Source organism: Euphorbia lathyris, chromosome 3, assembly GCF_963576675.1.
Source record: "Euphorbia lathyris chromosome 3, ddEupLath1.1, whole genome shotgun sequence".
Taxonomy (NCBI): domain Eukaryota; kingdom Viridiplantae; phylum Streptophyta; class Magnoliopsida; order Malpighiales; family Euphorbiaceae; genus Euphorbia; species Euphorbia lathyris.
Window position 1 is genome coordinate 79,776,431 of NC_088912.1, and position 72,089 is coordinate 79,848,519.

A 72,089-nucleotide genomic window follows, 5' to 3' on the forward strand; every position below is an offset into this window, starting at 1 on the left:
GGACCATCTCTTGGGCAATAACCACATTATCCATCATTTGTCTACCAGGCACAAAACTATCCTGGTTCTGACAAATGATATCCGGGAGAATGCAACGAATTCTGTTAGCCACAATCTTTGTAACAGTCTTATAGAGAACATTACAAAGACTAATAGGCCTCATATGCAAAAAGGAGGATGGCTTCTCAATTTTAGGAATCAGAACCAGAAGGGTTTTGTTCACCAGCCCAATATCTTGAGAACCATTAAAAATACCTATGATAAAGTTATAGATACCCTCCTTCACCACCTCCCAATGCTTATGGTAAAAGCCAGCAGGCAGGCCATCAATCACATGAGCTTTAGTAGCCCCAATACTCAAAATAGCTTGATCAATTTCCTTCACGGAAATAGGTCGGAAAGCATCCCGAATAGCCTCCTCCCCCACCATAGGGAAGGTAGCCACAGAATGAGCCCTCTCCAGCTGAACAGGTTCCTCTTTAAACATATCCTTATAGAAATCCAGGGCCAAATTCCGAATAGCATCATTCTCATAGACCCAATCACCATTGGGGTTCTTAATAGCATCAATCCTATTCCTCTGCCTCCTAATGATAGTAGAGAGATGAAAATACCTGGTATTACGATCCCCATCTTTGATCCAGGATTTCCTAGACTTCTGAAACCAAAGAAGCTCCTCTTGCCTGAGCACCGCTTCAAGCTCCTTCTGAAGGGTACGAAGAAGGCCATTCAAACCATGCTCAAACCTAACCTCCAATCTACGCTGAATGCCCTCAATTCTATTTAGTAACTTCTGTTTCCTCCTGATGATATGCCCAAAGACATTCTTATTCCACCCCAACACATTAGTCCTGAAGACATCAGCAGCTTGAAGGACATCCGAATGAGGTTTCCAGTTATCATGTACGAACTCCTTAAAATTAGGATGAGATTCCCAAGCCAACTGATAACGGAAAGGCCTCTCACCCTTAGGACGATTGCCTCTCAACAGTCTAAACAAAATAGGGCAGTGGTCCGAGTGGCAGAACGGCAGGTTCAACATAGAGCACTCAGGGAAGGTAGTATGTGCTAAAATATTAGCATAAACCTTATCCAAACGAACAAAGGTACTATTGCGCTTCCAAGTGAACTTATGCTCAAAAGCCCCAAGGTCCGAAAGACCACATAAATCCATACTATTCTTGTGATGAAGGCAATGATTGACATAGTGATGCGAACCCCCTCTCTGATCACCCATAACAGCAATATCATTGAAGTCCCCAGCAACAAACCAAGGCTCAGATATGCTAACACTCATAGAATAGAGGACTTCCCAAAGACGTTTTCGGTTAGTCAAAATAGGGTCGGCATAAACCAGGGTAACAAAAAATGATTTATTCCCTGAAACACACACTTTGCAATGAATAAACTGCTTATCCATGCCAATAATATCAAAATGTATCCGATCTGGCTTCCAGAAAAGCCAAATCCCACCAGCACGGCCAGTCGCCTCCGATCTAACACATTTCCAGCTCCTAAACTTGTTAACCACCTCATCAGCTTTGACTCCACTAATCTTAGTTTCCAACAAAACAAAACAAGAAGGATTAAACTGACTAATGAGATCATTAACATGGACACGGGTAGCCTTACTAGCCGCACCTCTAACATTCCAACACAGCAAATCCATAGAAAGGAGGACAGACCGACCGTACCCACAACCCTAAGATAGGTATTTATTAGGGGCTCCTAAGAGCCTTGCCGAGGTACCCGCAGTCCCTCTCTTATCAGGTAACCCCAAAGAATTCAGGCTACCTTTCTGTTTGCCTTTAAGCTTCTTCATATTAGATTTATTAACACCCATACTTTTCCCGATTCCAGGATCCCCATCCTGACTAGGAATACTAACCTCCACCAATTTTTTCTTCCTTTGATAAGCCAAAGTCTGAGAACTTCCCTGGGAAACACCTTTGGATACAAAGAGGGGGTTAACATTCTCAGTCACCTTAGTTGAAGGCTCTATAGATTCTAATCCTGGCATGCTTTGATCAATCTGTTCGTCAACCATACCAGAATCTCGATCTTCCTCAATCGCCAGGGCCCCAAACCTGGAACCTGAAATGATCTCAGCCCCAGCCCTGGTAGCCTCAATGACTTTGGGGTTAGGTTTTTCTTTGAAACTAGGCTTGTCATTAGGATTTTGAATGATAGCCTTTGTCTTGGGGTTTAAATCAGAGGGACGATTCTGAGCAACAGAAGGCTGAGTCCTACGTCTAGCAGGCCTCTTCGCGACCATCCAGGGGCCAAAATTCCCCCCCTCACCTTGGATCCCTTCAGTTCTTTCAGCATTACCCTCAGCTTCCATTTCCACCACCCTCTCCCTCTTCGGGCATCCCTCCCTAGTATGTCCATACATCCCACAATCATAACAGATGTTATGTAACCCTTCATATTCAATAAGGAACACCTTATCACGAACAAAAAATTTTGATAACAGGGGATTAGCAAGATCAACATCGATACAAACCCTAGCAAATTTACCTCTGATAGCCCCCACCGTAGTTTTATCCACATGATGCACCTTTCCAACCATACTTCCTATCTTGTTGAGGAAACTTTCACTATAATACTCAATAGGCAGGCCCGGAAACCTAACCCAAGTCAAAATTCTGCTTACCGAGCAATCATGAGGGTTAAAATTAGGAACCCAAGGCCTCAAAGCCAGAACCTGGTTGGAAATGATATATGGCCCTCCTTTGACCACAGCATTATAATCTTCCACACGAGTAAATTTAACAACATAGTAATCATTCTCTAAGTCGGTAATCGTAACTTTACCTTTCTTAGCCCACTGTGCTTGTATCCTCTGGGCGAAATAGTGAAAACTAATTCTCTTCCCAAGAAGAGTAACTATAAGGGATATCTTCCACTTTTGTCTGAGATCGCGCTTTTCAGCAGACGAGAGTCTAATCACCGGACAAAGCGGGTCATCATGTTCACCATCCTCAACATCTAAGTCAGAGAACACCTCTTCATAATCCTCTTCCATCCTAACCTCCTCCATACAAGGCTCCTCCTCCACTACCCCCATAACAGTATCTTTCCACGAGAGTTGCCCTATACCATTATTCCCCACCCTTGATTTGGGAGAAACCGAGTTACCCTGACTTTGAATCCCACACTCCTCACCAACCATGTCCGACAATCCATTTATTTCCTTGATATGACCTAAGGCAGCCTGCACAAGAGTCGCCGCCCCAAATTGACCAACCCCTATCCTGCTTGACCTCGCGCCAGCCCCCTCCCTAGACTGCCTAGCAGGATTGCCGGCAGCCCCTATGCTCGGCCCTGCAGAACCGCCAATAATCCCAGCGCCTAGCCTAGCCTTCTCGCCGGCATCCCCTGCACACAGCCCAGCAGGAGCGCCGGCACTCCCCACGCCTACCCTAACTCCACTGCTGGCAAAGACGCCGGTACTCTCACCAAGCCGCCCCGCCCTATCCGCATCAGCTCCCGCCTGCCCGCTGCTCGAGATAAAGTCGGCCCCCTCACACGCCCGCCCCACCTCATCCGCAGCGGAATCGGCCTGCCCAAGAGGCGCCTTTCCTCCCGCATTGGAAATAGCCCCTGCCCCAGCCGCACGCCCGCGCACGGACTCCAGTCTATCAGATCCCATCGATACTGCCACGCTGCCTATGCCATCCTCCGATCCCCTTTCCTCCACGCGGCTCCGCATGTCCTTGCCCCCATCCAGCGCACCGCCCCAACCATCTCGCCTTCCTACCCTATCCCCGGTGGCCTCCTCCACCAGATCCGCCCAAGCCAAAGCCGGCACCACCCCTAAACCTTCACCCGGCTCCCCCCTCTCCCTAGATCTTTCCCTAATCCTTTTCACCATAAACCCTAGAAGAGAGGCAAGAGAGAGAGAAAAATAAAATTGCTTCTATAAACAAATAATTTAATAATTAACATTATTATCACATCCGGTTCCGTTTTATTTTGTTTTATTTCTATAAATCCATAAATCCCAACCCACCGTAGAGATAGGTGGGCCAAAGTTGGGCTAAACCTCATCTCAACTTTTCTTGTCCAAGCCTAATCACTAGACACAGGATTCCTGTGAACATGTAGAGCTGCTTGTGTCTAAGAGAATTGGAGAGCAAGAAATTTGTTTATTTTTCAGAATTGCTCTATTGCCTTGGAAACAAATTGTAATTAGAATTTCTTTTGCTGTGAAGTTGAAACTGCTATATAGTACAAAGGTAGAGGTAAAAAAGGATAGAATATTGTGGAGTAATTGGTCCTAAATAAATAGGACTCTTTGTTCTTTTGGTTGTATTTGGTATTCTGTTAATAAAAGTTCCTTTAATTTTTTTCTGATAAAAGAAAATGAGTAACTTTGAGAATCTACTGATGCAGATTTCTGTTCACATTTTGATCCTCTTCAATTTCATTCATGAATCTCATAACTTCCCTTTAACTGACTCATCTTGAACATCACACTCCGCTGCTGCACCTTGAACAGCATCTTCCAGTTTAAGATCTTCACTTTCTTACTTGGAGCTAGATTTGGATCAATCATGAGTTTTCCTGAGAAAAGATTTGCTTCCTAAGGTCTCATCTCCTCATGAACAACAGGTTGAGATCTGAAAATCAAGTAGTAGAGAATAGCATACAAAATTCCATTTTATACATAATGAATTATTTAGCGAGCAGATAAGCAGGAATTGGACATGATACGGCTATGTCTCCTTCAAATAGGACAAATGAGTTTTGAACTAACATGCAGAACAAATGCGAAAAACAAAGACCAAATGACAAGCCAATGGTTTTCTAACTCAGATCAAATGACAATGAAACCTTAATCGAACAATTTTCTTTTTTCTTGAACCAAAGGCATCCAGGAAATGTAAGTCAGCAATCATCTCTTATTAAAAATGCATCCATAAGAGATAGTGGCACAAGTTCTCAGCAGAGAGAGAAGCAATATCCAAGGATAAAACCTTCAATCACTTTTACAATCAAGTATCGAGTCTTTCTCCCAAACCATTATTTTCACCTAAAAGAATTGTTACTAATTGTTGCCCGCAACAAGTCAATTGCCACATGGCTATAACCAATCTAAAACCAAATGATTTGACCGATTTGAGAATATGCTTTGTTGGTTTATATGTAAACTTAGTGGTGTATAACCATTATCATTCACCTTCTCCTTATTTGCTAATAAAACAAGCCAGAGCATGATAAACTGCATGATTAGAAAGCTAGCATGCACTAGCATTTAACTTTTAAAGGGAAGAACAAGCTTACTCACCATCTTCAGAGAAAACCAAGCATGTTCCTATTGTTTCTTTGTATTCTCCAACCTGTCACCCCAAAAAAAGGAAAAGAAAAGAAAAATCATCAACCAAGAGAATTTATATTCACAATTGTAGCATCAACCTCAGTAGCCATCATGAACGTAGGTTTGTTATGAAATTTCTATTTCAGTTGAAGAAGACTCCTTTGTTAATCCGTAACTGAAACAAGAAAAATCGAACATGCATCGAGTCGGAGGGAATATCACATTGTAGTAAGCAAACTCACCAGCTTCAACTTGTCATCGATAATCAGTATTGGGTTCAACGTGTCAAGACCCTGAAATCCAAAAGGCAATATAACAAAAAAAAAAAAAAGATCATGTCAAGAAAATGGACCCAATAAAGCCAAAGAAGGAGTAACAAATGTAACAGAAAGGCACATGCAGTTGATAAAAAAAAAAAAGAACGCCAAAGAAGTGCAGATACCATCATTGACTCTATTTCGTCAACAAAAAAGCAAATTTGCAGAAAAGTATGGAATATGGAACACAGAGAAGATAAAGTTGTCTTGTGGTTTGTATCAAATCACTAAACAATGAGCACAAATGCCTGTAACAACGCTAAAGAAGGTTAAACCTGCTGACATGTCAATCCTAAGCAGCAAATATGGAGGAATATCAACTTGTCCAAAAACGGCATCAAGAATCAAGATCAAGCACAACATGTTCTTCTTCATCCTCCAGATGATGTTGCCGACTCAAGTTGACTTCATTGCCTGCACAAAAATATAAGGCCAAATTAATAGACTGATATTCCAATAAGTTTAACTTCAGAAATATACATCGGAACATATCATATGGTTTCTCAATGATGTGCAAATAAAAAAAATGGAAAACTCAAAAGAGGAGAAATGCCTCAAACTGTAATTCATTTGGAGATTAGTGAAAATCAAATACCCTTTTGCTTACAGGGCTGATAGCAAGTTAAAAGTTTCTAACTTTGAATTAACGACTAATAAGTTTTTAGCCCTCAATTGCATGCAAAGTAATATCACATGCGAATCATACTCTAACTACGTCCAATTTATAGGTATGAGCATGAATAGTAGCATAGATGAGAGGAACTGAAGCTATTTACAAACACACACAAAAAGAGAAAAAAAGTTCTGCATTGATGAGAGATTACCTGATTTTTCCTACTTTTCTTCTATAATCAGTAACAATGTCTACCCGTCTATTCTTATGTTATATTGATCTCAGCAATGAATATGCGATAATGAATTTGGGTTTCGAGAAAGGAGATGATAATCAGCTGAGGTAAAAGGATGGATTTGAATGAATTTGGAGCCTTACTGAAGACGAGACTAAAGCACTAAACCTTTTCATAGGCTTAAGCTAGTGGCACGGGAAGGGAGAAGAGAATAAACTTTTAGACCAGAAAGGAGACACCCCTTTTAGGACCGGGTCAAAACAGCCACTATAATTTTTTTTAAAATTTCCCGGGAATTCTACCCTTCCTTTAGAGTTGTAGCAAGCAAGTCAAAAAATGGGCATTCTGCGAGTTGTTATTCTCCTCTAGGAACGCATTCCAAAATCTTGACTTGCTTTCCTAAGATTGAATGTGGCCAAACAACAAGCTCCAATCCAAAAAAAAAGCTTCTCAATAGTATGCAAGAGAGAAGACAGCACACTTTCATCAGCTCTTGCTCACGAATCTTGTACAAAAAGGATAAGAGCAAATGAACCCCCTCTCCCTATTGAAAGATGTTTGCCACAATCTTAAATACTATGGCAGATAATTCATGAACTTAAGCTTGAATAACATGGCTGCTCTAACTCAATAAAGAACCGCAAAAAGTGAGCATACTCTACTATGAAAGAAATAAAGAATTCACAAACCAGTTAAGGAAGCATATAACTTTCATCCGGGTAATCCATATTTGTATATAGGTTTAGATCTGAAAGCTGCATTAATAATGAAGGTCTCATTGAATATTGATTACAAATAGACACAGTGATGTCATAAGCATATAGCAAAATCATATTGCAACTTCAATTCCTTATTGTTAAAACGAATTGCAAGAAAGTTCAATGTAGGGCTCAAATTATACACATTGTGGGTATCTTTTCTTGTCCATTGTAGCACTAGCACACACACATTAACTAAAAACTTTTTGTAAGGTTAAATCCAGTATAATTTGATGTTAATTCATGCTGAAATGGCCCATATGGAAACCAGTAAATAGAAAGAAAAGAAGGCTTTTCTCAATTATGGGGACTACTTAGCAGAATCTGAAGCAAACATCTAAGTATAGATGTTTACAATTTCGAATATACTACCTACTTATCTGTTCTAAATGCCCAAAAATATCATGTTTGAGGTTTTCATTAACTTTTAAGTATCAAATCCACAACACCTAGCATATGAAATAAATGGTTTGGAAGATAATTAAAGCCAAAACATACCCGAGAAAAGCCTCACTCTCTCCCTTCTCTGAGCTGATTCTACTATGAATTCAACGATTAATTCTTCAATTTCGTACTTACTTTAGCTTAGACTCTTCGTATGAGGCACATTATCAGAATAATCTGCATTCTACCGCAATTCCATTTCAATCAATTGAACTGATCGGCAACCAACTGATATGACTCTGGAATAAGAAGACTGGAAGCTTTACCCAGGGCCGAAAATACAAACACACACTCTCTATATGGATGCGTTTTGATAGTCTCTTTCTCCGACCTTGATCTTAGAAATTGCAGTTACTGGTTTCTTGTACTTCACTTGCGGGACTCAAGTCAAGTCTGGTGGATGAATCATGACCGTGCGATTTGGAATAAGATTGTGCCAGAATCCCACATCGGTAACAAATGAAGAAAGTATATGCTTTATAATTCCACAAGAAGCCATAAGCTGGCACGACCTTACTTGAACAGGATCTGTTCTATAGGATCGTACCTCTGTATCCTTGATCACTAAGGAGACAGGAACTCAAATTCGGTGGATGAATCATGACCGTGTGATCTGAGCGTGATTAACGGCGGGATGTTCTCTCGAGATCATCTGGGCTTGTAGAGGATCGTTTCTAGTCAGACTTGTCTGGTCTAGATTGGTCACACGGTTGTCTGACGGATTTCAACTTTTTTTTCTTCAACATTTTCTAAAATTGTCCTTCATGTTTTTTATAATTAATATTTTTCCCAATTTTGACCTTCACTTATTTATTTATTTGGTGTAATATATGCTATTTATGTTATAAATATTCGAATAACAAAAAAGTAGTAATTTTGTATATTTTCATTATCATTTCAAATAAAAAAATCATGAGTTAATTAAATGCCACTCATTTATTTTTCTTCAACAATTTTTAAAATAAGTCCTTCACTTTTTTTTTTTTGAAATAAGTCCTTCACTTATTACAATATATTTTTTTTTTCCTTCAACAATTTTCAAAATTGTCCTTCACTTATTACCATGATACTTGTAGATACTCATTTTGCGTTCCGGAGTTTTTAACGTTTTCATTTCTATTCAGTATCAAACAAATCGTAAATATTTTATTTTAAACTCAAAAGAGCTTATTAATAAATGAAAACACGTCTTTTTTTCTAATATCAATTTCTGAATCCCGATGAAACATCAAAATTATATTCGAAACTTGAACAATTAGGATTAAAAGGCATGAAGCCGGTTTAATAAGAATTTTTCTCAAGCGTGTTTTATTTTAAAAAATAAAACCGAGTTCGTCCGGATTTGAATTATCGTTTATTAGTGGATTTAATTATTGATTAATTTAGAATTAGTTTCAATTCATTAAATCGCGTCTTATTATTCATTTTAAATTACGAAACATGTATATTTCAGCTCCTAAATTGTAAATGTTAAAAAATTAAGATTAAAACATTAATTTTGATTGAGCCGTCTTTTTGGAATTTATAATCGAAATATAATGCATTTCTAAAAACTATGATTTACGATAAGGAACATGTAAAATAATTAAAGTACGCGAATAATGAATAAAAATAGAAAAATTTATTAATTAATCAATAAACATTATATTTCACAAATGGTCCTATCTACCTCTACCTCTATTTTTATTTTCAGTAAATTTTGCCGGACCGTGAGTCCCGCTCGTCAATGATGGAGATATCCAAAGGTTCTCATTTTAAAACCGAAGGCATCTGTTGTATTTCTGAAAAAAAGGCTCAAAGCCCACATTCAATTCGAGAATATTTTCAAGTGACCGAATTATTTTAAGCGACCGAGTTATTTCATTTCAGTTTAAGTCCAACAAATTCCAAAGCTCGAGGTATTGTCCATACACATTCAACAAATTTCACAGCTCGGGGTATTGTCCATACAAATCCAATGAAGTCCGTTCGGATCCAAAATTGTTCGAGAATCCAATCTGGGTTTAAGTTTAGGCCAGAAAGCATAAGCAAGCCCAAATATTTAAAATTCTGGAAATCAACTTATTGGGTAGCAAGAAGCCCAAAATGCATCTTCATCGACAACATTCAAAATGCTAGGCGCATAACAGTCTCAAGATTTTGTAATTTCAGTGTAAATAGAAAGGTCCCACAATTTACAACATTTGTAGGAATTTAGAATTACAGTAAATATTTCATCAAAAAAAAAAAAAAGAATTACAGTAAATATCCACTTAAAAAGCAAGATTGTTGTAACAGAAGCAAGCAATAGAGTCTGTAATAAGTTCTTCCAATAGAGTATAAAGATAGTCATTTACATCGGAAACATTTCTTTTTACATTTTATGTATATAGCTTACACAGTGAAACTCCCAATTGACCGTCTGAAAGTCACTGAAACTCGAAATCCTGCGCTTGAAAGCCACTAAAACTGAGTGAACTCACGAACAACAGTTGCAGATTCTGAAAATCAATGTTGTATAACTACTAGAGAATAAAATACAAAATTCTATTTTATACAGAATGAGTTATTTAGCAACAATAGCAGATAGCAGGAATAGGATATGATATGGTTACACAGGCAACTATACCAACAAATGCAGAAAACAAAGACCAAATGACAACCCAATGGTTTTCTAACTCAGACCAAATGACAGTGAAACCTTAACCGAACAATTTTTTTTCTTGAACCAAAGGCATCCAGAAAATGAAAGTTATCGGCCATCTCTTATTAAAAATGCATCCATTGGAGAAAGTTGCACAAGTGCTCAGCAGAGAGAGAGAAGCAATATCCACGGATAAATACCTTTCAGCACTTTTACGATCAAGTACCAGGTCTTACTCCCAAACCTTTGGGTTTTCTTGCAAAATTTTACCTAAAAGAATTGTTACTAATTGTTGCTGGCAAAAGTCCATTGCCACATGGCACGAACCAACCTAAATCCAAATAATTTGACCGATTTAAGATTATCCCCTGTTGGTGTATATTATTGATAGAGAATGGCTTAGCCATTTGTCAGTGAGGCCTAGAAACCCTCTAACGCCCTTGAGAGTCATTGGAAGTGGCCAATTGAGCATAGCAGCCACCTTTTCAGGGTCAGTAGCCACACGATCTGCTGAAATAATGTCCTAAGTAGGAGATATGGTTAACCCCAAACTCACATTTAGAGGCCTTAAGAAACAATTGGCAATGAGTGAGTAGGTCACAAACAATTTGTAGGTGGTGTAGATGGGTATCAATGCCAGGGCTATAAATTAGAATGTCATCAAACAATACTAGGATGAACTTGCATAGGTAGGGCTTACAGATTGAGTTCATGAGGGACTGGAAGGCAGGGGCATTGGTGAGCCCAAAGGGCATGACCAGGAACTCATAGCAGCCAGAATGAGTCCTGAATGCTATCTTGTAAATGTCTTCCTCTGTCATTTGAATTTGGTGGTAACCTGCTCTTAGGTCTAGCTTAGAAAATTTCGTGCCACCATGTAGTTCATCAATGAGCTCTTGAATAATGGGTACGAGAAATTTGTCTTCAATGGTGACCTTGTTGAGCTCCCTGAAGTCCACACAGAATCGCTGCCTGGGCATCTTGAAACTGTGCTTGCAGTTTTTCTAAACGCTCAGCAGTTGCCTCAGATCTAGAGTGAAACTGCATGGTAAGTTATTGAAGCTGTTGTTCTAATGCATCCATGGCTGCCTTGGCTCGATGTTTGGCTGCTCTCGTTTTCCTATAGAAACTATTTACCATTCACAGAATGGCCAGAGGACGGTGTCTCTGATACCAACGTCAGGTACATATGCTGAGAGAGAATTTAGAAGGGTTAGATAGAGTAGATAGGCAGAAAATAGAGAGAAGATTAGAAAGAGAGAAAGAGATAAAGAAGATTGATAATTCTCATTGATAATGAACCTTGAACAAAAGCATGACATAAATAGGAAGAAGGATAGTACAGAGTTTTCAAAAAAAAAAAAAAAAAGTACAGCTGATGTAGCAGCCAGTATTATTCTACCGTTATCATTCCCTAGCTGATCATTCTCTAGCTGGAACTCTCCAACAAACTGGAAATGGCAAGGATAGCAGAATAATAAAATAGCAAGGGTAACAAATAACAGAGTCACCCTAACAGAATTAACTAACTTCTAGGATAATTTCTCTTTTATTCCTTCTACTTCTTACTTCTACGCTGATACGTGACACCATTGGTAGCAATGTTCTAGAATAGGGAATGAGCTGGCAGTAGAAGTTGGTTATTTGGGAAGATGAGCTTGAGGGTAGTTTGGGTAATAGGCTGATTATAAGTAGAAATTGGTAGTATGTTTTGGGTTATTTCGGTTTGGCTGCTTTGCGCAGAGGCTCTGCCTTTGGTAGAGAAGGGGATTGGGTTTTAGCTCAATTCATTTATCTTGTATGTATGTTCTTCCTTTCCTAGTTTCTGTATTTCATCTTCTACTTCATCTTCAATGAATATCAGTATTTCTCAATTCCGTGTGTTAGTGTGAGTAGCGTTGCTAATCTGATTTGGGAGATCTATATTTCGATTCTCTATTATATATGTAAATGAACAAATAGAAAATTTATAAACATGATGAAACTCAAAGTTTATCTCATGCAACAATATCATTCACCTTATCCTGATTTGCTAATAATACAAAATTTAAGTTACTGCTAATCTTAGCAGCCGGAGCATGATAAAATGCATAATTAGAAAGCTAGAGTTTAACTTTTAACGGAAAGAACAAGCTTACTCACCATCTTCAGTGAAAACCAAGCATGTTCCTATTGTTTCTTCAGATTCTCCAATCTGTCACCCAAAAAGAAGAAAAGAAAAGAAAAATCATCAACCAAGAGATTTATATTCACAAATGTTGCATCATCCTTATTAGTCATCGACTGAAACAAGAAAAATCGAATATGCATCAAGTCGGGGGGAATATCACATGGTAGTAAGCAAACCCACCGGCTTCAACTTGTCTTCAATGTGTGAAGACCCTCAAATCCAAAAGGCAATAGAACCAAAAAAAAGAATCGTGTCAAGAAAACACCTAGTAAAACTAACGAGGGAGCAATAAATGTAAGAGAAAAGGCACATGCAGTTGATAAAAAAAGAAAAGAACTCCAAAAAAGTGCAGATACCGCTATTTCGCCAACAAGAAAGCAATTTTCAGATAAGTATGGAACACAGAGAACATAAAGATGTGTTGAGGTTTGTACCAAATATACTACTATATACTTATCTGTCCTATATGCCCAGAAATATCATCTTTAAGATTTTTCAGTAACTTTCATATTGCGAAGTATTAATGATCCAACAAATCCACAACAGCTAGCATACGAAATAAATGGCTTGGAAGATGATTAAAAGCCAAAACATACCCGAGAAAAGCATCTCTCTCCCTTCTCTGAGCTGATTCCACTATTAATTCAACAATTAATTCTTCAATTTCGTACTTAGTTTTGCTTAGACTCTTCATATCCAGAATAATCTGCATTCTCCCGCAATTCCATTTCAATAGATTGAAACTGATATGAAATCAATTAATTTGGAGATTAGTGAATTAATGGCTAATGGTTTGCAGCCCTCAATTGCATGCAAAGTAATATCACATGGGAATCATACGCTAATCACCATTTCATAGGTATCGGTATGAATAGTAGCATAGATGAGATTGAGAGGAATTGAAGCTATATACAAACACACACAAATAAAGAAAAAAGGTTTTGAATTCATGAGATTACCAGATTTTCCTACTTTTCTTTCTATAATCAGTAACAATGCCTACCCATCTATTCTCATGTTATATTGGTCTTCTTCAGCAATGGATATGTGCGTATTGGCCTAAGTAGGAACTTTTGGTTTTGTGAAAGGAACTGAGGTAAAAGGATGGATTTGAACAAATTTGGAGCCTTACTGAAGACAAGACTAAAGCACTAAACTTTTTCATAGGCTTAGGCTAGTGGCACGGGAAGGGATAAGAGAATAAACTTTTAGCCCAGAAAGGAGACACCCCTTTTGGGACCGGGTCAAAACAGCCACGACAAAAATGATGAAATTTCCCAGGAATTCTACCCTTTCTTCAGAGTTGTAGCAAGCACTTCAAAGACCGGGCATTCTGCGATGGTCTTTTCTAGGAAGGCATTCCAGAATCTTGACTTGCTTTCCTATGATTGAATGTGGCCAAACAACAAGCACCAATCCAAAAAAAGCTTCTCAATAGTATGGCAGACAGAGAAGGCAGTGCTCTTTCACCAGCTATTGCTCACGAATCTTGTAGAAAAAGGATTAGAAGCAAGAATCTTGACACAATCTTAAATAATATGGCTGATGATTCATGAACTTATCCTTGAATAACATGGCTGTTCTAATCCGGGGAGTAGGAGAAGGGTGTGTAAAGTGTGCTACTGCACAGCATAGGCCCCCAAATTTAAAGGACCTAAGCTTTTTATTATTCAACATTTAAGTAATTTTATTATTATTTATTATGTTTAAAATTAAGTGAAAATTACTTATTCAGAAAATATCTAAAGCCTAATAGTTTAAGAGTTTTAAGAAGATCTAATTTTTTTTGTTATTATTATTATATAATATCTAATTAAATTATTTTTGTTATATTTATTATGTCAAACCATAAAGTTAAAGTATTGTTGTGTTTTATTTTGTAGAAACAGTATTGTTATGTGTGAATGTATTAATTTTTTCTAATGAATAAGGTCCAATTTTTTCATTTAGCACAGGGCCCCGTAAATGTTTAAGACGGCCCTGGTTCTAACTCAATAACGAACCGCAAAAAGTGAGCATACTCTACTATGAAAGAAATAAAGAATTCACAATCCAGTGAAGGAAGCAAATAACTTTTATTCGGGTCATCTATATGCGTATATATGTTTAGATCTGAAAGCTGCATTCATAATAAAGGTCTCTTTGAATATTGATTACAAACAGACACGTTGCTGTCATAAGCATATCAGCAAAATAATATTGCAACTTCTTATTGATAAAATTAATTGCAAGAAAGTAGGGTTCAAATTTACACACATTATCTATATATTTTCTTATCCAATATAGCACACATAGGGTAAATTTCATTAATGGTGTACAACCTTTGACCCATTTCACACTTTGGTGTACAAACTTCATTTTGTCTCACTAATATATACGACCTTATGGGTGACCTCCCGATATGGTGTACAGCAGGTAAAAATGACCGGTCAACGCAAAGTCAACGCGACACGTCAGCAGTTTGACCGGTCAAAAAGTCAAAGTTAACCCACCATATTTGCAATTACTAAAATACCCTCATTCATGTTTTCTTCCTAAAATTACCCCCCCTCTCTCTCTCTAAAAAAAGCTTAACTGAATCATGGTACTGGATTTCGAGATTCTTATAAATCCAGCATATCCATTAAAATCCAGAATTCAGTCTTAGATTCAAGTACTGTAAATGAAATTTAGCAAAAGATAGAAAAATAGTTGTAGATAGAAAGAATTTTTTGTGTGTACAACAAAATTGCCATGGTCTTCTGATTAATTACATCACCTTCTTCATTCTTATCTAAATTAATTTATGCCTCCAATAGATCTCCAATAATCCTTATAAAACCCCAAGTTCATTAGTGTATCAATTATCAAAATTCACCAAATCAATTCAACAATTATTTATAGAAATGAAGACGGTGCCCTAAGAAGAAGCTCTTTAGGGATTCAAGGTAAAGTCAACAGTTCCGTTAACGAGAGGCACTTCTTTATCTCCAAAGCATACCTCAAAGCGGTTGTTAGTGTTCCGGCAGGTGGATAGTAGTGGATTAGAACAAAGGAAAGAGCGGCGATGACATTGAAGATTCGCTGCTTATTGTCGCCGCCGTTAACATAAACGCGAAGGTTACCTAACATCGTTGTGAATCGAAAGACGATGGATCTGCAATTTGTTCAAAGGTGGAGGCTGCAAAGTGATAAAGCCAACAACCAATTATTGGAATTTAATACTTAAAATCTGAAAGTGAGGACTTCGCAAACCGACAATGGAACCAAAGGGGAATGGAGTTTGAGTGACGTAACCGATTTGAAATATCTCCTGTAGAAGCGGTTTTTGGAAAGAACGAAGGATAAAGGTTATCAGAACAGAAAATTGATGGAATCCGAAAGCTTTTTAGAGAGAGAAGGGAGAGAGAGGACTTAGAGAGAGAGAAAGATGGACATAGGAGTTGTAAGGAAGGGGATGAGGTATTTTAGTAATTATATAAGGAGTAGGGGTATTTTAGTAATTGCATTAGGAGTGGGTCCCACTTTTAAAATGAGTAAAATGAAAAACACTGATGTGGCACGTTGACCAAGCGTTGACCGGTCATTTTTACCTGCTGTACATCAAAGTGGGAGGTCATCTATAAGGTTGTACATATTAGTGAGACAAAATGAAGGTTGTACACCAAAGTGTGAAATAACACAAAGGTTGTACACCATCGATGAAATTTACCCAGCACACATACATAAGCTATAAACTTTTTGTAACAGAGTTAAATCCAGTCTGTGTTGATGTTAATTCATGCTGAAATGGTCCATATGGAAACCAGTAAATAGAAAGAAAAGAAGGCTTTTCTCAATTATAGGGACTACTTAACAGAATCTTAAGAAAACATATAAATTTAGATGTTTACAATTTCTAATATATGATATACTTATTATCTGTCCTAAGTGCCCAGAGATTTTACGAACTAACTAATGATCCATCAAATCCACAACAGCTAGCTTATGAAATAAATGGTTTGAAAGATGATTAAAGCCAAAACCTACTGGAGAAAAGCATCTCTATTCAACGATTAATTCTTCAATTTCCTACTTAGGTTTGCTTAGACCCTTCTTACTAGACACGTTATAAGAACAATCTGCATTCCCCCTAATTCCAGTATAAGAATAATCTGCATTCCCCCTAATTCCATTTCAAACGGATATGGCTCAATAAGAAGATTGAAAGCTTTACCCCGACGATATACTCTCTCTCCATGGATGCGTTCTGATAGTCTCTTTCTCCGACCTTGATCTTAGAAATTACAGTTACTGGTTTGTTGTACTTCATTTGCGGAACTCAAAGTCTGGTGGATGAATCATGACCGTGCGATTTGGAATAAGATTGTGCCGGAATCCCACATCGGTAACAAATAAAGAAAGTATATGCTTTATAGTTCCACAAGAAGCATTAAGCTGGCACGACCTTACTTGAACAGGATCTGTTCTATAGGATCGTACCTCTGTATCCTTGATCACTAAGGAGACCAGAACTCAAATCTGGTGGATGAATCATGACCGTGTGATCTGAGCGTGATTAACGGCTGGATGAACTCTCGAGCTCATCTGTGCTGTAGAGGATCGTTTCTAGCCAGACTAGTCTGCCTAGAGTGGTCATGCGGTTGTCTGACGGATTACATATTTTTTCCTTCTAACAATAAAGTTGTCTTTTTTTTTTGAGAATTTTTTTTTAAAAGACAAACATTTCATATTTTTTTTATATTTGTTGGTGCACTACAGCTTTTAAAATTGTCCTTTTTTTTTTAGAATTTCTTTTTCAAAATACAAACATTTCATATTTTCTATATTTGTTGGTGCACTAGTTTTAAAATGTCTACTTTTATTTAAATAGTTTATTGTCAAATGAAAAAAAACTTAAATTTAAATGGTTTAATATCTCCTCAGCCCCCTCAACTTATCTCAATACTGCAACTGACCCCTCGAACTTAGATTTGTGACAACTAACCCTCTCAAATTGTTCAATTGGAATAAATAACTCATCAAGTTGCTTATTTAGAACAAATAACTCCTAAATCCCCAAAACAATTCAACATAATATTACATCAGAAATAAAAGATATCAAAATATCGGTTGCTAAATCTAACTAATCTACTGATATATTAACTAAAGGGGAAAAAAAATCTCAAAATAACCCATTTAAGAGGTTATTTGTTTCAAATAAGAAAATTGAAGGGTTAGTTGTCACAAGTCTAAGTTCGAGGGGTCAGTTGCAGTATTGGGACAACTTGCGGGGACTTGAAAGATATTAAGCCAATTTAAATTATTATACTCTTTTAATAATTTTGTAGAAAATAATAAATAATTAACATTATCATTTCAAACAAAAAATAATATGAGTTAATTAAGTGCCAGTCAATTTAGAATAAAAATCAAAATTGTTGAGGATAAGTGAAAAAAAGAAAAGTATTTTCTAAAAAAAAAAAAGGAAATTACACCATGGTGGTCATTGTTATACGCCAAAATAACTTAGCATTGCCTCATCAAAGAATTGAAAATTCAAGGTGAAAAAAAACAATCTTCAATGAGAAAAGGAGAAAATAATAAATTTCACAAAAGAAATTCTCACCAAACTACTTGTAATACTTGTGTGGACCTGATATTGCTAAACTATTGCAAACCCAATACACCTTTCTCCGATTAAACTTTCTTCGACGGCTATTATCACCATTTTATATAATGTTTTAGATCAATGTTTTATTTTGTGTTATTTTGAGTTTTTTTTTTTTTTTTTGTGAGTATTCTCTCTAGGTTTAAGTGTATTCTGCCTTATTTTAGTCTTGATTAGAGTTTTAAGTAATTTCAGATGTTTCCATACTTGAAACGAAGTAATTGGAGAAATATATTTAGAGCTGCTCGATGAGCTAATTGACACTGCTCGACGTGTTATGATTCAAAGTCAATAGAGGAATTAAAAAGCCAAAGTGTTGGATATTGATCTTAAGTGATTGCTCGACAAGTTACTTGTAATTCCAAAATTAAAAGAAAAGTTGTTAATACTGTCTGACTTCTCAATCAGAAGAGTCGACCTCCGGAGTTATGAGGATTTGCTTTTTAAACTCTAATAGCGGAAATCGTCATTCTTCTCCCTTAACAGATCTCCAAAATTGATGGCAGATGACACAATAAAGTCGGAAAGATGGAAAGTCATCCTACAAGACATGTCGGGTGTAAACGCCGATGAAATCTTCATCATCGATTCTTTCGGAGGTCGTTGTTGATATTTTGTCTAGGACCAAGAAGATATTTAGTCATAGCTTCAAGAAACAGATACTCAACTGATAAACTGGTGTGGGTTGGCGTCGGACTTGAGCCATGATCCCGGGCTTTAGGATTTTGCTTCTTTTTTACTTTAGCTTTCTTCCCCTTGTTGGCTTCTACACCTGATGGGTAATCTCGGTTCGCTAGAAGGAGACGAGGCGGATTCCTCCAAGGACGAAGGTTAACGAGAATTCTTCTGTTTCAACGCTTCCAAAATAGAAGAGAAAAAGAACTTACGCTTATTGAAGATGGTCAAAACTCTTTACTCAGAAGAAAATGGAAGAAATCTTGAAAATTAAAACTAACACTCATAAAACCCTTTTTATAAGCGTTTAAGTCACCATCAATGAATGTGACTGTTATCATCAACGCGTCTTGAGAATTCCAAATCCTTCCGCCTACTCCTACTTAGTCTAGAGCGCTGCAATAACATGTGTCAAGCTTCAAATGGAATCTAAAGAGCGAGCATAATGATGCCTACTAGGAAGGTGGCCGCACACCTACCTGCAACTAGACCTGGCAATTTTGTGTTCGAGTCGTTTTCATGTCGTGTCATTTTCGTGTTCATGTTAAAAATAAATAAACCTAAATCCAACCCAAAAACTTTCGTATTACAATCGTGTTAACTTGTTCGGGTTAGTATCAGTTTCGTGTTGTGTTTCCAGATTATATGTAATTTTGTTATGCATATATATTAATGATAACTTTTAAAATTATAAGAAATATGATACTATTTTTAAATAGTTTATGTCATTTTTAGATTAGTATCTTAACACTAACCATCGAAAAGTCCGTTAATATCATGTTAGATGTCTTGTAATGTGTTTATAACAATTTAGAAGGTTCAAATCATATTTGCACGTAATAATTATAATTTTATTATTTTTATTAATGAAATGACAAATAAAAATATGGATAATATAATAATAATTTTAAATATTCGTATTATTTCGTGTCATTTCGGAATAGCACAACAACCCTAACTCAACCCAAAAATTTGCATGTCAGTTTCGTGTCAACCCAAAAATAACACATTACCTACTAAGCTAAACTCAAACATTAAATTTGTGTGTCGATTTCGTGTCATGTAATCAGGTCGTGTGTACTTTTGTCACCTCTACCTGCAACTATGATGTCCCCTCGTGTGACGATCCACCATTGGAAATTTACGGATCACACACACCCAAATATCTTTCTCCAAACGAAATGATTGAATGGGCCCTGTGAACGCTTCCAAACGGACGAAATCCTAAAAGAGCTTCTAGAGTGTATGGGGACATTTGATAACATGTGAATTAGTATCAGTACATATGTTTCCATCCTAGGCAGTTAGGAGCGTTTGGAGCACTAAGAGCCGTCAGATTCAACTAAATAGGAATATCACCACTCCTCTAACATATGGACCAACATGAGAATCTCCAAGTCGCACTCAGACACCAGCAAGACCACTTTAATTATCGGAGTATTACTTCGCAGAATCTCGAGTTTAAATAACTTTAAAGATAAAAATTACTCTTGACTGATAACATTAAATATATTTTTGTACTTTATCCCTTGTTTTGGGGTTAGAGGAGATTCATTAAACGGAATTTATTTATCTAACCTTGTCTGGGAAGGAATTTAAATTGAGATGAGAGTTAACCTCAATTTTTAATCTCACTAAATTGGAGGAATTTGAAGATTCACTAAATAACCGGTCTTCCCCTTACCTCTCGTTCCTTTAATGAACCTTTTCAAACTTTCGTCTAATGATAGCCTTAGAAAATAGACCTGGCAATTATCGTGTTTCGTGTCAAAATCGTGTTATCTCATATTTATGTTCCATATGGTTTTATATGTTATAAATGCTAGAAAAATGATTTTCGTGTCAATCGTATCGTGTCAGTCGGGTTGGCTCTGTAATCGTATTTTCGTGTCAGAAATTGCCACCTCTATTAGAAAATATAGGGAAAGGATTATAACTTGTTTTTTCTAAAAATCTTATGTACGAAAATTATAAATTAAGTATTACATAAGCAAATACTATAATTTATATTTTTCTTTCGGCAGAACACATATAATTTATATAAATATATGTATTAATTTCTTTGGAAAAGGTAAGGGGTCCCTTAACTACGTCATTACCCGTGGCATTAAAAATAAAACGCATATTATATCATGCCAAGGCGCAGCTAAATAACATGCTGCCAATGTAATTATTCATTAAAGTATATAATTAATTAACAAACGCATGAACCATTACGTAATTCCATTTGTAATCAATGTATAAATTATTGGTTTTTTAGACTTAATTAGTATTGCACATATAACCTAACTTACAACTTCTATGACGTACTAATACTGATTAATTAATATTTACTATTAATATTATCGATTAAGGTTGATTTGGATGGTTAAAGATCTCAATTCACTTAAGATAGAGATATCGAGTTTCAGTCATAACATACACGAAAAGCTTTAATTGGAAGATGATTCATTCAGACAGTGTCCGTATATGAACAATATATTTGTATTATATATGTGCATATTTATCATAAATTTTTTTGAAAGAAAACGATGTAGATTAAAGATCCGCAAATAAAGCATTACAAGCAAAAGGAGGAAGGGCCGAAACTCATTCTCCACAGTCACACACGACAGCCACTATCCTTAAGTAAGGATTTAGAGGCACTGATAAACTAATAACTAAGAATTCGATTCGAGAAGGATATTGTTCCAACTCGATGCTTTTCGACAACAGAGGCTTCATCTATCAGGATGTCTTGCATTGCAGGTAAACCTGCCATTGTCAGCCGCCACAAACCCAGTTGGGTCCTGCATGACGAAGCCATACTTAGCATAACCAGTGTTCGGAAACATTGCTGCATCGAAGTTGACCTTATGCTTCGCTACGGAATAACCCTCTATTTCTCAATAGAATTGGTTGAATGCAGAAAATGAGAGACATAGTCCGTCACGTGATAAAAAGAAAATGTTAAAAAATAAATAATTAGAAACTTTTGAAAATTTTACTAGACATTTCAAGTTTTTGGATTATTGGATGGAAATGGACAAAAAATAGAGGATTATTATTGAATACAATAGAAATTAATTTTTAAATAATTTTGCACACTATATTCAGCCAAAGCCCTAGCAAAAAAAAAACTAGGGGGGTAATAGTACATTGTAGCTAGTAAACAATTGCCCTATTTAAGTAAAAGAAAACAAAAAAAGCTTAGATGACTTTAAGAAAAAAAAAACTACTCTAATTCTAGACAATGTCAAAGAAGGTATCATACACCATGGATGACATTCTAGTTTTCGTATTAAAATGTTCCTTTTATAATTCTTAGATCTTGCTCTTGCTATTGTTCGTAATAATTAGTTATGTTCTACCTATATGATAAGTTTTTCTATGAACTAGACGCGATCCTTCCCTCGTTATTATTATCTATGTGCCTTGCAGTCAAAGCTTCAATCGAGAACCCCACAAAGGGATTATCTTTGGGTTGTTTTACATTACTTGTCAAAGTTTGAGTCTGTCCACCCTGAAATTTATGTTTGTTTTCTATGAGGAACGATCATCCAAAGCCTATATTCAATATCCGGTGTCTTAAGTGCGTCTGTCAGAATAGGGCTAGATTCCAACTAATTACCCTGACCCACCTGATTCACAATTTGATCCCTAAGTTCCCCATTAGAATCCACAGATGTAGTAATCATGTTTACAATATTAGTTTGTTTTGATTGAATGATACTTGGTAGGCCACAGGAAGCCTTCAAGTGTCCATAATGCCCACAATTCGTGTAGGCAACTTATAGTCCCTCATGTTCCACACGTTGTTCTACTCCATCCAATTAAAATTTCACTCTCAGTGGTTTATGTAAGTCCACCTCTAGACAAACTCGTGCAAACTTACCCCTTGAGGCTTTTGCCATATTTTCATCCACTCTTAATGGTTTGCCTACTGCAACAATGATGGTAAAAGTATGTCTTCATTATAGTATAGAGGAAATTCCAGAAAACGTATCCATACCATGGTTGTGTCTATGAGAGCTTCAGAAGGGTTAAACTCTGGTATCCACCTGCTAACAGTCTGGTAATGTCCTTGAACAAGCAATGGCCCATCATTTATCATATGGTTCATGTCTAGTTCGTTATCAAATTTCACCAGGTGGAATCCTTGTCCCAAATCCATAATCTCAAAGCCAGCAATTGGTTTCCACAATTCAACAGCTCTTCTTTCTAAAGCAATAAAACCTAGTTCTCTACCAAGCAGCTTAATTATTAAAGACTTTTCCCAAGAAGTAATTAAAGCCTTTTTAAGTTCTGGATCAATGGTGACTCGAGGTTTGAGGGTGTCATTGTTCGCAAGCTCAATTTGCACCTTATCGTGATGATCTCTTGGCGTAGACGGCAAACCTCTTTCAAACGCAATATCGCGCCATGACTTCCATGGAACAAAATATTAACCTAAGCTTAAATGAAATATATAATAATAATAATAATAATAATAAAATCTATTTTTCTTTATTTTACTATATTGAGTGTATATGTGATTTAAATATATTTAACTATTCAAAACTGATCTCTTTTAAAAAAATATTCAAAATTGACACATTTTCAATTCATTCATGATTATGTTTTCTTAATATAAAATTCTATTAAATATTAATAGTTTGATAAAAAAAATTAATATAAAACCCCTCAAAAGTTTAAAACTGGCCTTAGCATAACTAATACTCCTAAAAATGTATTGCAATTTATAATTAAGAAATATATTACAAAGACTAGAAATATGTGTAAATATATTTTTGTTGATTTCTATAACAAGAATTGTCTATTTAGAAGGGATCGAAATTTAGCAATTTAAAATGAAAAGAACACATAGGTAATATAAAATCGTTTTTTACAATAATAATAAAATTGTCTTCTTCACTAAATTTAAACTCAAACTTGCTCCATTAATCGTTTTTTTCTGGCTTAATGTTTGAGATGAAGTATATAAAATACTCTATATTGTCATAATTTCATTGGCTTAATATATCATTTGCCCTTCAAATTGTTTAAAAAGTTTAATTGTCCCTTTAAACTTTTAAAGTGTATCAATAGCTCCCTTAATATGCTTAAATTGTCTCGATAACCCTTTCAACTTACTTAAAATGTAATTAATTAACCATTTGTTTATAAAAAAAAACAAGTAAACTGCATGTGTAAAGTGTGTCTCATGCACCTTAAAATATTATTATATAATTTATCTAATAGATTAAAATATATTAAAAAGGAAGTTATTACTTACTCAACTCCAAAAATTTCCTTCTTTGATGTTAGAACCTCACATTCCGATTTTTATCGTTTTAGTTTTCTAAAGTGCATGCAATATAATTTCTGTATGCAACTTACTTTTTTGCCACAAAGTGATCATTTGACTGTATTTTAAACAAGTTGAAGAGACTATCGAGACACTTTAAAATTTCAGGACGGACAATATATTAAAGGTACGTTTGGTAAGACGTAATGGACTTCGTAATGGAATGTCCATTACATCAAAAGCTCATTACTATGTTTGGATGCAATTTTTTAATTTTATTGGAATGTAATGAGAAAACCATAGGTTACATTTTGTTCAATAAAGCTTGTAATCTCTTACATAGAAAAATGAGTTGAATTCTCATTACATCCAAAACATGTAATCCTAATTGTTACTCTTAAAGCTTCTTTAACCTCTCATTTATCAAATCTCACACCTCAATCTAACATCTTATTATTCTCAAAAACGCAAAAATTAGAAAAACATGAAAATTTAAAAACGAGAAAAAAGTAATTTTTTATATATATATATACACTAATTAAATTAATTTCAGCTAATCCAATTTTGTATTTGATTTTGATTCAAATTTTTTTTTGGCATTTTTTGTATTTTCCGTGTTTTTCGTTTTTCGCTTAATCTCATTTTTCATACTATGTTTTTCGTTAATTTTAATTATGCAAATAAAATTTTATGATTATATTTATTTAGACAAACATAAATATTATAATGGTAGTTACATTTCTTCCTTTTCTATTTATTTAACAATCAAACATGGTAATGGAATCATTTTATATTACAAGTTTGATTACATTACATTGCATTACGGCATACCAAACCGACTCTCAATCATTTTATTGCTAACATCATCATAGTTGATGGGCTACAAATAGGGTCTCCACTCCTTGAAAGTTTCTCTAGAATTCACAAAATGGACACCATTTCTAGCTCAGCTTCGCTCACATCGCCGCGGATCCGGTGCTTCGATCCTACCAACGGTTATCATACAACCGATAATCACAGGCCTTACTTTAGAACCTTCTCTTCAACCTCTTCATCTTCTTCTCCCAGTCCCAGAGATACGAGCACGCCAAATTCTACGAAATTCGACCCCAAAATCGTCGCCGGCGACTCTGGCTACGTTCTTGAAGATGTTCCTCACTTGACTGATTATATCTCCGATCTCCCTGTACTTTTTCTATTTTACCTTTTTTTCATTTTACTTTGCTATAAGCCTGAAATTTACCACATAGTCATCAGAGAAAAACAGTCCAATGTTAAGTCAAATATTTCAAGCCAAGATGACGTGGTCTGAAATATTAGACTTAATATTGCATTAGATTAATTATTATTGTTTCAAAGCTCAAATTCAATTTTTCTTGATAAAATCACTCAACTTTGAATTTTGTAAAGGACATAGAAATGATGCCATGACTGACAAATCAACGTAATTCAATTGAGATCCCTTATCAAAACGACACGTGGTAGCTATCACGTGTAAGTTTTTTTTATGGAAAAAATAAAATTTAATTTTTTTATAAAAGTAATCAACACATAGCTGCCACATGTTACTTCGATGGGAGATCTTAGTTGAGTGACATGTCAATTATGGTATTATTTTGATCTATTTTAACTATTTTAACTACTAAAATTGGCAAAGTAATGTAATTGAGACAAATTTTATTGAGATAAATAGGTTTAGGACCAATGGTACATTTAACCCTATTTTTGTCCTTTATTCCTTAAAAAGCATTTTTGGCCCTTTGACTTGTTAATATTTTTATTTTTAGCCCATAACTTTAATTTAATGATTTTTAACTCTTAATTTTCTTTTGATAAGGTTTACCCTTTAATAGATAAAATTAGTATACTTCAATTACGCACCATGAATTCTAAATGCAATTTGAAAAAAAAAAAAAAGTTTCCTTTTAATATCAAGTTTGATAAGATTAAATCTCATAAAAAAAAAAAAAAAAAGAGCCAATTAGTGAATTAAAAAATATCGTTTTGCAAAGTTAAAACGTTAAAAGATTTGGAAGTTGATTAGTTCATTGCTTCTTCTTTTTTTTTTCCTTTTCCAGCACATGAGAAGAAAATATATTTTTATTTTTATTCTTATTTCATTAATTTTAATTTATCTTTTTTACGGATTCAGACATATCCCAATCCCTTGCAAGACAATCCTGCATATTCAGTTGTAAAGTAAGTTGAATATTTTTGTTTTTTAGTTAAAAATGATGAGAGACATGACATCAGTTTATTCATATCTGATATCATGAAAAACTACTATGTTTTAAATCAGGCAGTATTTCGTGAATGCAGATGATACTGTTGCTCAGAAGGTAATTTATTTTATTAACTTATTTTCTGATTTTGATTATAGTTAACCAAAGTACCCACTAATTCTGATTAATCAACGCAGATTGTTGTACAGAAGGAGAGTCCAAGAGGATTACATTTTAGACGTGCTGGTCCCCGTCAAAAGGTTGGAACGATTATCCTTAATTAATTTCGTGATTACTATTTATTTAATACCGTTGACCTGTTACTAAGAAACAGTGTTGATCTCCGGACTCCGAGGAAAAAAAAATTAGAATAACCGAAATTTCCATCATAAAATATATAATTTCCATCTGTAATGTTGCTTATTCAGAATTTGTAACGGATATGACATCAATGATGGAATCGGAGACGGAAATATCCAACACCGATACTTAGTCCCAAAAGAATCTGCAATTTTTAAGATATTTTTTACCCTCTAAATATTTGTTTCTGACTCCGCCATTGGTTAAATAGGTATATTTCAAATCCGACGAAGTGCACGCATGTATTGTGACATGTGGTGGTTTATGCCCTGGTTTAAACACAGTGATTAGGGAGTTAGTATGTGGATTACATTACATGTATGGTGTCAACAAGATTCTTGGGATAGAGGTAATTCATAAACCACACTAATTTATTGTTTCTAATCAATTAGTTCCTATTAGATTCAGGTAAATTTGACAGTTGCTTTTAAAATACAGGGAGGATACAAAGGTTTTTATGCTAGGAATACAATTGCTTTGTCGCCAAAGGCGGTAAATGATATTCATAAACGAGGTGGCACCATTCTCGGGACCTCTAGAGGAGGCTATGATACCTCCAAGATCGTCGATAGCATCCAGGATCGCGGTATAAATCAGGTAAATGCATTCTTCAGCTCCTTGTCTTCAGCTTTCCGGTTTTGAGTACAGGTGAAGTATTTTTAAATACGTTTCAGGTTTATATCATTGGAGGTGATGGAACTCAAAGGGGGGCTTCTGTGATTTTTGAGGTGAATTTTAATTAGTCTGCAGGCAAATGAAGTATATTCGTGTGTATTGACTGTTCTTAGTATTTTTGATCAAGCAGGAAATTAGAAGACGAGGGCTCAAAGTTGCTGTGGTTGGGATTCCAAAGACTATTGACAATGACATTCCGGTAATTTTCTTGATCGTTACAACTTGTTGGCTACAGCTCTGATTCAGCTTCTGATGCAACATTGTAATGAAGATTGATGAATTCATTGTGCACGTTTTGGTTCAGGTTATAGACAAATCTTTTGGTTTTGATTCTGCTGTCGAGGAAGCTCAGCGAGCTATCAACGCTGCTCATGTTGAAGCGGAAAGCTTTGAGAATGGTGTTGGAGTCGTCAAGTTAATGGGGCGATATAGTGGTAAGCTCCGAATTGATGTACTATAATACTTACAAGTGTTATTAAAAAAGTAAGATTATCTGCAAGATTTGCTGGTAAGCTGTCTGATCTTATACATGAATATTCTGGACCTGCATCTTAAGCTTTTAAATGATGTTAAAGAGAAGGTAACTACGTCTCCAAAATAGCCAGTCTATATTAAGGAATCGACGACCAGATGCCCTTTTATATACTTGAAGATACGAATCTAAAAGAAGTTTATGATGCAGGATTCATAGCAATGTATGCTACTCTGGCTAGCCGGGATGTGGACTGCTGCCTGATTCCAGAATCGCCCTTTTACCTTGAAGGCCATGGCGGACTGTTTGAATACATAAGAAGAAGACTAAAAGAACATGGACATATGGTGCTTGTAATTGCTGAAGGTGCAGGACAAGAACTTCTTTCTGAAAGTCTGCGCGCCACCAATCAGCAGGATGCTTCAGGAAACAAGCTACTCCAAGATGTTGGTCTGTGGATATCCCAAGAGATTAAGGTCTGATCTACATCCACATTTGCAGGATCACTTATATTGCAGCTTTTCATGTTTCATCGGCATTAGAGTGAGCAAATTTCTAAAAGTTGTTGTTCGATTTTTGCAGGATCACTTTTCAAAACACGAAAAGATGAATATTACTCTCAAATACATTGGTAATCAATCAGCTGAAACTTTTTACTTTCCATCCTATACGCTGTACTGTACATGTTTAACCAGAACAGCGATTATGTATCGATGCAGATCCGACTTACATGATCCGTGCAATTCCAAGCAACGCGTCTGATAACGTTTACTGCACTCTGCTAGCTCACAGCGCCATTCATGGTGCAATGGCAGGATATACAGGGTTCACAGTTGCACCTGTTAATGGAAGACATGCTTATATACCATTTTATGTAAGTCCTTCTCATTGGTTTTAAAGCTGCAAACAAGATAGGCGGGGATTATCATATCCTAAACTAATAGATCTTCATGAGTTTGCATCTGTCCTAATTACACAATGTTCTAGGTTTTGGTCTCGTGAGTTTCTTATTTTGGTTAAACTGTGATCATGCAGAGGATTACGGAGAGACCGAATAAGGTTGTGATAACTGATAGGATGTGGGCGAGGCTTCTATCTTCTACACATCAACCAAGCTTTCTGGAACCTAAACATGTAATGGAAGAAGAATTAGATGAAGAACCACACAGCTTGCTACTAAATGGGGAGATTGATAAGCTAACACTAAAAGCTGAGTAGAAGCACCACAAAACTACGTGCCAACTTGAGAAAATCAACATCTAATGAGTTTCAAGTCGCTTAGACGAAAAAGATCGATATTATAATACAACATATATTTACCTTTACATACATCAAAGTTTATCTTGAGAGCACAATGCAAAATCATTTATCAAAGTTTTTGCTAAGACCTTCAAAATTTCTCGCATGCTGGACTAATGATATACAAAATGATACATATACCAAGTGCGCGGTAGTGTCCTCTTCTTTTCTCCAACTGTCCGATGTGCAAATAGAGATTTCCTCCTTCATTTGCGCCCGTTGAAAACAATTTCAATCATTTCTCTCAAATTTACACAGCCAATGATTTTTATCTCCTCTAAAGCTAGATTTGACAGATATTTTTCAGCTGACTTGGGAACAATACACATCTTATATCCAATTTTTGCCACAGTATTGATTCTCTTTTCCATTAAAGGTACCTGTAGTTCCATTGATAAAAATAGATCAAAATAAACCACTAACATTTCAAAAGAATACATGATTACATTTACAGTTAATGCTAAAAACTGTTCTTGCACTGTCAGATCATTCAAGTAACTCCAGTAAGAAAGCAAACCAACTAAAAGAAGCACGATTCTCATTAACTGACTCGAGCTTTTCAGATAAACTTGGTCAGGCCTACTGATTAGGCCCCTTCAAGACCAACAAGAGATGTATGTATATCTTTAAGTTCTCTGTGTCATGTCAATGGCAAAAATTATACTTCGTATATAATTTCCGAACTATAGTTTATAATAATGTAATTTTAGATATTAAATTTTAGGGTAAATAATTTATTAGTCCCCTACTTTTTACCTAACACACTGTTTAGTCCCCCTATTTTGGAAAACACATTATAAGATCCCTAACTTTTGTCAATATTAACCATTTGATCCTTTTGTCTAGTTTTTTTAGATTTGTAATCGTTATATTTTAGCATAAACAGATATATATAAACTAACAGAGTAACATGGTCAACTTGTACAGTACTGTGGTTGTCCTAAAAGCTAAGATATGTTGAGTTAAAAATCTAAAAAAATAGATAAAAGGACCACAAGGTTAATATTGGCAAAAGATAGGGACCTTAAAATGTGTTTTTCAAAATAGGGGGACTAAACAGTGTGTTAGGTAAAAACTGGGGGACTAATAAATTATTTACCCTGAATTTTAAGTGTAATCCATCAAACTATTATCTGTTGGAACACAACAAAAAGTTTTGTTTGTTTCCCATGGAGAGGGAATCTCGTCATGGGGAATAGGGGAAAATGGCTGATTTCCCGGAGAAAAGGGATATCATTCTTATTCCAGGCCTAGTTTATTACAACCAAGCAGTTTCAGTTCTTGCCTTGATTTTAGGTAAATTAAATAACAGTTAGAGAGGGGGGGAGAAAAAAAAAATCAATGTCATGTGTATTTTATTTAAAGTGAAGAAATGGCATCAAATGCTAAATATATAAATAATATAAAGAAGCATGCTTTTATCCTTGAAAGTGTTTACGAGAGTTAAATATCAAAACAAGGTATTATATACTTACAGTACGAAGCTCGCCACCAAGGCCAATTTCTCCGATGAAAGCAACATCTTTGGGAATGGGAATCTCCAAGAAACTGAGATGTCAAGGAAACATGGAAATATCAATTCCAACTAATCCTTGCAGTAAACGTATGAGAACTTAAAGTTTTCAGGATGGTAAAAGAAAATCTCGGAATCGTAAGACTGTGTAAGGGTCCTTACATTTGCATAAGTGCAGTTAATGTGTACCAAAAATACGTACACGAACTCATGAATTATTTTGCATTTAGCTCGTTAATTAACCTAAGTGGTAGCCTTTTCCGAATATGGAGCAAGACACTATGTAACTCCTAACATAATTTACAATGGTAAATATAATTGATAACCTAAGAAAAAACTGCCTAAGGGTTCATAAACAATAAAGTTTCGATACTTGAATGAACTTTAGTATCCTTTTTGGTTATGTTTCAACTCAAAATATACTGGAGAGCAGTCGTCCAGAAGGCAAGAAGAGCAGGAAAGAAACTGGATATGAAAACGCTTACCTACTGCAAATTGCAGCTGCTATTGCCACATCCCCTGCTGTCTCTGTTAGTGTCACCCCACTAACCACATTTAAAAAGATAGCCTGATGCCCAGAAACAAAAGAAGCATATTATCACAGTAAACAACTTCCACAATAACCATTTTAAACTAAATTAGTTCACAGGGCTATTCTGTTGCATACGACAATTTCAAGACCAACGACCAGAAAAGCATTGACCTTATATGCATTTTTCCAATCATTTTTGTCACTGTACGATTTGTCACTGTAAATTTTGGTTGTACCATGGCTCACCTGAGATAGATTGTGGGCCATATACGACTAGGAGCCCATGTGCTCAATTAACAAAAAAATAGTTTTCAAGTTTTTGGCATGTTAAGCTGGAAAACTTAAAAATCTTTTTGTTCTGCGTCCAAAATAGTGTAATCGTCATTTTTAGCTTTGCGAAAAATTAGTCTCTGTACATATCAGTATCTACTAACCACTTAAACAAGTGATGCTTATATTTTCTCTGGAGCAGAAATAGATACTTACTGTCAGCATTGCAAACTGAGCTTGCCTAGGCTTCCAGTCAAAATCGTTCTCTTTGTTAAAATTTGAAACTAAAATTTTAAGAATCAAGCAGATTTTAAATTCACACAAATGTTTTCTTGCCCCAGTCTGCAGTACTACTAGATTAATGATCCAAACACACACAAAAAGTAAAAAAAATAAAAAAATTCTACCATGCTTGAAAAAGAAAAAAGAAAAACAAGATTTTGTTCATAAGGGAAAAAATAGAGTACTAGACTTTGCAGAGGGATTTAGTCATAACTTCTTGATGTTCAAACCACGTGTACAGTATAAAATTTAAAATGAAGGTAAAGTTCAAGTATTTATTCACATTGTTCACTTCCCTAGCAGATATCCCACTCAACATCTTTAACAGTCTTCAATCTGAGCAGCATAAACTTGAAAAGGAAATAAAAGAAAAATGCACTAGACAACAGCTAGTACACATTCAACATATTGCATTTCCAAAAAGCTTGATCGAAATTGAACATGGAAAAGACAAGTAAACGCTACGGAAACATAAACTGAAAACCAGAGCAAAGAGAAGTACTTTAGTCAAATTCATAGAATGTAGATAGTAACTTACATTTTCCTGAAGCATTAGACCAGCTTGCTTTTTTACAACCTATTATTTAAGACATGAAATTGTCAATTCCAAATCAGAAAATATGCTACAGTTAAGGAATTAATTATTTATCATCCAATCCTTTAGCCCCTAAAGCTAGAATGTGAACCATAACAAACATAAGTGAGATCAGAAACAATTGTTGGGCTAATACTATCTTTGATTCATAATAAATGGGGGAGTCATGAAAGCATATTTTGTCTGTTGCTCCTAAGCAAAAAGATTACGCTTATCAATGCACACATATTTGCCTGAGTGCAAGTGATACACAAGAGAACTTGCTAAAATTCCCTTATTTAATTTAAATTCACCCGCTTAGACTTGTCTTTTATTTTCCAATATTATTCAAACTCTGCAACAGGGAAACCTTGTCACATAGTAGTGGGAGCTTGATATTCGAACAATTATAGATTCGTAGGTACAATTAGCTAATTTTATGTGTATACACAACTCAAAATATCTGATCAAAATGATAAATCCTTAGCCTCTTAAGTACATATTAAAAAAGACCTTGTGTCTTGAAATCATTATTTAGCTTTCTAGGGAAAGGAAAAGAGAACAGAAAACAGCTGTAAAGATACAAGTGGATTAGATACAGTGCTTTAGATGAGATGCAACATTTAATATAATGCATGGTAATAAGTATTATTTCATAGTTAAACTGATAAGGACTGTGAAATGCATATAAAAAAGTATTTAACATAAATTACAAATTGTGTCAAAGAAAATAAACATAAATTACAAATGAATCCTTCAGAAAGCTTAATGTTGAAAATCTTGAATGGTTTTGGCATTTAACCAATAGTTTATTTATCAATCATGCTTAAATCAAGTTAGAAAGGATAATTTGATTGATTACTGAACAGTTAAATTTTATATGCAGAAATACCACTCACTTTCTAAATTTGAAGAATTTCTCAACCTAGGGATAAAGACAACAAATATCGCCACTTTAAAATATAAAAAGTCCACCTGTGCACAGATATAAGGAAGATATCTCCGTAAACTACTCAATTTGCCATCACAATCAAGAATTTTTAGTCTAACAAGAAGTGTAAATAACACCACAGCAGCAATGGCACAACATGCAACAAAATCTTATCATAACTTCAGGGCACTTACTGAAATAATCATGTCAGCTCTGCTTGTCTGGATCCCATTAACTTGCCTTGAAACTGATGAACCAGTTGTACATAGCGCCTATAAAAAAGTCAGCAAGCAAAATGGATGACTCAGAGGTCATAGTTCATCAACACAACACAAATGATTGACAAAAAGAAGTAAGAAGAACTATCATGTGAAGAATATTCACATACCTGAATTTCAATGAGGAAACTTCGAGATCCATCCATTATAACTGCAATGGCTAGTCCAACTAAAATCTCTGAATCTGCATACTGTTCACTTAAAAATATCTCACTTGGATTTGCAACAGCTTGCAGGCCAGATTGGGACATTTCAAATACTCCAAGCTGAAGGCAAGAACATTCTATTATCAAAAGAACCCAAAAGAAACATTTATGTGAATAAGCACATTCATCAAGGATTAAGCAAACTGCAGCCAAATAATAATAATCAACCATCCTCTCCAACGTTTTAGGAAGACTTTTCAAAAAGATTTAGTAACATGCAAACTATAGTCCAGGTTCGGAAAAAAAGGGAAACATTATACATAAAAAATAACTGCTTGGACATAGTTGGAGCAAAATAAACTCAACCTAAACTGCGAAATACACATAAACTAAAAGTTAAAAAAAAAAACTTGCATCAATTTGGACAATAATCAAAAGGGGTTAACCCCTTACTTAGAAATGATCCAAGCGAGTTTCATGTTGGGATTACATACATTAATATAGAAGCAGACATGAACTTACATTCATTTATAGATTCCCATGCAAAAAGCATCTAATTACTGGAATGAACTAAAAGGCTACACTACAATGCCCAGGTGTTTAGCGAGATTAGAACTACATTGTAAAGGAAGCTATCAACAAGCTGCTACACTGATCGGCAAAATGCCCAATCCCAAATTGACTGGCTATAGATTAGAAAGAAAGACAAACTGCATGAACAACAGTGTCCACACCTCATCAGTGGATCCAAAGCGATTCTTCACTGGTCGAAGTAAGCGATGAGTTGAGTGCTTCTCTCCCTGGTATGAAATAACATAACTAGGGTCAGCAAACTTCACTATCCAACAGGCAACAACAAACTAAGTTTAATTGCTAATGTTAAAAGGCCGCATCTACAAAGAGTTGGACTCCATTAACTAGATGATATATGTGCAAGCAAATTGCAGGCAATAAAAGACTATGTGCCAAATGGAAAATATTTTTATAAGTAGCCTACATCATAACAAAGGTATCCTCACAACTATCAAGAAAGAAAATGTATAACGGGTACCAACTTCTAAATATAAAACAACATCAACAATGTGCTCCAAGACCCGAGGCCCTGCTATATCTCCAGATTTGTTCACATGTCCACTCTGCAAATCATAAAAAAAGAAGAAAGATGATACGATATAAGAGACGAATTAATTTTAGCAAGTTAAAGCATTTTTTATAGCAGTCAACAATCATAAGAGACCACAATACAGACAAAAAGTTCGAGGTCAGATACCAAACTAGAAAAAAGGTAATGACTATAGGTACATTATCTGAGAGCTGAAAATGTGAATCCACAGAGTTCAAAAGAACTGAACAAACTACACAAAAGAAACACATCCACTAAAAAAAAGAGCAAATGCAAATTCAAAATTTAAATATCAACTCTCTGGAATGTGAAAGAAGAGAGTCCTGAAGACATTGTTGTCAAAGATTAAGAGGGAGCAGGGATTTAAATCATGGTCAGTGGACAAAGTTGTGATATGACCATTACAAGGTATTATAATGATTAGAAAAAGCATTACTTGACTCATTGAAAATTTGCATGCCAGAAAGGTTCTGATGGCTACAACAGACAGCTTCACCAATGATTCTCAAATACTAGTCAAGATAGACTAGCAAAATAGCTATATATAATGGTCATTTATTTGAAAGCTCAGTAGAGTGATCATGTCTTGCGAGTAATGAATGAATCACTTTCTTCCTTTGTACCTTAATGAACATATCAAACTCAAAAGAACAGAAAAACCAAATGCACATTATATGCATCAAACAATTAACGCTCACCAAAAGAACTGGTATGTTTGTTTTCTTTGCATAACGCAGCAAAACTGATGTACATTCCTTAACCTGTCAAGGATGCACACAATATCAAAAATCAGAATTGCTAACTTGAACTTGCTGCATAGCATGTCCATTTGCCACAGAAAATATAAGATGCAAAAAGTAAAATGAGAGAGAGAGAGACCACTATGCAATGCTACTGACACATAGTAATATACAAATACTCTTATGAACTACTTTTAAATTGCTCCTCTTATACTTGCAACCAGAAGAACATTACATCATGTAAAAGGGGTAAATTTCATCAACGGTGTACGACCTTTACTCCATTTCACACTTTGGTGTACAACCTTCATTTTGTCACACTAAAGTGTACGACTTTATAGATGACCTCCCACTATAGTGTATAGCAGGTAAAAATGACCGGTCAACGCCTGGTCAACGCGCCACCTCAGCTCCCCACATGTACAATGACTAAAATACCCTTAGCTCTAAAAAAATAAAAAAATAAAAACACTCTCCTTCTTCTTAGTTCACCTCTCTCTCTCTCCATCTTTCCCAGGACTCCTTTCTGTCTCCAACTCTTCTCTATCCAACTCAGTAGCCATTTTTACTATTATTTCCATCAGATTAGATAGATATATTTTATTTTATTTACATTTCAGATACTTCATCTCTCTCTTACTTTTCTCTCTCTTAAACCTTCTTCATCAATCCACCACCAACTCTTCAACTCTGCTGAAAACGCGAACTATCAGGAGCTCTAAACTGCAATAACAGCTTTGAATTGCTGTTCACAAGCACGAAGGTTCTTTGGCTCGATCACTGAATTTAGAAATCATTACAGTCCCTTCGACTACCGAAGCTTCTGAACAGGATAACGATTATTTAGGAGAGCCTTAGCTTCCTTATTTTCGTTCACACTGAACTAGTGTAGAAGAAGCAAGAATCTTCTTCAGACCAGTTGCAACATCAAAGTCGAATTCGCTGCTAATCCATCAATCTTAGAGTTGGGACAAAAGGATTTCAAGAAATTTACTCAAAATGTGGCGGTGCTATAGGGGCTTTAATTGGGAAAAAAAATAATGGAGGCTTTAATTGGGAAAAAAATAGTGAAGGCTTTAAATGGGTGTTCAAGAAAAAAGCAGCATTAGTGGAGCTTTGGTTTGAAAAAGAAAATTCCCAGAAATTACAGTGCTTTGGTTTTCAATTTTCTTCAATTTTTTCCATGCTTGGTCATAGTTGTGTGCTGCTTTGGTTTTCAATTTTCTACGAAAAATTTGAATTTCAGGTCTTATGTAAAGTATAAATCTGTGTTTTTGAAATTGAGATCTTAACTAGACTTGGATTTTCAAGTTTTGATAACTGAAGTTTTTGTTGAGTCATGATTTAATGATTTAACAGGTGGTTCTTTTGTTTGAGAGAGAGAGAAAGAAAGGACAGAGACTGTTCCTTAAATAAGAATATATAAAGTAATTTATCAAATTTTTTTACTTTTTGACCGGTCAAAGCTGAGGTGGCGTGTTGACTGAGCGTTGACCGGTCATTTTTACCTGCTATAGACCATAGTGGGAGGTCATTTATAAGGTGGTATACTTTAGTGTGACAAAATGAAGGTTGTACACCAAAGTGTGAAATTGAGTAAAGGTTGTACGCCATTGATGAAATTTACCCCCATGTAAAAGATACCAAGTAGGGTGGTCCATTACTTAAGTTAAAACCTGGTTGGAGTTTAAATGTAAGACTTTCTTCAAATGAGGAGTTAACTAAACCACACTACCTTTGAGAAATATTTATTCTCAGCAGTAAGTAATACTTTCTATCTAGGAAGCACCAAAACTTCTAGGAGGTTAACATATGAGTGTCGGACACTCCGGACACTCTGACACTCCGGGGACACTCGGGGACTCCAAAATAAGTGTCCCCTCTTTTTCATTTTCTTTTTTTATGGGGACACTTCGGGCACAAGGTTTCTGATTTTCTCCGATTAGTCCCTCTAGGCGTTTTATTGACTCCTAGGCGATTTGTAGCCGCCTGGCCTCCGCCTAGACCGCCTAGGTAGCGCCTAAGCGACAATTAACAAAAGCATTTTTTATTGTGAATTTATTTTTTTGGTTTATTATAATTCACTTTTAAATTGTTTCAATGATATTATTGTTGAAATGTTGATGTTTGCACATTTTTAAAGATATATGTTACAAATATACATGTTTTTCTATATTAAATAATTTTATATTATTGTTTTTAGATAATATAATACATATTTTAATTGAATTTATATAACAATTTGTTGATTAAAAAATAAAAAATACAAATCCGATTAATCCCCGAGGGCCATGTCTGCCCGACTAGCGCATAGCGTTTTTGACAACCTTGAGTAGAATATAGAGATTTCTTTTAAAATTTTACAAAAAAGAGGGGTTGACAAAAAAAAACCTAATAAATAAATAAAAAAAGAAATCAAAATCTAAAGAAAATAACATAGCAGCCGTTCATTTTTTGGTAGGTTAAATAGTTTGAACTTTGAAGTATTAAATGTTTCTTTTTTATGAATTAATGACTTATTATGGATGTTATTTATGGTTTATAATGACTTATGAATTTTATTTATGATACATTATATATATACTTGGTGTGTCCCCGCCTAACCCGTGTCTCATATTTTTTAAAATGTCGTTTGCCGCACCCGTACGAGTACCCATGTCGGTGCTTCCTAGCTTTCTATCTATGCATCATAATGAAAGAGTTGGAAGTAAAGCATGCCTTAAAGGGCAAAGAGATTTGATAAAAACATCAACTTTGCTTGAATAGGGTATTCAAAACCATTCTAACCTGAGATAATCCTCCAGCACTTCCAGTAACTCCTTGTATATAAGCTGTTTGAATTGAATCGACAATTAACGCACAAGGGGATAGAAGCTGAACTTTTGCTATAACGTCCTATAAAAAGATGAGTAAACAGTAGCTATTATTATAAACATTTCACAGAAGTTCTCATTAATTTATGATATGACTAATAGTATCAACTATCAAGTGACGGTTTAATCTGATGACACCAATGACATGATTTAGTTCAAAGTGAACTTGCAGTAACACAGAATCATTAATGCCATGGAAGGCCAAAGCTAATTAGTAGATATCAAATCGAGTAAGCATGATAAGGGAACTATCACCTCAACATCGGTGCTAGGATACAAGAAAAGTTCCTCTGCTCCAATGCATAATCGGTCAGCCCTGTTTACAATTTGGTCAACACTCTGCCAAAAGGAAAAAAAAAAAGAGAAAAATGAGATAATGGTCACAAACCGCTAATAATACTGTGGCTCCTAAAGTACAGGAGGAACTGAGGAAGGCAAAAAAAAAAAAGTTATTCGAAAATAGCACCAAATCTGTGCCTTCTAAAAACAGCACAAGAATGGCATAACAGAATTACTGAAGTTGAAGCCTTCTACACTTTATCCAAAAAGAAATGAAGTTAATCTCCATTCATTTAGGGGGAAAAAGCAGGAAAACTTTATAAGAGAAGAAATGGATAAAATTATCATGAAAATCATGAGAAATTGAAATTCCATCACTAGTTGGATAGACAAAGAAAAAAAAATGGTGTGTTTCTTCTTTTTTCTTTTTCTCATTGGCGGCTGAGGAAAGAGAAAGTGAGAGGGAAAAGAAACAACATATGGCATATGAAAACCAGAAAACAAAATAGACTAACCTCTTCCCCTGAGACATACACAACTGGAGATCGTTTATCGACATCCTTTCCTTCAACTATTAACGCAGCAATCTTCAAATTTGAAAGCCATCAGAACATAACAGCAAAAATAGGGATGAGAGGTGGAAAAAGACAATATTAGATCAGACTGAGAGGGGAAGAAAACATTCTGATAATGTGAAAAGGAATAAAATCACCAGATTTCACAAAGAGAAGAACATCAGTTCAAATTTATCACAGGCAACTTATACCTGCAATAGTAGTGTACTCTTGCCGACCCCAGGATCACCACCAACCAAAATCAGAGAACCTTATTCCAAAAGATATGAAATTAAAATAAATATAGCTTGTATAAAATAATAGGGGAACCAAAAAAAACAAAACGTGAATGCTGATTAAGAAAATGATTGTAAGGTTGTCACAATTTGGAATTTTAAGTTTCAACATTGTTTGCTTGCTGCATAGCTGGAACGTTGGATTAATTAAAATGGAAATTAAGATATTTCTGAGATCTTTAACAAGAGAGAAACCAATAACTTAGCAGGAACTAAATCATGTGATTATGATTTAAGTAGTATATTGTCTTGCTCATAACTACTTCAAGCTGACAACAGTCAGGGTTAGGAAAGCAATATCTTCATACTCCAAACGCAACAATTAATGTAAAGACAGTAACAAGTAAATCTGCTCAAACCTGGAACAATACCACCACCAAGCACCCTACAAACTTCACTTCCAAACAGCCCAGGCCTGAACATAATCACACAATATATGAGATGATAAAGAACGCCAGACCACATCCCTCTAAACAATGCAAGTCATCACTCTAATTCATCTATCTAGGAAAATAATTCAGTCATATGAGATGTCTCTAATGGGTCACGTCTTATTTGCAGATACCCAAAAGTAGTACATGCACAATTTCAGAGGCATTTCTATAGGATGCACAGAACAGAAGTTAAAGACAATAGTTTTACGTTCTTCACAAGTGGTAATATATGTACCTCACAATAATAGGTTCACTTGGAGTCAATAAAATGATTTTTTTATACCAATATAAATCTGTTCACAATAAATTATATCCAATATATCTTCCTTGAAAGAAAAAAATTTATGGTATTCTTATGTATCTTTAATGACCAAATTCAATGCGCCAGGACTTTTAGAAGCTAAAAGAAACAGATACAAAAATCACTACGAAAAGAAATAAAATAAAATGGGGCATTGGCCCAAAGAGGAACAATATACAATTAAATTTTTTTTGCCAAACAGATCCCTACCAATTATTTAAAGCAACAGTGTTCTAAAACAAAGCCTAATATGATCATTTGTTTAAGTTAAAACGTGACTTTATATTTCATCAAAAACTAGAGCAGAAAGGTTTATTAACAGTGGTGTTTATGGGTATTTTTTTAGGAGAAGGAAGGTTTGAGGCAAGGAGATCCCATGTCTCCTTTGCTCTTTGTGCTTGCAATGGATTATGTGTCAAGGATGTTTCATTCTCAGCTTTCTCCTGGGTTTCAGTATCATTGGGGTTGTAAAAGATTTGAAGCTTACCCATTTATGTTTCCCTGATGACTTGTTTTTATTCTGTAAGGGACATCTTGGGTCTATTATGGAGCTTATTAACTTGTTTAAACTCTGAGATGCTTCTGGTTTGCAAGTTAACTTCCAGAAAGATGCAATCTTTTTTAGTGGTATTTCAGAGGTGATTAAAAGTGATATCTTGGTTCATATTCCTTTTGCTGAAGGTCAATTACCTTTCATTGTGTTTGGGGTAGCCTTTAATCTCATCTAGCTGACTGAAGCTCAATGTCTCTCTTAGGTTACTAAGATCACTGATCACATTGATGATTGGTGTTCAGTTTTTCTTCTTAAATTTGTTCTGAAGCTTATTGATGATAAATGCAGAAAACTTTAATGGAAACTAGGAGTAAATTGCATTCAGGGGCTCTTGTTTCCTGGTCTGATATATGTACTGCTAAGAAGAGTGGGGTGAGGGGGTGTTTGGTATTAGAGATTTGAATTTGTGAATTTTGCAGCTACCGGAAAGCATATTTGGGATTTAATTTCTCATAAGGTTTCTCTTTGGGCTACTTGAGTTCACGCCAATAAGCTTAAGAAGTTTAGCTTTTTTGGGGTATCTAAGTATCTTAAAACCCTTTGATGCTAGTTGGAGCTGGGTTGGGATTCACAATGTCAAAAACTATTTCAAGCAGCATTTTAACTATATTCTTGGGAATGGGAAGCGGTTTAGCTCCTGAGATGATCTGTGGGTCAATGGGAATGGGCTTAGGGATCATTTCCTGGTATTACTGTTTCTGATATAGATGTTCCTCCTGATAGGAAGGTAGCTGATCTTTGGGCCTTTGGGGTTGAGACTTCCTGATCCAAGAGATGAACTTACTGTTCAAGCTTGGGCTGCAGTGTCTCTATACAATATCAGAGAAGATGTTGAGGATCGGGTTGTGTGGAAAGGAAATTCTAAAGGGGTTTATACAATCTATAGTGCTTATAATTTAAATGCTCCTAGGGGTGAGGATGTGTCTTGCTGGAGAGTTGTTTAGGGCTATAAATCATCTCCTAGGCATACCTTTATTCTTTGGTTGGCTCTTAAATATAAGTTGAACACTAAGAGTAGAATTTCTGTATGGGCAAATCTTGCAGACAGTAAATGTGCTTTTTGTGCTCAAGAGGATGAAACAATTGATCATTTGTTTTGTGTTTGTCCCCTCACTAAAGATATTTGGGATGAGATTAATTGGAGATGTAATATTCCAAAGGAGTTAGGATGGAGAAGATTGGTAAGTTGGCTGTCTAGAAGGGCAAAAGGAAAAGCTCTTCTTTCTACTATTCGTAGAGCAGCATTTTCTGCTTCTGTTTATCAGATCCGGTTGCCCAGAAATCGTGTCATTTTTATGGTGTGCAGATAAATAAGGCAGATACTGTGAGGAAAATTAGGGGTAGTGTTAAAATGAGATTGTATAGTTCTCATTCTTGCAATCTTTGCGAAAATTGGGCTTAATTGCCTTTGTTGTATGTTTGTTCTTCTGTAAGTTTTTGTAGCACAATAAAATTTTGAAATTCTAAAAAAAAAAAAAAAAAAACTAGTGCAGAACAGATCGTTCGTCTCTCAACTTTCTAAATTCAAACAAGCAAACAAACCGTGATGAACTATTCCTAATAATTAGAAAGTCTTGCTAAGATGATTATCAAACCATATTACATATATTCTAGTATTCTTAATTTTCCAAGCAACAAAATGTAACTGCATGGAGAAAGCAATTACTTACAAAGAAAACCTCCAATCCAGCTGATTCATCCTCTGGTTCACATCTATCAACCTCACTGGTTGCGTGTCACCAGCCTTGGATGGTAACCAAGCCCGCACCATGTTTTCAGAAACTTCACTCCCACCCAAATTACTACCATTCGAACCATCCCTTTCTGAAAATTGCTTCATTGACCCTGCCGTCTTACATTCTCGACAATATCCCCACCATTGCCCATCTGTATACCCACAACTGTTGCAAACATAAACAATTTTACTCTTTATCTTCTTCCTATTAATCATTATATCCTTAGGGATATCGGTCTTCTTTGTACCTCCATATCTCCTTCCACTCCAAGAATCGTCAGTGTCATTGCTATAACGAGCTAATCCCAGTTTACTTTTTTCTCTATCACCTAGATTCTCCCTTTTCAAATCACTGTAACCATTTTTCTCTATTGAATTGTTAATTTCTGTATCCAAACTGGAAAAATTTTCCTTCCGTGCACTGTCAGAAGCGCTTTCTCTATCTGAATCCCCATTTTCCTTTTCGATACCTGGCAATAGCGGCGAAACCGATTCTTGTTCATCGCTCTTCTTTAAGCTCCTCCTCGTTACAGATTTAGACGAGTCTGGAAGATAAATGCTCCAACTTGACCGAGCATTTCCGCCAATTTTACCATCCTGGGTGTCCCCAGAATCAGTCTGTGTTATGGAGGATTCCACTGCAAGACCAGACTCACCTGTGAAACGAAGGTTAGTGGAGCGAAATCTTCGTGGGTGCAGGAAGGAAACGCTAGAGGCTGCGAGTCGATGTAAGAAGAAACTATGTTTTTGGGTGCAGAATCTCATGGCTTTCATTTCTGCTATTTGCATCATTCATAGAAAGAGACTGTAAAATCCTGATTTCAAAAATGGAGACTTGAAGGGTTTAGGGTTTTAAGGGAAACCCGCCAATTTCAAACCATCTGACGAAGTTAGAATTAAGGGTCAAATTGGTCCCTACAGTTGTGGGGTCAACACCAATTTAGTCCAAATTAAAATTTAGGTTTCAATTTAGACCATGTTCTTTATCACTTAATTTCAGTAACAATAAGTTCAGTTCAGTTCAATTCAATTTAATTCAGTTCAGCATTCAATTTCAGCATACAGTTTCAACATTCAGTTTCAGTATTCAGTAATTTATCATTATTTATTATATTATCATTATTTATTATATTATAATTATATTATAATTATTTATATATAATTATTATTATTATTTATCTATAATTTATCATTATTTATTATTATTATTATTTATAGTTTATCATTATCTATAAATTAGATAAAAGTCAAGAAATTGTAGTTTATTAAAATATATATCGTTTAATAAAAAAATTAAAACTAAAGTATGCATTCATATTTAAAAATTAGGAATTGCATCCATATTATGAATTATTTCTTAAATTTACCGAATTTATCAATGTTAGGGATAAAATTGCACCATTTTAGACGTTAGAGGTAAAATTACTCCTGACCCAAAACGTTATTTTTTCACTTTAACCCTTAATTAAAATAAAAAGTTAAGAGTTTGTATTCATATGAAGATTTGTATTTAATTTCATAGGCTTTAAATTATATATAAATTTGTGTTTGTATGTAATTTGTATTTTTAATTTAAATTAGACTCATTTTTATTTAATTTTATAGGCTTTTATCGAGCCAAGATTTTATCAATCCGGGCTTTTATTTGATATTCAATTTAGTTTTATCTTTAATAATATATTTATGTATTATTGATATTATTAAATTTATTAGAACCATTATTATTATTATAAGTTCATTAATGTCCAATATTATCATGAAAATTATTTTAAAGTCTAATATCATCGTTATTGTTAAGTTCGGTTAAGTTCAGTAGCATTCAGTTAAATTCAGTTCAGTTCAGTATTCTGTAGCATTCAGTTCAGTTCAATTCAGTTCAGTTCAGTTCAATTCAGTTCAATTCAATTCAGTTCAGTTCAGCTCAGTTTTTTTCAGCGATAAAGAACACAGCCTTAGTCCTAAATTAATTAATTTTGATAAAGTTATATATATTTTTGGTACAAGGCACAATTCAGTCCTTAAACTATATATCCATAATCAATTGGATCCCCATACTCATAAAATTAGCAAATCAGTCTCTATTCTTTGCTAAAGCCGCCAATTGGACACGGCGTTTCATTCCATAAAAAAAACTTGTGCATGTATGCGACTATGAGCAAAATACGTTCATGCCTTTTTCATTTGCAGGCATGTTTTGTCAGTTATATCTAGTAAGTAGCTGTTCGTCCAATTTTTGGGTGTTGATGTATTTTTTACTTATATGTATGCTTCCTTTTGGATTGAGAAAATTATGGTAGTGAATAGGACAGAGTGGAGAGAGAATTTGTATTGCTGATACGACTTGATTTCACGGTTTTATATGATGGTTCATGTTAGTCGACCCCAAATCATTTCGGGACTATGGCTTTGTTATTGTTGTTTGTTGTACGCTTCTTTTTGGACAATGGAGAGTCCGTCACACTCCAAAAACCATCAATGCATGTCTGACTTTTTGGGTTATGTTTGCCCTTTACATTTGCAAAAATTCTTGTATGGTAACGAAGGCTTTGGCTTTTTTGTGATAATTCTAGTTAGAGTTCTTTGACTTTGTATTCTTGATTTATTTTTGAAATGCCATTTTCTAGGTTGATGTTTCAGTTGCAAGAGCTTCCATTCTTTGAATTTTTAATTTGTTATTATGATATTGTTGAAATAATAACCTTTTAATTAATAGAGTGTTTAATTTGGTTTATTGTATTATCCAAGAGTCATTTGTATTTATTAAGAGTTATATTGTTTCTTAAAGGGTCATCTATATTTACAGAGAGTTGTGTTGTTTACCAATAGTCATGTATGTAATCTATAAATACTTATCAATAGAAGTATTAAGGCAAGAGAATTTTCTTTCAGCAATTATATTCTTCCTCTCTACCTCTGAAAGTTTATTTATTTGATCCAACAAATTGGTATCAGAGCCAGTAAAAATTCTCTTACAATGATGAATGGAATGATCTCATACAAATATCCACAACTCTCAAAAAAGAACTATGATAATTGGTGTTATTAGAATGAAGGCTCTGTTGGGTTCCCAAGAAGTATGAGATAGGGTAGGAACCGGATATGATCAGCCAGCGAATGAGGAGGAATTGACGGCTGACCAAACAAGAAATTTGAAGAAATCAAAGAAGAAGGACAACAAGCACTCTCTCCAATCCATATGTGTCTAGATGAGAATTATGTTCGTGAAAATTTCTACTGCAACAACAACGAATGAAGCATGGGAAATTCTTGAAAATTCCTTTAAAGGGAAAGGTAAAGTAATCAAGGTGCATTTGCAAACCTTGAGAAGTGAGTATGAGAAACTCAAGATGAAAGAGTCAGAGACAATTGATGAGTTCTTTAATAGAACCTTGGTAATTGTGAACCAGCTGAAGAGACATAGAGAAAAGATGGAGGATGTTCTTGTGATAGAAAAAATCCTTCGTTCTTTGACTCAGAAATTTGATTACGTAGTGACTGCTATTGCAGAATCAAATGATCTAGAGACTATGTCTGTAGATCAACTCTTGGGTTTGTTACAATCCCATGAGGATAGATTAAAGAACAGAGAAGAACATGTCGCTTAGGTGTTGCAGGCGAAACTGGATTTGAATGATAAAGAAGAAGAAAAAAATTTGTAGGTGGATATGGAATAGGAGGAGGAAGATCACGAGGTAGAGGTCATAGCTGGAATCGTGGATATAATGGAAGAAGTAGAGGTGGCAACCATTTCCACAATAATGAAGCAACAAATAATCAACAATGGAATGCAAGAGGACATGAAGAGGCAACAATTTGCAAGGCCATGGCAATAATTGGCATAGCCGTGAAATGTTACAATTGTCAAGGATTTGGGCATTATGCTACAGAGTGTAAATCTGATTCTTATAAAAGATGAACATGCCAATTTTGTTAAGGTCGACGATGAAGAATCAACTTTGTTGCTGATATGTAGTGAAGATGAAGAAAGGAGCAAGAAGTCTTGGTATCTCGACTCGGGAGCAAGCAATCATATGACTGGAAATAAAGAACTTTTTTATAAGGTTGATGAATGTAAGAAAGGAAGTATTTCTTTAGGTGACAAAGCAAAAGTTCCAGTTATGGGCAGCGGTGACATTCTTATCAAACTGAAGACTGGAGATCATCAATTTATTTCTCATGTTTATTATGTTCCAACTTTGAAATCCAATATTTTGAGTATTGGACAACTTTTGTATAAAGGTTATGAGGTGGATATGAGTAAGAATGGGTTGGTTATAAGAGATGGAAAGAGAAAAATGATTGTAAAAGTTCATATGTCTTCAAACAAGATGTTCAAATTGAAAATCAGCAGTGATCGTCCTATGTGTTTAAAAGTTTCATTAGATTCTACATGGTTGTGGCATCTCAGGATGGGTCACTTGAATTTTGGTGGATTGAAGCAAACGTGCAAGCAACAAATGGTGCACAGATTACCTTCTATAAACCATCCTAATCAGATTTGTGAAGGGTGTATGTACGGGAAGCAATCCAAAAGGAGTTTTCCAAAGGAGTCTTTGTCAAGCATATCAAAGCCACTTGAATTGGTGCATGCAGATATTTATGGTCCTATTAATCCGAGTTCACATGGAGGGAGCCGGTATTTCTTATTATTTATTGATGATTATACTCGCATAAGATGGGTTTATTTCTTGAAGGAAAAATCTGAAGCATTTGAAGTATTTAAGAAGTTCAAAGCACTAGTTAAGAATGAAAGCGGCTTGAAAATTCAATCATTGTGAACTGATCGAGGAGGAGAATTCACATCCAAGAAGTTCAATCGGTTTTATGATTGTTTTAGTGTTCATCGATTTCTTATTGTTCCAAGATCTCCTCAACAAAATGGTATCGTGGAACGGAAAAATAGAACCATTCTGAACATGACTCGAAGCATGATGAAGTGCATAGGTATGCCAAAAGAATTATGGGCAGAAGCAGTAACGTGTGCAGTTTATTTAAATAATAGAAGTCCTTCAAAGAAGCTTTTGCAAAAGGCCCTTAATGAAGCATGGTGTGGAAAGAAACCAAATATTTCTCATGTAAAAGTATTTGGTTGTCTTGGTTATGTTCATGTAGCTGACGAACTGAGAAACAAATTAGATGATAAAAGTGAGAAGATGGTGTTTATTGGCTATGAGAAAAATTTCAAAGGTTATAAATTTTATAATCCTTGGAATGGAAATGTTGTGATAAGCAGAGATGCAGAATTTCAAGAAGAAAGCTCTTGGAATTGGGAGGTTCCACAAGATGAAAATTATGATTTCCTTCCTGTATATGATGATGATTTTGCAGGTCAAAATGAAGATGTAATTATCACACCACTGAATTCACCTTTCGCATCTCAAACAAATGTAACTGACTCATCCCCATAAATTTCATCAGAAAGCCAGCCTCGAATGAGAAGCTTGAGCAAGATTTATGAAGAAACTGAAGAAGTAGATAACACTACTTTATTCTGTTTGTTTGCTGATACAAAACCTATACAATTTGAAGATGATGTTCAGGAAAAGAAATGGAGACAAGCAATGGATGAAGAGATAAATTCCATAAAAAAGAACGACACTTGGGAATTGACAACATTGTTAAGGGGAAAAAGTGTTGGAAATTAGGCTAAGGTATAGCAGCGGAAATATAAAAATTTTAGCCTACTTCCTTTTAACCATAGGATCCGTTAATCGTTATTTCATATAAAGAGGGATAAGAAGGAATACCTTTTTGAAGAACAATCTACCGTTGTTAAAGAAGTGCCCACAATTCTTCTCCGAGATCCCAAGCACGAAGTATAACACGGTGAGGTTAAGATGGAATCAACCCTTATGAGATGCAACCAAAATAGATTGCCTCTAATTAACCAACACAAGATCAAAGAGAAAAGGAGATGAATGAAATTAATCAATCGACGGAAGCCGTATGAATTCTTATCCACGAACTAGGGGATGCGAATTCTTTTTCTCTCTCTAGATGTAGGTTTCGAAAATCACATAGAGGGGAAGGTTAGGGCTTAGTCGAAATTCACACATTAGGGGGGTATATATAATAACTTGTATCTAAACCCTAGTTAGATAGGAATAGGTTACTTAATAGGAATTCAATTCGGAATAGGATTCCTAATTATTATCTTATAATATATCTAATATATTTAGGATAATAATAAATAACCTAATTGGATAATAATAGGAGTATATTAATCTAATTAAATCTCCTAATTTAATTATCTCTCTTAATTAATTTAATTTACAAACCTAATCAAATTAGAATTAAGGGAATTAAAATAATTCCTAACTTATTATATACAAATTTCGGCCTCCCCTAATTAAATGGGCCTTACTGGGCTCATTTGGGCTTCCATCTATTAATGACATTCATCTCTCTTTTGGTTCCAAGTCTTATGTGTGATCCATTAGGTTCTTACTACTTCTGGCCGTATGCAACTATTAAATTAATTTCTTCAAGAATTATATTTAATCCTTGCATAACGGAATGATGTACTGAGTATGTTATTGGCAAGTCTGTAATCATTCCTCCAGACTCCGTTAAGAAGACAGGTTGATTCTGTCGTTAACCCTTCCGTATTAGTTACAGTATAATTCGATCCTTTATCAACTATATCCTTGAACTGAATCTTATGACTATGGATGATGTCAAGTCACATATAGCGAGACGTTCGTTTTACTTGTTCAGGCCGAGTCAACTCAAAAAGATAGGTTAAGTGAAATCTGTATTTCAAGTCTTAAGCTATCACCTTGCAAGGATTTAGAGTCGAGTCTTCCACAAGCGATCCTTGGATATATCTCCCATTAATTGGGAGTGATAAATGCTCAATCCAATGTATAACTACCCTGACATTACTTCCTGTGACACCCAACCTTTGCAGTTCACACCCCAGAGTCATCTCTGTTAAGGATCGTGGGACCGCAGGATCAAAGTCTCACATTCAGTAATTCAGGATGACCAATTAACATTCCTTTGAGTCTGAGGATTACTTATACCTATTAATAACAATGAGATGAACAGGTGACAAGGATGAATCTATCCATCCTGTTATCTCAAATCGGATCCCCAATCCTAATGAACGACGTTTCATCGGATCTATGTAACTGTCCAGATATCTATATATATGAAGCTTGTGAGATCAGCTTTCTGTCGGACAGAAGACATTGTTACATACAAGTCTCAACAGTGATATATCAATCCTAAACATATCACTTGACTTGGGGTGGTTTTAAGTTTATTAGTTTATTATAAAGTTTTGTCTCACTTCATGCTTGTATGAACACTTTATAATCACTTTAAACAAACTTACGGATTTCCTTTTATTAGACTTTATTTGGTGCTTAAAAGGGATTGCTTTTATATAGTTATAAAACATATATCTCATTAAAACAAATGATATAAAGAACAATTCATTTACATTAAGTTTGTATCCTGCAACAATTGTCTATAGGACACTAAACCCCAACATACTCCCACTTGGACTAAAGCCAATTGTTTCTAAAACTTATCCCAGTAGAAGTTAAATGATGATCATGTACTTTCTGGGTTAAAGGCTTTGTCAACGGATCTGCAACGTTGTCCTCTGTAGGTACTCTTTCTATTCTCACATCTCCTCTAGCCACAATCTCTCTAATGATGTGGTATCGCTTTAGGTAGTGCTTGGATGCATTATGAGACCGTGGTTCCTTTGCTTGCGCAATGGCTCCATTGTTATCACAGTACAGAGTAATGGGATTGACAATGTCAGGCACCACACCTAGTTCTGTAATGAACTTTCTAATCCAAACTGCTTCCTTTGCTGCTTCCGCAGCAGCGATGTACTCTGACTCGGTCGTAGAGAAAGCTACGCTTTCCTGCTTGGAACTTTTCCAACTGACCGCGCCCCCATTCAAGATAAACAGGTATCATGATTGGGATTTAAAATCATTCTCATCTGTGAGATGACTAGCGTCTGAAAATCCTTCAATTTTCAGATCTCCTTCTCCGTACACTAGGAACATATCTTTAGTCCTTCTCAAGTACTTAAGAATGTTCTTGACGGCAATCCAATGCTCGTCTTCCGGATTCCCTTGGTAACGACTCATTACAGATAACGCGAACGCTACGTCGGGTCTAGTGCATAGCATAGCATACATAATCGAATCGATCGCGCTGGCGTACGGGACTATAGCCATGCGTCGTTTGTCATCATCAGTTTTAAGACATTGATGATTGTTTAACTTCACTCCATGTACCATGGGTAAGTTACCTCGTTTCGATTCAAGCATGCTAAACCGATTTAACACCTTTTCAATGTATGTAGCCTGTGAAAGACCAAGCAGTCTTCGGGATCTATCTCTATAGATCTTTATACCAAGTATATAAGCTGCTTCACCAAGGTCTTTCATTGAGAAGTTACCGGATAACCATACCTTCACCGACTGTAATAGAGCAATGTCATTTCCCATTAACAGTATATCGTCCACATATAGTATGAGAAATGCTATAGAGCTCCCACTTGCTTTCTTGTAAATGCAAGCTTCTTCGCAATTTTGTTCGAAACCAAATTGTTTTATGGTTTCGTCAAAACGCTTATTCCAGCTTCTCGATGCTTGCTTGAGTCCATAAATGGATCTCTGAAGTTTGCAAACTTTGTTTGCATCCTTCGATATGAAACCTTCAGGCTGCATCATGTATACATCCTCAAGCAGGTTTCCATTTAGGAAAGCTGTTTTCACATCCATTTGCCAAATCTCATAATCAAAATGAGCGGCAATTGCAAGCATGATTCTGATTGATTTGGACATAGCAACAGGAGAGAAGGTTTCGTCATAATCAACACCTTGTTTCTGACGATATCCTTTCGCTACCAACCTAGCCTTGTAGGTGCTAACCTTTCCATCCATGTCAGTCTTCTTTTTGAAGATCCACCTGCACCCAATGGGAATTATCCCTTCGGGTGGATCAACCAAAGTCCACACTTGGTTAGTATACATGGAATCCATTTCAGAATCCATGGCTTCGAGCCATGCTTTAGAATCTGGACTAGTAAGAGCCTCTTCGTAGTTTTCGGGTTCGTCGTCTAACACGGGAACCTCGTTATCATCTCCCACTAGAAAACCATATCTAACTGGGAGTTCACGAACTCTTCGTGATCTACGAATAGGTGCCACTGGAGTCTCATCTAATGGGACTTCTTCGGGTACCTCAACCGCTTCTGTTGTTTCAGTCGGTGTTTCTTCCTTTTGAACTTCGTCGATTTCAATCATGTTTCCCTTTTGTGTTTCTTCGAGAAACTCTTTCTCTAAGAAGGTTGCGTATCTGGATACTATTACTTTCTGATCATCTGGATGATAGAAGTAATACCCCATGGTTTCTTTGGGATATCCAATGAAGAAACATTTATCAGATTTAGAATCTAATTTGTCGGACGCTATGCGTTTGACATACGCTGAACAACCCCATACTCTCATAAATGAGAACACAGGTTTCCTACCAACGAACAATTCATATGGTGTGGAACTAGCGGATTTAGTTGGTACTCGGTTTAGGGTGAAGAGGGCAGTTTCTAAGGCATAGCCCCAGAACGTCTTTGGAAGTAAGGCCATGCTCATCATGGATCATATCATATCTAATAGGGTACGGTTTCTCCTCTCGGATACACCATTGTGTTGTGGTGTATAGGGAGGTGTCCACTGTGAGCATATCCCACATTCAGTTAGATAATTCAGAAAATCATCAGAAAGATATTCGCCACCTCGATCGGATCGAAGCGTCTTTATTTTCTTTCCTAATTGATTTTCCACTTCATTCTTGAAGCATTTGAACTTGACAAAAGCTTCTGATTTGTGCCTCATCAAGTAGATGTAACCATATCGAGTATGGTCATCTATGAAGCTTATGAAGTATCTGAATCCTCCTCTTGCTTGGACCGACATAGGACCGCAATCATCTGAATGAATGAGTCCTAGAGTGTCTGATACACGCTCACCTTTATTGCTAAAGGGTGTCTTTGTCATTTTACCTTTTAAACATGATTCGCATGTTTCCAATGATTCGGAATCGATTGGATCTATAAGCCCATCTGAATGTAGCTTTAGCATGCGTCTCTTGTTTATATGGCCTAAACGACAATGCCACAAGTAAGTTGAATTATCTATCTTATGTCTTTTGGTATCAATTGCAAAAACATGAGTTTTATCATCTAACACATAAATCCCATTTTGTGATATTCCTGAAAAATAAAAGATCGAATCTTTATAAAAATTGCAACTATTGTTCTTTATTGAAATATGAAAACCGTCGTCAACAAGACGGCTAATAGAAATAATGTTACGAGACATCTCAGGAACCTATAAACAATTCCTTAATTCTATTACAAGCCCAGAGGGCAAAGGTAAAACATAATCTCCAATTGCGAGGGCGGCAACTCTTGCTCCATTTCCAACTCGCAAGTTTATGCTTCCTTTCTTAAGTTCCTTAGTCTGTTTTAGCTCCTGCATATTTGTACAAATATGAGATCCACATCCGGTATCAAGTACCCAAGATTCAGACAGTGAAACTGTATTTATTTCAATATAAAACATACCAGATGCTGAAGCACCGTTATTTTCCTTCTCGTGGAAGATTAGGTACTCCATGCAATCCCTCTTCCAATGCCCTAAGTCACCACAATAGTAGCACTTTCCTTTGGGCTTCTTTGGTTCCTTTCCCTTCGTTTCGGTGAGCACATCCCCCTTGCATTTATCAAGATGGTTTGGATTGGGAGCGACCCCTTTCCTTTTTCTCGATCCTTCAATAGCAAGGGCCAACATTTCCTCGTTTTCTTTTATAATAGGCTCGACTGACTCGAGCATATGTGCAAGCTCTACAAGAGAGGTTTGCAAGCCACTCATCTGATAGTTCATGATGAACTGTGAGTAGCTCTCAGGGAGGGACTGTAGAAGTAAGTTTTCACTTAGTTCATGGTCCATCGCATCTCCAATACTAGAAAACTTGGTCATGAGGCTGATCATCTTGGCACAATGTACCATCACAGATGTGCCCTCCTGCATCTTGCTTTTATATAACTCCTTGGTTATTTCGAAGCGCTCGCACCGAGTTTCTATCACAAATAGCTCTTTAAGGTGCTTGACCATGGAAGAGGCATCCATATCTGAATGTAGTTGCCTTTTAACCTCCGGTGTCAATGATGCAAGTATGATGTCCCCTACTTGATCGTCATCAGCTTCATGCTTCAAGTAAGCATAAACCTCTTGGTAGGGAGCATCATCCATTGGGTAAGGGGGTATCGGTGTATCAAGTACATACCCTTTCCTTTCGAACTTCAAAACAATTTTGAGGTTACGAAACCAGTTGGTGAAGTTTGAACCATTCAATTTGTTATCGGTAAGGATGTAACGCAGATTGGTGTTAGTCATGATTTTAAGAGTGCGTTTATTTAAACCTGAGAGTGAGAAAGAGTAAACGTATGTCATTCATTTGATTAAAGTATATCAATCTAAAATTATAGGTCTTTTAATTTATTTCAGATTGCTCCCACTATTTTGCCAAATTAATAACCCTCCATATTAATTCGAAGAATTTCACAAATCCTTTAGTGAGCTAGGATCCTAACTCCTGAGATATCGCCTTGACTTTAGCCAACAAGCTAGTCCCATTTGTTAGGTAGATTCATGCAATCAATCACATCTCGAATGTGATTCCCAGGTTATTGGGTTACTAACCACATTAGTAACTAATATGTCATTCATATTAATCCCAACCATCTTACCCATTAGTTTATGACAACATGAGTTTGCCCATCCAATTATCATACTCTAATTTAAGTATTACCCCATATTCATGAAAGAACGATTTTCGATAATCCAAGTGTTACCATAAGACCCCGAGCTTGAGTTTACCCAACAACCCAAAAGCCCCCAGTACTGCCGGCTGAATTATAATATTAGGGAGGGGCAACCGATTTTAATAACTTGCTTATTTACTTAACTTTTTAATGAGGGATTTTTTTATTTAAGTCTCATAATCTAACTTAGTCTTGATTTGCTTTAGCATACATCAGACACACATACATACATACATTGGCGTTATGGACATATCATCTAAATTATTCCGTCGAGCCAGAGACGGAATAAAAGGCCAAACCTAAGGAAATACTAACTATTACATATTTCTCTTTAGGTCCTCCGTCTTCTCCATGGCGCCTTGAAATTACATATTAATTTCTATACTACTCTAAGAAAACTTCAACTGAATTGAAGGGAATTAGATGAGAGGAGAAATTACAATAGATAGTAGAAAGGCAGGACGCGCAGGCCCTATTTCAAAAATACCAAAAGACTAAAAGAGGGTCCAAATATGTCCATAACTCCAAACATGCAAAGACTCAATTAAATAAATTTAATTGGTTGATTACATAACCGTCTTATGTAATATTTAGGTTAATCACATTAACTCGTCAAATTAACTTTCATCCAATTTTACATCTTATCGTTTCGTATCTTTATATTAATCCTTAGATTAATATAACCATATAAAACGTCGATTATGTATGTCCCAATTATTTTGATTTCAATTCATTTAACATTTTGATTTACAACTTGGTAAAAACAAACTTTTAAACGAATTTTTCATTCGATAATCAAAACAGAAAACTATTGATTTCCGAAATATATATATATATATATATATATATAAATTATTTACAAGCCAATTTTAACAATTAAAATCAAGTGGGATTCGGGCCGGGGGCCCGAAACTGGGCTGTTGTGGTTTGGCAGCAGCCCCACGGCTGCGCACGCAGCTGGTCGCGCCGTGAGGCGCGACCCGAGCCGCTGTATTTATTTATTTTTTTTAAAATATAAATATATATATATATATATATCAGATTTTAAAACGATTTTAAAAACGATTTTTAGAAATAGGAAAAACTACAATAGATTTCCGTTTTATCTTTTAGAATTAATAAAACTAATTTTATTAACCTAACTATAAAACAAATAGATTTTGTTATAATGATTATCAACCGAAATAATTAGGAACATACGCATAATCAATTTTAATTAACAATTAACTAAAATTTATTTATCTTTAGAATTAATTAATCAAACAATTTGTTAATTAATCCTAACCATAAATATTTATTCAATCCTATTGAAAAACTTCTAAATTTTCATATATGAAATAACGGATTTAACGATGGCTCTGATACCACTGTTGGAAATTAGGCTAAGGTATAGCAGCGGAAATATAAAAATTTTAACCTACTTCCTTTTAACCATAGGATCCGTTAATCGTTATTTCATATAAAGAGGGATAAGAAGGAATACCTGGAATACCTTTTTGAAGAACAATCTACCGTTGTTAAAGAAGTGCCCACAATTCTTCTCCGAGATCCCAAGCACGAAGTATAACACGGTGAGGTTAAGATGGAATCAACCCTTATGAGATGCAACCAAAATAGATTGCCTCTAATTAACCAACACAAGATCAAAGAGAAAAGGAGATGAATGAAATTAATCAATCGACGGAAGCCGTATGAATTCTTGTCCACGAACTAGGGGATGCGAATTCTTTTTCTCTCTCTAGATGTAGGTTTCGAAAATCACATAGAGGGGAGGGTTAGGGCTTAGTCGAAATTCACACATTAGGGGGGTATATATAATAACTTGTATCTAAACCCTAGTTAGATAGGAATAGGTTACTTAATAGGAATTCAATTCGGAATAGGATTCCTAATTATTATCTTATAATATATCTAATATATTTATGATAATAATAAATAACCTAATTGGATAATAATAGGAGTATATTAATCTAATTAAAACTCCTAATTTAATTATCTCTCTTAATTAATTTAATTCACAAACCTAATCAAATTAGGATTAAGGGAATTAAAATAATTCCTAACTTATTATATACAAATTTCGGCCTCCCCTAATTAAATGGGCCTTACTGGGCTCATTTGGGCTTCCATCTATTAATGACATCCATCTCTCTTTTGGTTTCAAGTCTTATGTGTGATCCATTAGGTTCTTACTACTTCTGGCCGTATGCAACTATTAAATTAATTTCTTCAAGAATTATATTTAATCCTTGCATAACGGAATGATGTACTGAGTATGTTATTGGCAAGTCTGTAATCATTCCCCCAGAGTCCGTTAAGAAGACAGGTTGATTCTGTCGTTAACCCTTCCGTATTAGTTACAGTATAATTCGATCATTTATCAACTATATCCTTGAACTGAATCTTATGACTATGGATGATGTCAAGTCACATATAGCGAGATGTTCGTTTTACTTGTTCAGGCCGAGTCAACTCAAAAAGATAGGTTAAGTGAAATCTGTATTTCAAGTCTTAAGCTATCACCTTGCAAGGATTTAGAGTCGAGTCTTCCACAAGCGATCCTTGGATATATCTCCCATTAATCGGGAGTGATAAATGCTCAATCCAATGTATAACTACCCTGACATTACTTCCTGTGACACCCAACCTTTGCAGTTCACACCCCAGAGTCATCTCTGTTAAGGATCGTGGGACCGCAGGATCAAAGTCTCACATTCAGTAATTCAGGATGACCAATTAACATTCCTTTGAGTCTGAGGATTACTTATACCTATTAATAACAATGAGATGAACAGGTGACAAGGATGAATCTATCCATCCTGTTATCTCAAATCGGATCCCCAATCCTAATGAACGACGTTTCATCGGATCTATGTAACTGTCCAGATATCTATATATATGAAGCTTCTGAGATCAGCTTTCTGTCGGACAGAAGACATTGTTACATATAAGTCTCAACAGTGGTATATCAATCCTAAACATATCACTTGACTTGGGGTGGTTTTAAGTTTATTAGTTTATTATAAAGTTTTGTCTCACTTCATGCTTGTATGAACACTTTATAATCACTTTAAACAAACTTACGGATTTCCTTTTATTAGACTTTATTTGGTGCTTAAAAAGGATTGCCTTTATATAGTTATAAAACATATATCTCATTAAAACAAATGATATAAAGAACAATTCATTCACATTAAGTTTGTATCCTGCAACAATTGTCTATAGGACACTAAACCCCAACAAAAAGGTCGTAGCAGTAAAGTGGATTTTCAAAATAAAGAAAAATGCCAAAGGAAAAGTGGAGAAGTATAAAACTCGCCTTGTTGTAAAAGGTTTTTCTCAAAATGCTGGAATTGATTATGAAGAAGTTTTTTCTCCGGTGGCTCGAATTAAGACACTTCGATTAGTTATTTTCTTGGCAGCTCAACAAGGATGGAAAATTCACAAAATGGATGTCAAATCAACATTCTTAAATGGAACTATTGAAAAAGAAGTGTAAGTGAATCAACCATTGGGTTACACTGTCAAATGTCAAGAAGAAAAGGTGCTCTAATTAAAAAAGACTTTGTATGGCCTTAAGTAAGCTCCAAAGGTTTGGTATTCTTGCTAACAGATTATTGATAAGATATAAGATTGTGACGAGGATTATTGCGAGTCGTTTGAAGGATATCCTCCCCCTTATTATTGATTCTGTTGGAGTTTAGTGTCCTAAAGACAATTGTTTTAGGATATAAATATTAATGAATAAATTGTTTATTTAGTCATTTGTTTAATCAGATATATAGCATTAAAATGTAACTATATATAAAAGAACAAATCTTTCATAAAGAAAGTAATCCCAAGTTTATTTAAGTAGTTATAAAGTGTTCATACAAGCATGAAGTGAGACTATACTTTATAATAGACTAATAGACTTAAAATCAACCCAAGTCAAGTAATATGTTATAGGGGTTGGCATATTACTGTTGAGACTTGCATGTAACAGTGTTTTCTGTCGAGACAGAAAGCTGATCTCACAAGCTTTAGATATTTAGATATCTAGACAGTTACATGGATCCGGTGAAGGAGTTCATTCGGATTGGGACCCGACTTGAGATAATAGCATGGATTAATTTATCTAAAAGTGTCAACTGTTCATCTCATTGGTATTAGTAGGTATAACTAATCCTCAGACTCAAACATTCATTAATTAGTGATTCTGGATTATGAAGTCTGGTACTTTGATTCTGTGCGAGCACGATCCAACAGGTGAGAGCCTGGGGTGTGTGAGAGCAGGGTTGGGTATCACACAAAGTAATTGCGGAATAGTTAATGTCAGATTGAGCATTCGTCACTCCTGATAAATGGGAGATATATCCAAATGGCCGCTTGTGGCGAATTAACTGAAATCCTTGCAAGGTGATAGAGTTAAGAGTAGAAATAGATATTTCACTTAACTTATCTTTCAGAGTGAATTCAACCTGTACAAGTAAAACAAACTCTTCGTTATATGTAACCTTGACACGTACCATGGTTATAAGGAATTGACCAACAGGATATAGTTGATGAAGGATCGTATTATAATGTACCTAATGCAGAAAGGTTAACGTCAGTTATCAACCTGACTTATTAATTGCTCTGGGGGAATATCATAGGTTCTGCTAGTAATAGCTCGCGACGGTATTCCGTTATATATATGTTGGAATTAATCGTGATGAATTAATTTCAAAGGATATATACGACTAGTGGCAATAAAGAACCTAATGGGTCGCATATGGGACTTGGAACCAGAGGACGAAAGCGTAATTAGTGAGACACTAACATAGGGGCCGAAATTTGTAATTATATTAGGAATAATTAATTTGATTTAATAATTGTAATTAGATTATGATTATAAATTAAATTAAAGGATTATCTGATAATATTAATTAGAAGTTTTATGTGATTGGAACTCTAATTAATTATCCCTAATAATAATTAAATTATTAATTTGATTAATAATAATTATCTAAATATAATTAGTTATTGTTTAGATAATAGTAAAGTGTTTATTTAATTATCTAATTAGTAATCCTATTCCGAATAAGATTCTAATTAATTAATTACCTAACACAACTAGGACTAGGGTTTTGAGAAGTCTATAAATAGACTCCCTAGCCTAGAAATTTCAACTAACCCAGGAAGGAGGCAAGAGGAACCCTTCTGAAACCGTCTCAGCTAATTACAATCTTTCTTACTCTCTCTTTGATCTCGTATCGATTTCTGTTAGAGGTAATCATTGCGATTGCTATTCTTAAGGTTGATTACTAATTAGTTATTCTTTTATGTGTTGTTTCTTTTGTTGTTCGTGATACACGGATTAAGAGTTGTGGGCACTTCGTTTGCAACTGTAGATAGTTCTTCAAAAAAGGTATTTCATTCTATCCCTCTTTATATGAAATAACAATTAATAGATCTTGGAAAAGGGAAATAGATAAAATAGATAAAATTTTATTATTCCGCTGCGCCTAGGCTTGTCTATTTTCCTTCAGATTCAACTCATTGTAGTTTTATTTCTGGGAGACATATTTTTGATAATGTGGTTATTGCTCAGGAGGTGGTCCATTCGATGCGTGTAAAGAAGGAAGAAGGGGCTTGTGGCGCTTAAAATTGATATAAAGAAAGCTTACGATAGGATCGACTATCAGTTTTTGTCTGAAACCACTCGGCTTGCTGGGATTCCAGAGTTTTGGTGTCAGATTATTGACAGGTGTGTGCAATCAAGCTCGATGCATGTAGCTATTAATAGGGAGACGACTTTGGTTTTCTATCCTTCTCGCAGAATCAGACAGGGAGATCCGATGTCCCCTTATCTTTTTGTCCTATGTATGGCTAGACTGGACCATATGATAAAGCAGGCGATTACTTTAAAGAAAATTAATCCTATCAAGCTTGTCCACGGGGGTCCAGAGATTAGTCATCTTTTCTTCGCTAACGATGTTTTGATTTTCCTTGAAGCTGATTTGGAGCAGGTTAGTGGCTTTATGGAGGTCCCAAATGAGTTTTGTTCTTTATCTGGTCAGAAGGTTAATATCCAAAAGTCTAGAATGATGGTGTCTAAAAACGTCTCTAATAACCTTGCACTTAGGTTGAGTTTGTCGTGTTCTATCCTATTAACTAATTGCTTGGGAAAGTACATTGGTGTTCCTCTTTTAGGAGGATGTTAAGCCCAAAATATACCTAAAATATCATTAATATTTACATTAGTTTTGCTATGAAATCGTGATGTTTATATCTATTTAGAGTACTTTTACGTTCGAATATGTTTCTTTCATGCAAGGTACCTAAATATTTGGTAAAATCCAAATAGGAGCGAAAACGGATCAAAAACGAAGGAAAAACCCTAAGTTACGAGCCAAAAGACGAAGAATTCAGCACACCAATATGAGGAGACAAGAACGAAGTCAGAACCGGGAGAAAAATCCTAAATCTCGGCAGAGATTCTAGGTCGCGACCGAGATTCCATAATCTCGGTCGTGACACGCCTTTTCTTGGCGTCTTCTTCTTGCGTTCTGAAGGATAAAAATTGCTCCCTAATCTCGGTAGAGATTTAATTAATCTCGGTAAGATCAGCAGCCTTTGCAGCACTACATTCACATGTTTAAATTCCAAGAAATGCGTTCGTTCGGGTGGATAAAAATGTCTCTTCGCAGCGGATACGACTATTCACAATGGACACGACCTTTCAAACACGACTCTTCAACATCTATAAATAAACTATTGATTTCAGAGTTGAGAGAGAGTTAAGATTTGTAAGATTAGAGTGCAGAAGTTATGTAGAAACTCTGACTCAGAAAAGAGTCAGAGTTTAGATTTCAATTTTGTAAAAAGCAATCTGATGTACACAAATTGTTCTTAGATTACTTACAAACACAGTAGCATTTAGATTTAGATTAAGATCTGTTTATATTAGTTTACATTTTGGTAGTAGAAGAACCATCTCTATTCCGAAGATTCAGCGAGAAGATCAAGTAGCGGATTCGACCCACGAGCCTGACAAACTCTAACGAGGTTTGAGGAAAGAATTGACGACCCGGAACTCTCATGTCGTTAGAATGCTTCCATGCTTTTTATTCTCTGTAAACTTGTATCAAATTCATACTTCATCTAATAAAGTTCATGCAATTCAATATAATTTTATGTAGCACTTCTGTAATTGATCCGAAGTGAGTTCTGGTGTTTTTATTAAAACGTAGTTAAATTCAATATCTTTACAAGGAAACTTTGTTGAACACTTAGGCAAATTCATTCTTCGAGAATTAATTTGGTTAAGGTAGCGATCTATCCCGACCGTAGGAAGATTGTCTGCGGTTCAAAGCCTTTTAATTGGAGGAGTTTATGTTATTACACTTTTATAGTTTATACAAAGTTTAAAGTTGTTTTCTTTGCTTAATGCAAACGAATACAATAAAAGTCTTATTTTAAACACTAAATGTTTCTGTTTTGTAATTCATATTCAAAACAGAATTGATTTATAACATTCTACATATTCTAGCCTAATTCTTATTCTATCAATCTCAAAACCAATTTCAAATAACGATGATCTATTTCTATAAACCTTAAGTCGTATTTAAACTACACATAAATAAGTTTTTGTTGAAAAATGTTCCCTGTGGGATCGATATCTTTTTATTACTACAAGCGAAACCGTGCACTTGCGGAAATCGCTTAACAAGTTTTTGGCGCCGTTGCCGGGGAATGCCAAATTTTTAACAAAAATTTATATTTTTCGTGTTTTATTCCGAACCTTGGTTTATAATATATTTATTTATTTATTTTCTAGTTTTATTTTAATTATTGAGGATGGTCACTAGGACTAAATCCTCGTTGTTATTTAACGTTTGCATTTAGATGTTTGCAGATTAAAAAAAAATCCAAGTTTTCTCAAGAAGATAAACTGGAGATTTGATCATTTATAAAATTCACAGAAGGAGTCTACAGAAAAGAAATTCAGCATGCAGATACATCAAGAGGGAAAGGAAATTTTTGAAACAGGATGTCAGACGTGACATGAAACTTCTCGAGAAAAATTTACCTCTTCCCAAACACCTTTAAATCTTTTCTATACACTCAACCCTTCACCAAAACGTCATATCTCTTTGTAAAAACAAAATTATTCAATTCCTACATTACACCCAAATAATTTCTTCTTTTATCCTATCATTTCCTTAAACACCTACATATATCTCTCTAAGAAACAGCCGATCAACTTTTCTCAGACAGATATATCAGAAAGTAGGAATAGGGAATACAGTCCTTGAAATTATCTTATCCGCCAGGAAGGAATTGTCGACTTTTACCATAGTTTCAACAGTTTCAGTTCATGCGCGTAGTTCTTGTTCGTGCACAAAACTAGAAGTTCGGGCATTCAACCGAAATCAGTAGATCCTTAAATTGAGAAAACGTAAAAAAAATATATTCTTTTTCCAGGTAAGTAAAACTGGACAGGACCATATTTAAATTTAGTCCACATAATTGATTTGTCCAAAATTTAGATTCTCCTTGAAAATTCTTAAGGATTATCACATTTTTAGTTTTTAGTTTTTCGTATTTTAATCTTTACATTTCATTTTAGTATTAATCTTTAGTTTAGAATATAATAGCCAGATTAAAAATAAAAAATTTCATTGAAAGAGATTCAAAATATGCTATGTATCTTAAATATTTGTAATTAATGAAGAAAATGTCTTTAGATTTAAAAAAAATCTCAATTGAATTAAAATCACACATAATTTAAGTTTATGTTTGCATAAAGATTTTTAAAATCTTTACAGAGATTTTTGTTTGAAATTTTATAAAATTCTGCTCATGCAGAGATTAATAAATCTTAAACTGAGATTCTTGTTTTAAATGCCTTATAAAATTTATGAACTTACTGAGATTTTTAAATCTCAACTGAGATCTTTACTTTCAATGTCTTATAAAATTTCTGAACTTACTGAGATTTTTAAATCTCAACTGAGATTTTAAAAATCTCTATAGAATTAGGGAGGACCAATGCAAAGCATTCCTTGCCAAGGGGCAAGACGTGTCACGATCGATATTCCAATTTCTCGGCCATGACACACATATTCTGAAAAAAAAAATTAAATTAAAAAAAGTATAAATAATTTTCCTCTCTATGTATTTAATTTCTAATTTTAGATTTTATTCACCGAGAGGCACAAAAGACACTTTTTCATTTTTCATAAGTCATGATTTTTGGTTTGAAACCAATAAATTATTAACTTGACATATTTTCAACATTACAATTTTTTATTCTTAAAATTTTTAGTTTTTAGGTTAGTGTATATCAAGTTGAAAATCAATAAAAATTTATTTAAGTCATGTTTTTAATCAATTTTCAGGAAATTAATATGTATATATGAAATTTCAGGAATCTCAGTTGAGATTTCAGGAATCTCAGTTGAGATTCCAAGGGTCAAATTATTCAAGGAAAGGGAAGCGATTTTTCTGAACTTACCGAGATTGATAATTCTCGGCCGAGATCATCAAAATTTGGGTTTCGACGCACATTTCCCAAGGGGGAAATGACGTGTCGCGACTGAGATTCCCCAATCTCGGTCGCGACACGGGTCTTTTCCAGACGTGTCTCCTTCTTTCTCCTTCAGTTCATGCACTTATGCTATATATTTCGAAAAAACAAGTTTTTTTCATGTTCAAATGGTGTGAATTTGCACATTTTTAATCCCAATAGACACCTTGATTTGACCTGGATTGATTATAAATAATTGAAAAAGATCAAATTTCTGTTACTTACATTTTCATCTCTATCAGAATTCTGATTTCTTCTCAAATCTTTAAGAAAGTTACAGAACATCTTTTTCAAAACATGACTACCTCTCTTAAATGTTCCAAGAAAAATGTTTTTGCACGCACCAAGTGTACTGATATGTCAGAACGCTACATAGCACCATTCCCTATTTATAATCATGATGAAGGAAGACGATACTATCGATTTCGGTACGATATGTTCGTCAGAATGATGTATATGGAAGAGTTCTTGAATGATGAACTCAGAATCAACAATGATATGGATTGCTATCTGAGGTCCAAGATACAGATTTGTATGTGTTGGGGGACATATTCCAAGGTAGCACTATTAATTCCTCACAAGATTTTTAGGGAGGGGTTAGTTGCCGCATCACATTCAAAGGAATACAAGATTGGATTCGGGAACATTATTTGTTGAAACAATAGTTTCAGTTCCATGGATTGATAAGGAACCATTTCCCGTTCTTGACTATGATTTCCTTGAAAGTGAGGGATTTTTCAAAAGAATTTTCCGAGTTGGCCCATGATTTCTTTCTTTTGAAGAAAGACAGATCTTCATTCAAGCCAAGATCGATCGAGCCCGTGCTATGCGTATTCTAATTCAAAGGGATGAGAATTTAGTTTAATTTGTTTTGTTATGTTTGATTTTAAATTGAGTGTATATAGTTTGTACATAGGTTTGTTTTTAATTTTCCTTGTATATATGTTCTAGTCAATGTTTGTAAATATATGTTCATGCAATAAAACTTTAATTTCATTTCATAAGTTCATCTTTTGTTATGGTTTATGTATAAACCATTATCAATGAATCTGTACATATATTTTAAATGCTAATAAGTTATAATCATTAATAACTATTGAACAAGTTCATGAACATTCATTTTATATGATAATTCTAAGTTTTGTTCTGTACATATGTTTTTCAATTTTGATAACATATCAACTTTGATTCTTTGGTTATTTTTGATTAGTATATGTTAACTATGCAAATTATTTGAATGAATATATATATATATGTTAATATGGAACAATATAACCTTCACCATGAATCTGTCTATAATAATAAAATGAATCTGTCAATAATTTAATTAATCTGTATCAATTTCAATGCTTAAGTTTTAATATGAATATGTGATTGATAATACTTAAAGAGTTAATATACATTCAATGTTTATTCATTTCACTCTTCGAAGGTTCATATATATTAAATACTTATTCATTTCACTTACACATGTTAATGTATATTAATTTTAACATTTAATTCACTTACATGAATTAATGCACATTCATTATACATTAAACTCTAATTAGGCGTCTAATGTTTCATTACTCAAAATTTAATAAGGATAAACCTTTGGTTTTCATTGTATTTAATGTTTTGATTTATGTTTTTAAGTTTCAGGTTTACATTTATTTAATTATAGGACATATTTACACAGAAATTACATCAAACGAAGTTTTTTCGACGTGTTTTTGAAGCAACCAGGTCCGAATCTCGGTAGGGATTATGGAATCCCTACAAGTTCAACGAAAACATGAGTTTTCAGGAGAGATTTTTCTCTCTGAAAACACCGTGTCGCGACCTGTAGGGCGGAGTTTATTCCGAATTTTGCACAAAAATTGGTCTTCCTATTCCTACACTAATTCCTACCATCTATTTTCATACCTATATATACCTATCTCTTACACAAACTTACGTCACCTCTAATTTTTGCCAATTACAGAACTCTATTTAAAACACATTTTCTTCTTCCACACTCAATTCCACACCTTATCGCCTTTACTTTTTACCAAATTTTTACCTATCCAACATACTTCTTTCCCAAACACAAACTCGATAACCTAAACCTCTATTTTTCTATCTTTCTCACAATTTTTTTATTTTTCTCTCATAAATCCGACAATTAAACACCATGCCTAGACATAAGAAGGTTACTCATAAGGTTTCCTGTACATCTAATAATTGTTTGCTTATTGAGTATGGATCCATTCAGCATTATTTCAGATGAGGACGGATAGCGGTACAAGCACTTTTATGGACATAGCGCATAGTGACACATACATTATTGACTTTTTGGTTACTCTTTCCTATGCTAAAAAGAATGAGAGGATTACATTTAGGGATTTAAGTTCAATTTATGAAGTTAGATTAGATGAATTTAATTCCAAGCACACTTATAGCAAGCTCATTAAGGATAATATTAATTTCTATTTTATTAAATTTTTATCCTATTTTCTTTTTAGGCATGTTAAAAAGGTAAAGGATTCGAAGTCAGGATTTATTTGTTCATTTTGGATTACATCTTCAAGGGTTTCGTGGTAGATTAACATTGGAATGTTTTTTTTCCAATTAAGTCCATGTTTCTGTTTCAACCAAATAAGCAAGTTACTTTGTGTACTTTGATTACGAGTCTTGTTTTGGATGCTGCGGGTATCATGGAGTCATTTTCAATCACTTACTCCTGACTTATTTTCCGATGTTGGATTATGCCGCATATTTTACACATTCATTTAGTGGTTAGACAATGTTGGTTAGTTTTGCAAGTTCGATGTTGATACTTCAAGTTCCCATGGTAATGGTATTAAAGGGATTGTAATAAGCAGACGCATTTTGGTGGGGATGACGATATACATGAAGATACGGAGGATGAAGAATGTGCAAAGGAGGGGCTTGTTGAAGCCCAAACACAAGCACAAGAGCGTGTTGAAGAAGAGCACAATGTTGATGATCATGTTAATTTGAAACAAATTTTGAACCAAATGCATGCACACCACCGTCAAAAGATTTTGCGGTTAGATGATATTATGGAGAATAATCAAGAGATGAGTTCACGATTAAACACGGTGGATGCAAATATCCATACTTTGAGGAGAGATCATACGTCAACCCGATGCCAGTTGTTTTCATTTTTCAGTCGTCAAGGCGTAGTGACCACACTATCTCCACTGGGTTCACCTTCACAAGAATAGGTTTTATCTTATCTTTTCTCAAACACATTTATCTTTTTGTGTTGTTTTTACTTAAGTTTGGTACAATGTTTTTTCTTATTACGTTTGGTACTATTCTAATTTTAATATCTTATGTTGGATGATTTAATTTCATATTTTTCTATCTTATTTCGTATGCCTTCTTTCGTACAATTTTTCGTGTTTTATCCATTTTTGCACCAATGAGGACATGGTCCAAATTAAGTGTGGGAGGAGATATTACATATATCATTTTATTTTTAGTACGAATAAATGCAACGAATAAATGACATCCATATTAACATAAATTTTAAGCAACATTTTCAAAATGCAACAATTGTTTTATGCAAATGCAACACATTTTGCAACAATTTTTCAAACAATGACATATTTTTAATACAAACATTATTTTCATATGTTTAAAAAATATTTAACTTATGATTATTTGAAGGTTATCATTATCGTTAGAAATGAAATTTCTATACAGGCAATATTTTTCAAATTATTCATAAATCTCCGAAACGATTCTAAGTAAAACGTCTCGAGTGAATGTATTTAAGTAAAAATTCTTTATTCTTATCTCTATCTTATATCATGCAATTCATGATACAATAAATCTTATTTTAAATTTTCAATTAGGTTTATAGGCATTAAATTGAACTAACAATTTTTAGCTCGATTTGATTTTCGTCTTACATTAACACCAATTAAAGTTTTTAAGGAAACTTTAGCCATAATACATGTTGAATTTTAAGTCAATATAGGATGAATGTGCTATTTTTCTTTTTCCCAATTTACAATTTTAATTTTATAATTCATGTAATTAAATCAAGTAGTCGTATTCTTAACTTTTGGCCACGATTGAGACCAACTTTATCACAATCGAGGTATGAAATGGAAGAAAAATTAAGTAAACGGTACTTTTGGCCACGATTGCGACCACCCTTATCACAATCGAGGTATGGAAGGAACGTTTAAAAGCAAAGAAAATTAAGCGTGTTTTAAGTTTAAAGTAACGATTGCGTCCACTCATGGCATGGTCGGTACCTCTTAAGCAAACACAAAGCAAATAAATGCATATAAAGTTACGATCGAGACCACCCTTATCTTGGGCGTAACTAAGCAAATAAATTAATCCAAGTACTTATTCATTTAATGTAATTCATATAATAGTTTAGGGTTGGGAAAGGAAATTTTGTGCTTTGAAATGCCTTGAGACGAAAGACTCAATAACATGCGTGCTTATATCATCCCGAATACTTCAATTTAAAATTGAAAATACAAGACGAATGATATATCGCCTTTATACTAGTTAGTTTGACATTTTGCGTATAAATTTGCCACGCGAAGTTAATCTTTTTGGCTTAACTAATTTAAAAAGGAATACAAAGATATATGTTTTATTTTCATAAAGAGATAAGTTAAAGAATAAATTCAGTGAAATTTTGCTCGGGACTAGCAAAAGATTAAGTGTGGAGATTTGTTAAGCCCAAAATATACATAAAATATCATTAATATTTACATTAGTTTTGCTATGAAATCGTGCTGTTTATATCTATTTAGAGTACTTTTACATCCGAATATGTTTCTTTCATGCAAGGTACCTAAATATTTGGTAAAATCCAAATAGGAGCGAAAACGGATCAAAAACGAAGGAAAAACCCTAAGTTACGAGCCAAAAGACGAAGAATTCAGCACACCAATACGAGGAGACAAGAACGAAGTCAGAAACAGGAGAAAAATCCTGAATCTCATCAGAGATTCTGGGTCGCGACCGAGATTCCATAATCTCGGTCGCAACACGCCTTTTCCTGGCGTCTTCTTCTTGCGTTCCGAAGGATAAAAATTGCTCCCTAATCTCGGTAAGATCAGCAGCCTTTGCAGCACTACATTCACATGTTTAAATTCTAAGAAACGCGTTCATTCGGGTGGATAGAAACGTCTCTTCGCAGCGGATACGACTCTTCACAACGGACACGACCTTTCAAACACGACTCTTCAACATCTATAAATAAAGTATTGATTTCAGAGTTGAGAGAGAGTTAGATTTGTAAGATTAGAATGCAAAAGTTATGTAGAAACTCTAACTCAGAAAAGAGTCAGAGTTTAGATTTTAATCTTGTAAAAAGCAATCTGATGTACACAAATTGTTCTTAGATTACTTACAAACACAGTAGCATTTAGATTTAGATTAAGATCTGTTTATATTAGTTTACATTTTGGTAGTAGAAGAACCATCTCTATTCTGAAGATTCAACGAGAAGATCAAGTAGCGGATTCGACCCACGAGCCTGACAAAATCTAATGAGGTTTGAGGAAAGGATTGACAACCCGGAACTCTCATGTCGTTCGAATGCTTCCATGCTTTTTATTCTCTGTAAACTTGTATCAAATTCATGCTTCATCTAATAAAGTTCATGCAATTCAATATAATTTTATGTAGCACTTCTGTAATTGATCTGAAGTGAGTTGTGGTGTTTTCATTAAAACGTAGTTAAATTCAATATCTTTACAAGGAAACTTTGTTGAACACTTAGGCAAATTCATTCTTCGAGAATTAATTTGGTTAAGGTAGCTGTTGTCTCTTGAATGGACTCTAGCAAGTGTACTAGATACAAGTAATAAAGTGATAAGTCAAGTATCGTATCCACAGGGATTGAGGACCAAAGTTTACAAGAAATACTTTGTAGAACAGGGTGTTCGTGTGCGTAACTTCTTTAGATTGAGAGACGTTGTTTAAAACAGTAGCAAAGTCAATGATTTAGGAGATTAAAAAGGAGTATTTAATGATGATAAAAGGCAGAACAGGTTAAGCGCAGTGGAACAGGTTACTTTCAGTCTATAAACATCCTATTTATTCATGAATGACGTAAAGTGAAGTCAAGGTCTCTGCTTTAATGCCCTCTTAAGTCAACTCTCGTATGTTCTTAAGATTCTAAGACGTACTACAACCTTAAGCGTCCATAAAGTTGGTTCTTTCTCGCATTATGATCGAAACAGCATTTCAATGAAGAAAACCCTTGATATAACCTCCTGACATCTCTGTTTCGGGGTTGAATGCTTGACAAATAGTTCCGTGAAGATGAAAGCAGTTTCCTATCATGCATCTAACACTATCATACATGCATTTAGCAATGGAGTTAAAGATTTGTCAAGCACATCATAATATATCAACATTCATTCATAAATAAGATAATAAACGACTTACATAACCGGCCCTAACTGGACAAACCCATTCAAAATGACTACTCAATCATACTGTAGAGTGAACAGCCTGAGTTAACTCCACAAACCTCCATTGATGGAGTCATCTTCCTTAGAGAGCTTTTCCTCTCTCAAAGGAGCCAAAATTCTAGTTAAACGATTATCCGAAGTTAAAAAGGTACTGCTCTCCTTCCCTCCACTACGTCTTTATAAAGGAAGAAATACGAGCCGACCACTGCTCATGCTGTCTCCTCAAGCATGGTGCTGACTCCCCATCCTTCTACCGTCAGCACAGACAGTGTTCGAGTTAACACCTCTACAACCAATCTCTCTGCCGATCATACAACAATTCCTCCATCTCAAGTGCAGATTGAGCAAACTCATCCTGTCACTGACCAGGGTACTCCTCTCACACCCTTCTCTTCTGGTCATACGGATGTACATAGGGATGCCACTGAGTCCGGCAAGAAGCTCATCGACTCAGTGCAAGCTCTCATCCAAGATCTTCAACAGTCTGCTTCACCTGCTGCTGGATCCTTATTCCCAGAGACAACTCAGCTCTCCCAAGTCACTCTACCTCTCAACGAAGTCAATGGACTCAAGGACCTGCTGAATGTCGTCTTATCATTTCAAGCCCAGCAAGCAAAGCAAGACTCACTTGCCAAGTTGGCAGAGATTCAACTGTCCATAATTCAACATCTAAACTCGCTACATCAGCAAGTCCAGAGGTTATCTGCTATGAACACTGACTACGCCACTTCCTCAGAATTGAAGATGCTTTTTGCTCAGCTGCATACTGAGCAACTCAAGACAAATGAGCAAATGGTGTCCTATAGTCAGTGCTCAGTTGAGAAAATCAGTGAGGTTGTCAGGCTACTTAACCTGAACAAGCAAGAAATGGATACTGACGCGTTGAAGCAGAATGAATTGATGTCCCTCGCACAACAATCCTTCAACCATATCCGTCATAATAATATTCAACGACATCACTATGACTCAGCACTTCTGAAGACATTCCACCAAGTCTTCGCTGGCCTCTCTGAAGCTCTCATCTGGCAAGCCAAAGCTCAAGCCTTCAGTGTAAATATGCTCAGTGCTGCTGATCTTCATATACCAGTAGAAGTCTCAGCTGATGGGGTTGCCATTTTTGATGGCGTGAACGAAAGTGCTGACAAACTAAAAGAGCTTTCACAAGAACTTTCTCGTGCTGTCTTAACCGATGCGTTCAAGCTCCCTGAAGTTGACAAAACGGGGGAGAAAGCGCAAGCTGCCAAAGCTCAGCATGAGTGACATCAGTACGAGCGAAGTCAGTCACAGGGCAAGAAAAAGAAATAGATAGACTAGCATGCTTAAGCCACATCTGTGTAACCCATTTTGTCTAGTTTACTTCTTTTGTCTATGTACTTGCTGACTTCTCTCAATATATATATCATACTTTATTTCCTGATTTCAATACTGAGTTATGATATATGCTTTTATAGTACTGAGTTACTTTGTATCTTCATCAGCCATACTTAACACTTATAATATTTATTGACTAAATGATATGCTGATAACATGTTTGACATCATACTATGATCTTATGAAACATTCTGATAAAGAACTCATTGAACAATAATTTGCTCAGCGCGCTCTGTATATCTAAAACTTCCGCTTAATACTGAGTAAATAGAATATGTAATATAGCTGACCTACACCTAAAAACTGACCTTAGACTCACTCATTTAAATTCTTAAATGATGCAATTAAAACTAAGTCAGTAGTGCAACCCTTA

At 35.0% G+C, this 72,089-nt stretch overlaps 3 protein-coding genes, 1 long non-coding RNA gene and 2 other non-coding genes across 9 annotated transcripts; 3 read left to right on the plus strand and 3 right to left on the minus strand.

Moving 5' to 3' along the window:
- Positions 1 to 4,051: 4,051 nt before the first annotated feature.
- On the minus strand, positions 4,052 to 8,490 carry LOC136221974 (uncharacterized). Of its 4 annotated transcripts, none has more exons than XM_066009450.1 (5): positions 7,826 to 8,490; positions 5,916 to 6,054; positions 5,566 to 5,616; positions 5,294 to 5,345; positions 4,052 to 4,569 (listed from the first exon to the last, which is right to left on the minus strand). In XM_066009450.1, exons 2-5 carry the CDS (start codon positions 5,976 to 5,978, stop codon positions 4,430 to 4,432), a joined length of 306 nt encoding a protein of 101 aa, XP_065865522.1. In that variant the 5' UTR covers positions 5,979 to 6,054; positions 7,826 to 8,490; the 3' UTR covers positions 4,052 to 4,429. The 4 variants fall into 4 exon arrangements, 2 of the variants coding, with proteins under 2 accessions (XP_065865522.1, XP_065865521.1); XM_066009449.1 differs by having other exon boundaries at positions 4,056 to 4,569; positions 7,745 to 8,490; XR_010685436.1 differs by having other exon boundaries at positions 4,066 to 4,625; positions 5,924 to 6,054; positions 7,745 to 8,490.
- LOC136225308 (small nucleolar RNA U3) lies at positions 8,198 to 8,414 on the plus strand. The gene has a single exon (XR_010687030.1). It is a non-coding gene; the product is annotated as a small nucleolar RNA U3 (small nucleolar RNA).
- Positions 8,491 to 9,846: 1,356 nt separating the features above from the next.
- Positions 9,847 to 14,117, minus strand: LOC136224900 (uncharacterized). Its single transcript, XR_010686662.1, has 4 exons — positions 13,443 to 14,117; positions 13,080 to 13,226; positions 12,456 to 12,507; positions 9,847 to 11,505 (listed from the first exon to the last, which is right to left on the minus strand). It is a non-coding gene; the product is annotated as an uncharacterized lncRNA (long non-coding RNA).
- A 2,787-nt stretch (positions 14,118 to 16,904) lies between these two features.
- LOC136225311 (small nucleolar RNA U3) lies at positions 16,905 to 17,119 on the plus strand. The gene has a single exon (XR_010687032.1). It is a non-coding gene; the product is annotated as a small nucleolar RNA U3 (small nucleolar RNA).
- A 7,848-nt stretch (positions 17,120 to 24,967) lies between these two features.
- On the plus strand, positions 24,968 to 29,178 carry LOC136222485 (ATP-dependent 6-phosphofructokinase 6-like). The gene is made up of 13 exons (XM_066010261.1): positions 24,968 to 25,239; positions 26,206 to 26,252; positions 26,353 to 26,392; positions 26,473 to 26,535; positions 26,847 to 26,984; positions 27,074 to 27,232; positions 27,310 to 27,363; positions 27,441 to 27,509; positions 27,615 to 27,744; positions 27,993 to 28,258; positions 28,365 to 28,413; positions 28,502 to 28,656; positions 28,818 to 29,178. The coding sequence occupies exons 1-13, from the start codon at positions 24,982 to 24,984 to the stop codon at positions 28,998 to 29,000; spliced, it is 1,611 nt and encodes a 536-aa protein (XP_065866333.1). The 5' UTR covers positions 24,968 to 24,981; the 3' UTR covers positions 29,001 to 29,178.
- LOC136222484 (uncharacterized) lies at positions 29,061 to 43,358 on the minus strand. Its single transcript, XM_066010260.1, has 15 exons — positions 42,431 to 43,358; positions 39,832 to 39,887; positions 39,389 to 39,447; positions 39,138 to 39,209; positions 38,599 to 38,682; positions 38,258 to 38,365; positions 35,429 to 35,491; positions 34,663 to 34,743; positions 34,342 to 34,407; positions 33,572 to 33,727; positions 33,378 to 33,455; positions 32,217 to 32,255; positions 31,080 to 31,162; positions 30,557 to 30,629; positions 29,061 to 29,461 (listed from the first exon to the last, which is right to left on the minus strand). Exons 1-15 carry the CDS (start codon positions 43,285 to 43,287, stop codon positions 29,288 to 29,290), a joined length of 2,049 nt encoding a protein of 682 aa, XP_065866332.1. The 5' UTR covers positions 43,288 to 43,358; the 3' UTR covers positions 29,061 to 29,287.
- Between the last annotated feature and the right edge of the window lie 28,731 nt (positions 43,359 to 72,089).

Excerpts from the sequence above, each read along its gene's own strand:
- LOC136222485 (XM_066010261.1), top strand. The coding sequence starts at position 24,982 with ATGGACACCATTTCTAGCTCAGCTTCGCTCACATCGCCGCGGATCCGG. Across the intron at positions 26,253-26,352 it reads CCTGCATATTCAGTTGTAAA|GCAGTATTTCGTGAATGCAG; the intron begins GTAAGTTGAATA and ends GTTTTAAATCAG. Across the intron at positions 27,364-27,440 it reads GGGCTTCTGTGATTTTTGAG|GAAATTAGAAGACGAGGGCT; the intron begins GTGAATTTTAAT and ends TTGATCAAGCAG.
- LOC136221974 (XM_066009450.1), bottom strand. The coding sequence starts at position 5,978 with ATGCCGTTTTTGGACAAGTTGATATTCCTCCATATTTGCTGCTTAGGA. Across the intron at positions 5,617-5,915 it reads TAGGATTGACATGTCAGCAG|GGTCTTGACACGTTGAACCC; the intron begins GTTTAACCTTCT and ends TTTGGATTTCAG. Across the intron at positions 4,570-5,293 it reads CTTGGTTTTCTCTGAAGATG|GAAAACTCATGATTGATCCA; the intron begins GTGAGTAAGCTT and ends ATCTTTTCTCAG.
- LOC136222484 (XM_066010260.1), bottom strand. The coding sequence starts at position 43,287 with ATGATGCAAATAGCAGAAATGAAAGCCATGAGATTCTGCACCCAAAAA. Across the intron at positions 39,210-39,388 it reads AGAGTACACTACTATTGCAG|ATTGCTGCGTTAATAGTTGA; the intron begins GTATAAGTTGCC and ends TCAAATTTGAAG. Across the intron at positions 35,492-38,257 it reads GTGCTGGAGGATTATCTCAG|GTTAAGGAATGTACATCAGT; the intron begins GTTAGAATGGTT and ends CATCCTTGACAG.